General features: G+C 39.8%; 5 protein-coding genes, 1 long non-coding RNA gene and 1 other non-coding gene across 10 annotated transcripts; 3 read left to right on the top strand and 4 right to left on the bottom strand.

Annotated features, from left to right (window-relative positions):
- Window positions 1–2249: 2249 nt before the first annotated feature.
- TRNAR-ACG lies at window positions 2250–2322 on the bottom strand. The gene has a single exon. It is a non-coding gene; the product is annotated as a tRNA-Arg (tRNA).
- A 7963-nt stretch (window positions 2323–10285) lies between these two features.
- LOC109155082 (protein FAR1-RELATED SEQUENCE 5-like) lies at window positions 10286–11952 on the top strand. Its single transcript, XM_019302809.1, has 2 exons — window positions 10286–10785; window positions 11034–11952. The coding sequence occupies exons 1-2, from the start codon at window positions 10286–10288 to the stop codon at window positions 11950–11952; spliced, it is 1419 nt and encodes a 472-aa protein (XP_019158354.1).
- Window positions 11953–13255: 1303 nt separating this feature from the next.
- On the bottom strand, window positions 13256–16427 carry LOC109155029. Its single transcript, XR_002049842.1, has 5 exons — window positions 16361–16427; window positions 16022–16190; window positions 14113–14863; window positions 13830–14032; window positions 13256–13729 (listed from the first exon to the last, which is right to left on the bottom strand). It is a non-coding gene; the product is annotated as an uncharacterized LOC109155029 (long non-coding RNA).
- Window positions 16428–24324: 7897 nt separating this feature from the next.
- Window positions 24325–27135, top strand: LOC109155083 (protein FAR1-RELATED SEQUENCE 5-like). The gene is made up of 5 exons (XM_019302810.1): window positions 24325–24337; window positions 24672–24743; window positions 25162–25835; window positions 26769–26869; window positions 27021–27135. Exons 1-5 carry the CDS (start codon window positions 24325–24327, stop codon window positions 27133–27135), a joined length of 975 nt encoding a protein of 324 aa, XP_019158355.1.
- A 60-nt stretch (window positions 27136–27195) lies between these two features.
- LOC109155084 (protein FAR1-RELATED SEQUENCE 9-like) lies at window positions 27196–28415 on the top strand. Its single transcript, XM_019302811.1, has 2 exons — window positions 27196–27395; window positions 27512–28415. The coding sequence occupies exons 1-2, from the start codon at window positions 27196–27198 to the stop codon at window positions 28413–28415; spliced, it is 1104 nt and encodes a 367-aa protein (XP_019158356.1).
- Window positions 28416–40150: 11735 nt separating this feature from the next.
- LOC109155027 lies at window positions 40151–41688 on the bottom strand. The gene is made up of 5 exons (XM_019302759.1): window positions 41281–41688; window positions 40945–41192; window positions 40657–40856; window positions 40472–40513; window positions 40151–40290 (listed from the first exon to the last, which is right to left on the bottom strand). The coding sequence occupies exons 1-3, from the start codon at window positions 41545–41547 to the stop codon at window positions 40658–40660; spliced, it is 714 nt and encodes a 237-aa protein (XP_019158304.1). The 5' UTR covers window positions 41548–41688; the 3' UTR covers window positions 40151–40290; window positions 40472–40513; window position 40657.
- LOC109155026 lies at window positions 41281–46827 on the bottom strand. Of its 4 annotated transcripts, XM_019302757.1 has the most exons (9): window positions 46735–46827; window positions 46382–46564; window positions 45001–45191; window positions 44879–44922; window positions 42911–43289; window positions 42614–42823; window positions 41914–42006; window positions 41780–41825; window positions 41281–41694 (listed from the first exon to the last, which is right to left on the bottom strand). In XM_019302757.1, coding segments are annotated over exons 3-9 (921 nt in total). In that variant the 5' UTR covers window positions 45148–45191; window positions 46382–46564; window positions 46735–46827; the 3' UTR covers window positions 41281–41692. The 4 variants fall into 4 exon arrangements, with proteins under 4 accessions (XP_019158302.1, XP_019158299.1, XP_019158301.1 ...); XM_019302754.1 differs by having other exon boundaries at window positions 44879–45191; XM_019302756.1 differs by having other exon boundaries at window positions 44879–45191; window positions 46680–46739.
- Window positions 46828–72089: the final 25262 nt, after the last annotated feature.

Below are 72089 nucleotides of genomic sequence, written 5' to 3' on the forward strand. Positions count from 1 at the left end.
TTACACAACCAAAACCACACAAAGAAAACCACAGTTAGATAAAGACTAGGTAAAACTAACCAAAAACACTATCTATGCTAAGATCTTACCCTTCCTAGTGCTTTGATGGTGGAAAGGTGGAATCTTGGAGAGTTCTCTTGCAAGTATGAAGATGGATTTTACTTGGCTTGGAGAGTAAGCTAGGTTTTTTTTTTTAGAGAGAAGGTAGAATATCTAGTGTTTTCTTGCTAAGTGTAGGAAATGAAGCGTGGTCTTGTTAGGGTAAGGCTTGAATGCCAAGTAAGGGTGAAAAGTCTAGAATGCCCTCCCTTATTCTAAAAAGGTTAGGAAGACATGAGAGGGCTAGGTACAAGGTATAAAGCTCAAGGTACAACTCTTTGACTAGCTCAATTGATTATAGAATCTAGTCAATTTTGGTCCTCTGACTATTTATTAAGGAATTAGGAAAGGAATTTGCAAGGCAAGAAGGAATTAATTAAGAAATTAATTCGGGTTTAAGGAACGAATTTCCAGGGTGTCACAACCGCTGTCGGCAGCTCATTATTGTGGCGGTTATACTGATATTTGACCCAGTTATGCGAACCTTTGGTGGTTATATTGGCCAACACGTGTAGCAACACTCTACATGTAACCATTTACCTCGCTCAAAAGGATGTTGTGCATGAAACGCTTGTGTAGGTTCAATAATTGTACGGCATCCCCTCTTTGTAAACCACAATGCCAGTTGGTACAATTCAGCCCGGTGTAGGATTCTATGTGTCGTATCGCAAATACTCAGAAATCTAAGATTGAATTGGTGTTTCCCCACGCCGTTTGCATCCTTTCTGGTCGCATGTTCCTTAGGCGTAGTGCACGGAGTGTCTGGTGTTTGCTTTCCAGGTATGCGGCCAGCAGGTCAATCTGCATCAAACACAAATTTGTTAAAGAGGTGAGTAAAATAAATCGGTGACATGCAGTGTTCGGTGCGCGTGTGGTTGTGCATTAAGAGGTGTGCATTCCAATGCGTTGCACCTAGGGGATTAGTTTTTGCATTGCACCTAGGGGATTAGTTTTCTGGAACATAGTACATAGTGTGACTATTTTTTCCCACAACAATACAGTAAGACACTAGAAAAAGCCCGACCAAGTGTGTTTTGCCAAAGACACGTACCAACTCCTCTAGTGCTCCATACATTTGTGTATTCGTGTTCCTTGATGATGAGCTATCAATAATGTCAAACCTGTATTGCTTGAAACTAATGCTCGTCACGTAGTAGTGTCCCTTGTGCATTATTGGAAAGATATACTGCCCGAAAACAGGTTTCTGAGGTTAGTTTAGGGTGGTTATCTGGTCTAGCCCGTGAGAACATTTACTTTGGAGTTGAATAAAGTTACCATGTCTAATGTTGCCGACCCCACGTGTTTTGTGGTTTGCAAATCGGCATCAACTCTCCGTACAAACCACGCTAGCCTCTCGTCGCGGCTGGTGGAAATGCCCACAATGGTCCCAATCTGCGTAGACAAATGTTATATATTGCCAGCAAATGGTGGTTGTCGAGGAAAACAGGCGGGAAGGCACACCCCATCTCCTGAATTTTTCTCTAGCATTGAGCACACAACACCATGCATCCACTACATCTCCAGATACGCCAGTCATCTCCTTTAATGTTATAAAGTCTGACCATTTCACTTTTCGGTTGGCGTGGTGGAACAAGACCTCATTGCTAATAAAGTAAACCATAATGTTAGAAACTTGGAGATTGGTTTGTCTTGTAGTTAATTTTATGTAAGGTGTACCCCACTTACCGATCACCATGCGTTGGTTCTACATACTCCACCTCGTCAAGACCACATGGTAGGGTTTGGAAAACGTCATCCAAATCACTCCCCTCATCGCTTAAAACCACCGGTTGTTGTGCATCACGACTTGGGTCACACAAAGAGAACGCCCTTTTATAATAATGTCAACATAATTTACTGCACACTAACATATCGTCAGAAAAGTCGTGTTTTCCCTATGCCATGTTCTTTCATTCAATAGCCCTGTTGAGCCTCGCTCAAAACAATGATTGTCATTCATTGTATTTAAGGTTACCATATATAGAAATTAAGTTGTTAATCCCAAATGAGCCTATAATAATCAACCAAACCCCACCTCAATGTAAGAAGTGATTGTCGAGTCCCATGTTCTCTAGCGGCGTTGCATATCAGGTCGTATTTAGCACAGTAGATGTTGATGTAAGTGATAACTCTAGAGACTATAGTAAGGCTGACTTTGCTGGGGATCGAACCCAAAATCTCTAGTTCCGTAGACCAGCGCCTTATCCATTGGGCCACAAAGTCATTTACAAGATTATATTACATGTTTAAGCAGAGATGTCAATGGCTTTGATTTCAGGTTTCTTAAGTTCCAGTTTGGGAACAGTGATAGTGAGCACTCCATTCTCCATGGAAGCTTTCACCTCATCCATCGTCTTTGCATTCTCCGGCAGTCGGAACCTCCTTAGGAACTTACCGCTGCTCTGCTTCACACGGTGTCATTTCTCCTTCTTTTCCTCTTGTTCTCTACTCCTCTCTCCGCTGATCTGCAAAACTCTCCCTTCCTCCACTTCCGATGATGTGTCATTCTATGCTAAAAATATTCAAAGCAGTAATATCTTCAAATAAATTGGTTAACCAGTAGGTAATGTTTCAACTTTTCAACTAACTAGCGTTTATTACAACAATAATAAGGTCTCATGTAATACAAAAACATTTCAAATCCTTTGACTTATATGTGAACTAATTAATATATTTACATTCATGTGAATGGCTGTCTAACAACACATTCACGTTGAGCCACTCTCCTCTAAACTATAACTGCTTTACAATATGCATTAACATTAAATAATAATAATAATAATAATAATAATAATAATAATAATATAATAATAATAATAATAATAAAAATAATAAAGAAACGAAACTATAAAAAACGGTCAAACCGTAAACTAGGAACAGAATGTAATGCATTGGCCACAGATGTAAATAAAACAATTATGTCACCTGCTAGTAGGTCTTTTATTGAATAATTTAGGGCTTTTGTATCTTGTCCATCTGTTTATGAGTGCAACTTAGGGTGCGTTTGGAAACCCGGAAAATGACTTATGGAAAATGTTTTCCGGATTTCTAGTGTTTGGCAAGAGGGAGGAAAATGAGGTCAACGGAAAATGATGTTGTATTCAACGAAAAATAAGTATGTTTTGAGGGAAAATGACTTCACCTTTTTTTTTTGGAAAAGTCATTTTCCAATTCTCATCTTGGTATGTATAGTATATAGTTTGTGTGTGTGAGATATACATACACTATATATATATATATATATATATATATATATATATTCACCTGGAAAAAAAAAATCTCTTTGTTTGAAAGGTATTGCAACATTCCAAGTTTTTTTTTCATTTTATTAGTGGCATAAAACACAAGTTGATCTTGTTCAGCTAACACATATGACTCATCATCTATACTATCTCCTAGAGAAGTTAACTTCAGTGAAACCATAATGATTTCTTCTTAACCACAAATTTGATGTAGTAATTGCGTTCAATGATGTCCACCAATTTATCATAATAAGCAACATCTGAAAAAATCCCATACCTATCACAAGTACTTGCAACACTTGGAGTTACAGCAATCACAAATACTCCATTATTTTGTTACTTCAGTCCTTCTTCTAGATTCACTATTCAAAATCTTAAACCATTAATGTTATATGAAGAAATTCTTCTAGCATGAGTAAAGTGGACCTCTTGCTAAAATTATAATGTTATGTGGCACTTCCTCTGTATATAACAATGATATTGTATTAGTAAATTAATTTTTAAGTAAATATTGATTTGAGATGAAATTATTAATTATTCTCTTTGCAAACTATTTCACAAAATCTCTATTGTTTTTTGAATCTTAGTAGAACTTCTCATCCGCCTCCATAGTCGTCTCTTCCTCAAAATTTTAAATTCTCTGTATGTGATAATATCACTGTCAAAATAAGTAGTGTTTGTTATATAGACTTGTTGTTGTTAAAGGGGGTAGTATTGTCTTTTCACACCCTTTCCCTTTCTGTTAATTCCGGTTGTGCCAGAACATATAAGGAAGTCTTCTTCCTTCCTTCTTTGTATCTTCTTCATTCAATTGTTCCACAATCAATGAAACTGCTCAATTCTACTTTCCATCTCAGCTCAGGCTAGCTCATGCTAAACTTTCATCATGGTATCAGAGCGACGTCCTAGCTATGACGCGGTGGTTACAGAGAGTAACGTAGCCGGCGGAGAGAATCTGGCCGGACAATCTTCGAATCCAGCAAATCAAAGTCTGTTCGATCAAGCTCCAACTCAGCGGAATGATGAATTCGACGATCCGCTATATTTGCACATCACCGAGAATCCGAATTGGTTCTCGTATCTCCTCCGTTATCTGAACACAACTATGCTTCATGGAGTAGGTCGATGAAGATAGCCCTAGAGGTGAAGAACAAATTTGGCTTTGCTAATGGATCTATTCCAAATCCAGGGGAGAATGATCCAAGGTATGCAGTGTGGAGGAGATGTAACACGATAGTTTGCTCGTGGATTCTGAAATCTCTAAGTTCGAGCATTGCGGAGACTGTTCTATACTATGAAATTGCAGCGGATATCTGGAAAGCTCTCAAGAAGAGGTATACACAAGCAGATCCTCACAGAATTGCGGAGTTACAGAATCAAATCTACCGAAACATGCAAGGTAATTTGACTGTTAATGAGTATTTTACAAAGTGTACTGCCTTGTGGGAGAACTTGAATGCTATGAGGCCTATATTACTCTGTGAATGTCCTCCTAGATGTACTTGCAATCTCCTTACTAAAATGCAGAAAGAGAGAGCTGATGATAGAGTCATTAGGTTTCTAGATGGTCTCAATGATGACTTTGAAACCATAAAATCAGGGGTGCTTGTAATGAATCCTATCACAGACATGGAAAAAGTACTTAATATGGCTTTAAAACTAGAGAGGAAACTCAATGGTTCCATTGCTCAAAGGAGCAATGATTTGGTTCAGTCTAATGCTGTTCAAAATGGTCAGAATCTACTTTTGGGAGATCAAAGTCTTGTTGCTATTTCAGATTCAAATAATAGAAAGAGGTTTGGGAATGGTGTAGGTAAGAATGCACCTATTGTGGTATGAACGGGCACACAGTTGAAAAATGTTATAAAAAACATGAATTTCCACCTGGATGGATACCAGGCTAGAAATCCAAGAACAGGCAGAATCAAGAGGTTCAGCAATCTGCAAATTCCTCTACAAGCCAAATTGGGGATATAGGACTATCAGCTGATCAGTTTCAGAGGTTGCTGGCCTTTATGCAAAATCAAAATCAGAGTCAAGCTTCCACTAATCTAGTCTCAACCAATGTTGCTATGAAGATGGACAATTCAGGGATGAGGCCTACCTTCAAGTCCACTCCTGATGATCTCAATGAAGGTAGCCTTGTTTCTAATCTTTTTGCTAATACTGCTGTTAGGCCTAGCTTATGGATTATTGATTCAGGGGCAACTGATCATATCATCTGTTCCCTAGAATACTTTGAAAAGTGTGAGGCAGTACATGGGGTTCTTGTGAAATTACCTAATGGAGAAACAGTTAGTGTTAGTCATGTGGGAGAAATCAGAATGCATGAGAATATGTTGCTGAAAAATGTGTTATGCATTCCTTCATTCACTTTCAACATAATTTCTGCCAGTAAGTTGACTAAGCAGTTTTCATATAAACTTGTTTTGGATGCTAATTCTTGTCACATCCAGGGTCTTCATGGGAAGATGTGTGGTTTTGCTAGGGAAAAGGATGGATTATACCTGTTGATAGATCCGCCAACCAGAAGAAAGAAGCACTGTGTTGATGAGATTACTAGAGCTCAGTGTAATGGCTTATCTTTACAGTTGTGGCATAATAGATTAGGGCACTTCCCTATGAATAAGATGTCTTTTTTAGATGGAATAAAGCATGAGCAGTTTTCAAAATCATATAAATTTGCTTGTGATGCATGCCATTTTGCTAAGCATAAGAGATCAATGTTTCCTATAAGTAGCTCTAGAACTGATAATTGTTTTGATCTAATTCACATGGATGTTTGGGGTCCCTTTGCCATTGCCTCTCCAAAGGGGGAACACTATTTTCTAACTATTGTGGATGATCATAGCAGATTCACTTGGTTACATCTAATGAAAAATAAGTCAGAAGTTGCAGTGCTCTTTCAAAGATTCTATCACTATGTTCTTAATCAATTTTCTGTGAGCATTAAGGCAGTAAGAACAGACAATGGAAGGGAATTTTACATGGACTCTTTTTGCAGTGAGAAGGGAATTGTTCATCAAAAGTCATGTGCCTACACACCCCAACAAAATGGAGTTGTTGAGAGAAAACATCAACACATATTAAATGTAGCTAGAGCTATAAGGTTCCAATCTGGCCTTCCAATGAACTTTTGGGGACATTGTGTTCTCCATGCCTGCTACCTTATAAACAGACTGCCAACCCCAATAGCTGATGATAAGAGTCCCTTTGAGGTTCTTTTTGGAAAAATCCCAAGGTATGATCACCTGAAAATTTTTGGATGTTTATGTTATGCTGCTACAACTTCACAGGGAAGAAATAAAATGCAATCAAGGGCCAGAAAGTGCATTTTTTTGGGAGTTCATGCTAATATAAAGGGCTACCTATTGTATGACATTGTTAACCAAGATGTTTTTGTGTCTAGAGATGTTCAGTTTTATGAACACATGTATCCCTTCCAGGAAGAGAAGAAAAATTCTGGTACTAATGCCAATCAACCTGAGAATGAAGAGGTTAAAGAGGATGATTCTTTGCTGGTTTGCCCTTCAAATAATACAAGAAGCCCTGGTCTTTCACAGAGAACTAGTGATTCTGTTAACACTGAGAGAAATAATACCACTTTTAATGGTGATGATGTTACACCATACAGTCTTGACAGCTTAGAAGATGATTCTGCCTTACAGCCAGCCAATGAAGTTATCAATGAGAAAGGGGTTGAGGACACCATGGTCTTGCATGATGTGAGCAACAGTCAGCCACAACACAGGAGGTCTATGAGAGTAAAAAATGTTCCTGCTAAGCTTCTTGATTATTATTGTCAGACATTGGCCAAAGACACATCTAAAACTACCCCTCACCCTATTAGCAATTTCATCTCTTATGAGAATTTAACTCCTAGTCACAGATTTTGTACTTCCACCATTCTTTCTGTTGTTGAACCACATTCTTACAGTGAAGCTGTTAAACATGAAACATGGAGAGAAGCCATGCAATCTGAAATAAATGCCTTGGTTGAGAATAAAACTTGGATACTCACAGAATTGCCTCAAGGAAAGACTCCAATTGGCTGCAGGTGGGTATACAAGATAAAGCACAAAGCAGATGGATCCATAGAAAGGCATAAAGCTAGATTAGTTGCTAAGGGATACAATCAGCAATTGGGAGTTGATTATGTTGAGACATTCTCCCCTGTGGCTAGAATGACAACTATTAGGATCTTCTTGGCTGTGGCTGTTGCAATGAAGTGGGATATTCAGCAATTGGATATCAACAATGCATTCTTACATGGAGATTTGGAAGAAGAAGTATATATGACCTTACCTCCTGGCTTTCAAAATAGCAATCCAAAAGTGGTTTGCAGGTTAGTTAGATCACTGTATGGCTTGAAACAAGCTAGTAGACAGTGGAATGCAAAACTCACCAAAGCTTTGTTAGACAATGACTTTCAACAGTCCAAGGCAGATCCCTCACTGTTTACCAAGGGTATAGGGACATCATTCATTGCATTACTCATTTATGTGGATGATATCTTAATTGCAGGGGCAAATTCAAAGTTAATTGATGGTCTTAAACAGTTTCTGGATGCAGCTTTCAAAATCAAAGACCTTGGGCATCTCAATTATTTTTTGGGGATAGAGGCATTCAGGGATTCCAGTGGCCTGAATCTATGTCAAAGGAAATACACCCTTGAGATATTGAAGGAAAATGGTTTCCTAGATGCTAAGCCCACTTCAACACCCATCCTTCCACGTCAGAAACTAACTAGCATGGAGGGCAACCAACTTGAAAAACCAGAAGAGTACAGAAGGTTAATAGGGAAGCTTCTCTATTTGACAAGTACCAGGCCTGACATTACTTATGCTACACAGCAGCTAAGTCAGTTTGTTGACAAGCCTAGAGACACACATCTTATTGCAACCCATAGAGTATTGAGGTATCTCAAAGGTTCTCCTGGAAAAGGCTTGTTTTACCTTGTGAACTCTCAAGTAAAGATACAGGGATTCTCTGACTCAGATTGGGCAACATGTGCAGAGTCAAGAAAATCCATTACTGGATATTGTGTATACCTTGGAGAATCTTTAGTTTCTTGGAAAACAAAGAAGCAGGCAACAGTATCTAGATCTTCTTCTGAAGCAGAGTACAGGGCTTTAGCCTCTTGTGTTTGTGAATTGCAGTGGATATTATATCTGTTGGGTGATTTAAGAATTGATCATGGCAGTCCATGTGCATTGTTTTGTGATAATCAGTCTGCTATTGCTATTGGAGAAAACCATGTCTTTCATGAACGCACCAAACATATTGAGATTGATTGTCATGTGGTCAAGCAAAAGGTTAATGAAAGAGTGGTTAAACTGTTTCCTATTTCATCTCAAAGGCAGGTTGCAGATGGATTTACCAAAGCCTTACCAAAGCTGAATTTTGATGTTTTTCATGATAAGCTGGGCCTTCAAGACGTTCATGCTCCAGCTTACGGGGGGTGTCAAAATAAGTAGTGTTTGTTATATAGACTTGTTGTTGTTAAAGGGGGTAGTATTGTCTTTTCTCACCCTTTCCCTTTTTGTTAATTCCGGTTGTACCAGAACATATAAGGAAGTCTTCTTCCTTCCTTCTCTGTATCTTCTTCATTCAATTGTTCCACAATCAATGAAACTGCTCAGTTCTACTTTCCATCTCAGCTCAGGCTAGCTCATGCCAAACTTTCATCAATCACATTTGTAACAATTGAAATAATATGTTATTTCATTCCAAAATACATAATTTGGGTCATTGTTAATTTGTCAATATATTTGTCAACATGTTTGCAATTCATTAATTAGCACATATCGATGTGCAGTGCTTGCTGTTTCTCTATATTAGTTAGTCGAAAAGTTGAAACATTGCCTACTTGTTAACCAATTTATTTGAAGATAGTCGTGTTTTCTCTACGCCTTACGATAGTGTTCTACCATAGTCTCTACAATCATGATCCCCGAACCGAGCACCCACATGTGACCATGAACAACGATGCCACCGTCACAACCATCTAGCGATCATGATCACCGAACCGAGCCCCCATTAATTGGGGGGGGGGGGGGGCTGGTGTTTTTTGCGGCCACAACATTTTGGTTCAGGTTACACCATTGCCATAGGCAGTAGGCAGTAGGCAGTAGGGTTGGGCATTATTTGAGGTTAACACAGATATGCATACTGCCAAAAGTTGATTGCTACAAAGCAGATCATATTAACCCATTATATTGATTTCTGTTCATTGGTTGCATCTGACGGCTGATGAATCAATATATTATAAATAGATGTTAATTGAAACATACTGCCTAGAAGTTGATTAGTTGAACCTTAACTATGGTCCCTTTATGTGAGCCACACCATGTGACCATCTCTGCTGTATGTTGATTGGGTGATTATCATTAAAATCAACCCAAATAAGTAATACTAGCATGCTGAGGGATTTGGGTGATTATCATTACAATCATATAACCCCCAAAAAGAAAAATGTGGGTAGAGCACATAGGGACTCCATACGTTGATTATTTTTTGTTGGTTGTTTCCTGTTTGTTTTGTTTTTTTTTTTTTCTTTGCAACTCTCTACTATTGCTCGTTTTGATTTTGTCCATATTTCCTTGGGTTCCTCGTAGGGGCAACCGGGCCAAAGAGTGTTAGCGAAGGTGTGTATACCACCATATATACCAGTTAAGTATTGGTGGCCTACCGTGGATAGCACCGTGACCCCGTTCGTTGGGCACCGCTTCAAAACACTAGCGGAAGGTGTACACTACTATATGACCTATGCAAGAACATGCGGGTTTTCTGTGAGACATAGCTCCCTGAAGCGAGGTTGAGGCGGCCAAATTACCATGCGTTACTTAGTCTGTAGCCGGGAGGGAGTAAAGAGGGGCGGTTGGAGCAAGCCTGCCCCCGTGGATGGGGACGGTGGTGGTAAGAGCACTCAACGTAGGAGACGAATGTCGAACAGAGTTAAATGCAATGCTAGGATTTGCATCAAAAGGGACACTGGTGGGGATTTTGTGGTCTCAATCTTTGTTGAGGAATACACCCACAGCATGTGCTCCAGGCCTTCAAACATATTCATGCGGATCAACCGGAAGCTCGATGTGGCACAACAAGCATTCCTTGCAAATTGTATTAAAGCTAATGTCGGTGGTTCAGAAGGTTTCCGGCTATACAATGAGGCAGTGGGATCGTTTGCTAACGTTGGTGCAACAACTATGGAATTCCATAATTTTAAACGAGACCTCCAATCATATGTTGATGAGAAGGATGGAGAGATGATTATTGCAAAATTTAGACAGAAGCGCGATGTTTGCGGGGACTTTTTCTTCAACAACCATCTTATTGACGAAGGCCATCTTGACGTCTTTTTTTGGGCTGACCACGTCGGTCGTCAAAGTTTTATGAGCTTTGGTGATGTGATTACTTTCGATGCAACCTACGGTACGAACAGGTACGGTAACACGTTTTGGTTACACATCCTTATTTCATTCATCCATTACATTCACCCTAGTACCCCCCTAAAGAGTGTGAACTGTAATATCAATTAGATTCACCACACTAGTATGAAGTGCACGGCTATAATATTAATTAAATTCACCACACTAGTATGAAGTGCACGGCAATATTATTAATTAAATTTACTAGCGGTGCTTATTCCACAGGTTCACCGAGGTAATGTGTTGATGTGTACTTATGCAGGTACAGTTTGGTGTTTGTACCTTTCACTGGGGTAGACAACCACAAACGATGTATTACATTTATTGCAGGGATGGTAACTAGGGAGGACATTGTTTCATACGTGTGGGTTTTAGAGAGATTTAAAGTTGCAATGGGAAAGAGCCCCTTGTGCGTTGTTACTGATCAAGACCCAGCTATGAAGATCGCTATTGCTCGAGTACTGCCGGAGTCCCAGCACCACTATTGTATGTGGCACATCATGACCAAAGTTAGTGAGAAACTAGGCGGTGCATTAGCGCATGACGAGATATTCTGTAATAAACTTAACAATATTGTGTGGAATGAAACCATTGTCATTAGTGAGTTTGAGGCGCAATGGCAATCGTTAATGGAAAAGCACAACCTAACAGGGCACCGGTGGTTTACAAAATTATACGCGGAGCGGGAGTTTTGGATTCCTGTCTATTTCTTAGACTTGCCCATGAGTGGGTTGTTACGCACCACATCCCGGTCAGAAGCAGAGAATAGCGTGTATGGGAAGAGCACCCGCCCGCACTGTAGTCTGGTTGAGTTCTACATGCAATTTGAAAGCGTCCTTGAAACACAACGCCATACACAAGATAAACTGAATGCTGAGAGTGAGGGGTCCTTACCGGAACTCAAAACTCCTTCAGCAATAGAGCGACACACAGCGCAGGTATTCACCCTAACAATTTTTTATGAGCTCCAAAAAGCGATTGAATCTACATATTTTTACTGTGGGGTGGTAGGAATCCGTGAAGATAGGGGGGTGATTTATTACAACATTAGAGGGAGCCACAATGCTACCCATACTGCTGAATATAATCCGATGGGGGTTAGTGAGTTGTGCAACTGCAAGTTGTTTGAAAGATTAGGGTTGGTCTGTCAGCACATGTTTTCGGTGTTCAAGGCTGCATAGTTAGATAGCTTGCCACCTAATTGCATTGCTCCCCGTTGGTGCAAGCACATAGGGCTAGGTTGCTAATGTGCGAGACGCTCCGACTGCCCTTCCACAGAATCGGCCCCAAATAGATTGTGGACTGAGATACACGGTTGCCTTGCACTGGTAAGAAGTAATACAGCGCGCCAGTCACGAATGCTAAAGGATTTGAGGTACGAGTTCTTGGGTGATGGTATGACTGTTGACCTCACAAAGGGTAACGGTGTCTCCATTGCGGCTTTGTGCGGTGTGCAACCTCCGGCCTCAATAACTATCAAACCCCCCGCCCAGGCGAAAAACAAAGGGACTGCAAAGCGGATAAAAAGCCAACGCGAGTTAGCCATTGAGAGAAGTGTCAATGCGGGCCGAAAATGCGGAGTGTGCAGAGAGTACGCTCGTCATAATGCCCGCAGTTGTCCTCTGAAGTTAGTGGTGCCTTAATACCGCCCTCTGGTTGCCCCATTTCCCGTTTAGTAATTTAGTAATAATACCATAGTGACGTGTGCACTGTTATTGTGCCCTCTGGTCAGTCCTGTTTGTTTTCACATTGCATGCTTAGAATCTTAATAGTTTTCATTGCATTTTTTTACTTTACTTCCCATCTCTATATTCTATTTCTGTTGTTTTTTCCTCACTCGGATTCTTGAGAAAGCAGCCCCAATTAAACAAGGTCACAAGTTTTGTATTCTCCTTTAAGTTATTTAAATAATCATCTAATTTAACAAACAAATGGAAACAGTCAACATCCATAAGGTAATGAAAGTGATGATTATGTGGGTTTAAGTTAATTATGTAGGACCTTTTAAGTATTTAAATAATCATCTAATTTAATAAACAAATGGAAGCAGTCAGCATCCATAAGGTAATAGAAGTGATGATTATGGGGTTCAAGTTAATTAGAACCTAGGTAAAATAGTAAATTTTTCTATTTTTATCCTAGGTGAAATAGCAAATTTTTCTATTTTTATCTCCCATTCAATGGCCGAAGCTGAAAATATCAAGTGATTCTAAGCACAAAAATTAAAATTCTTTATGACAAGATAGTAGTAGTGGACTATTATACCTAAATACCACAATTACAACCAGTGCTCGACCGCCGAGACCTGGAAATACTAATGGCCGTGGGGGTTTAAGTTAATTACATTGGTAACAAATTAACAATTATTATAAGCACATCAGTCACATTATTAACCCAAAACAAAAATAATAATGTCCCTGGCACTGCACCCCTACAACCTTTATCCACAAAAACTAACACCCACCCCCCACACTACCACTAAGTTACCATGCTCCCTACATATTTCCGTTGTAGTCAGTGTTCAAATCACTGAGGTCGGTGTGGTGCACCTTTGCATATCCGTTCGGTCCTGTTGCGGTCATACTCCCCCGCTCGTGTGCGAATACTTTGCATGTTGTCATTCACTTGTGCATGGGAACATGAGGAGATGGCTCATGCACAACATCCTGCTTAGTACAGTGAATGACAACATACAAAGTATTCGCACACGAGTGGGGGAGTTAGACCGCAACAGAACCAAACGAATACCAAGTGATCTCCCGTCCGAAGCCCACACCCCCAACTAGTTGCCTCATTGCCAACAAATGTCTCCATGTGTCTCATTGCATACACTCCAGAGTCCCCGTTAGCAGCGGTGTCACTCCATGCCAGCCGCATCCTCTCTGGTTGCATGTCCCTCAATCGGAGCGCACGAACAGTGTGTTGTTTGCTATCCAAATACGCGGCTAGAAGGTCCCTCTGCAAGTTAGGATTACATAAATTAAATATGGACCGTACCACTAGTTGTCTATACAGCACAGTTTAGAACTTGTCAGTGTTGAGAGTGCATTTTGCTTACCAATTCCTCTGGTGCTCCCCCGTACCCTTCTGTGGTCATGTCTGCGGTGGATGAGCTGTCCATGATGACGAACTTGGAATGCTTAAAACTGATGCACATCACATAGAAGCGTGGCCTGCGCAACTTGGCGTCCACCCATGCAGCGCTGGCGTGGTTCTCGGTACATCCCTTGCCCCGACGACCACCCTATCAACATATAAAAGCTGCAAGAAAAAAAACCACATTACAAACAAGAAAACTGCAGGACATCCATACGCATGTACCAATACTACCCTACACTTACAATCAGGAACAACAACGGGCCTAGGAATTTCCCCGTAGAGCGCTGCATCCAGCTTGCGTGCGTACTGACCAGTGTTCGCAAGAGGTACCCACATCAATCCAACTCTCTAACCTTGGCAACGTCACGGAACATATGCACGGTTCTCTGGTTCGCATAGCCATTGAGGGTGCTAGCGATCAAGGTACTAACCACTACCACACAGAAATGCCTCTTAAACCACACACCGACATCTTTTAGCTCTAAGAGCTGCGTAGTAAGTGCCTTAACGGTGATATTGCCTTCCCGTTTTTTAACTTTAATCCTCCACGACTGCAAGTCAGGGTTTATAACTTGGCTATCACGCTCTGTGATCGGAATCACCCCATTCGAGAGCCCAAGCACCGCTGCCACGTCTTCCTTCGTGATGCTGATGGATCTCCCATGGCTTAAGTTTATCTTCATTTCCGAGGGGTCAAAATTGGTGAGCAACCAATGCCCAAGCCGCAGCAGTAGTACATGAACCCGCAATCCCAACAGCCCTCCCATGCCCATCGCACACACATCCTGCCTCTGGCGTGACGTGAGTAAAAGCGACAAGTCGTACAAGCTCCCTTGGGCTCCCCCGTGTCGAACGGGTGGCTTACAGGGGCCGGCACACCATGGAGTGGTTGCGCATCCTGAAGGTCGTCGAAATCCCCAAGCGGTGTGTGAAAATCTTCATTTGTATCACTGCCATCGTCGCTGCAAACCACTAGGTTCCGTTCATCGCGACCTGGAAGACCGCGACAACATACTACAGTAGATTAGTGCAAAAGAAACTATACACAAAGCATATAACTCCCATCCAGGGTTACTATATACAGAAGCCAACAAGATAATAGTGACACCGAAAACACCTCATTAAAAACTAGACTGTGATACCTAAGTTAATCAAGCAGACCTGAAATCAAGGAACATAAATGACTAATTGCTTAACATTGATCACCGAACTATGAACCTAACCTCCCTTAGGTATCTATCTTCAGTAGGCTACCCCGGAAATAATGCCCCTTTGCTTTTCTTTTTTTTTTTTTTTTTTTTTACTTAGTTCATTGCAACCAAGGAACAGAAATGACTGATTGCTTAACATTGATCACATTTAGACAACAAACTATGAACCTACCCTCCCTTAGGTATCTCATTGCATATAAAAACTAGTCTACCATAACTAAGACAATCAAGCAGACCTGAAATGCCCCAGATCACATTTAGACACCGAACTATGAACCTACCCTCCCTTAGGTATCTATCAGAAGCTACACAACGCATATAAACCCCATCCAGGCCCTTGAACACCCCGCTTATAGACTGATTTCAATAGGCTGCCCCAGAAATAATGCAAACATTGATTGCAATGCACCGAGTATTTAAAAAAAAAAAAGAAAAAAAAAATCAGAGTAGCATTAGAACTATAAATTTGACCTTTTCTGATCAATAGAACTATAAATGTAGTTTTTAAACATACATACATATACAAGGATGGAAGGAGTATTAGTTTTTAATTCCTTGAAACAAGATTATTCCTTTTCAAAGCCACCATATCTTTAAAATTCCAATCCACTTTGCAACTGTTTTGGAGTTTTTAGTTTGTCTCTGTGCAAAATCTGTTAGTTACATAACTTACATAGGCTCTTCTGTTAAGATACGTCTTTGAACCAGCATGCATGCATACCAGAAATATAAGTGCATGTATTCAAACTAACACTACACAAGAACTGCATGACAGATTAGAGTTTTAATTATTTTAATTGTATTTTCATTTTTAGTTTTAATTTCATTTTTTTGTGTAACTCAGAGTTTTCACTTCCGGTCATAGTGACTAATTTACTAGCTGGCTTTAAAAAAAATAGTGTCAAATAGTGCAATTAAATCCAATAATTAAAAAAAACACCTGTGGTATGCTTTTCCTAAGTCACATATCCCTATTGACAACATTACATTGACAAAGTCAAATTCTGAAGCAGCAGGCGAACTAATGGTCCTCCCATCCGAATCCTCAAAAAGAGAATAGAAATCCATTGAAAATGTGTGGCGTTGCGGTGTTAGATAAAGGAATACCTCTGCAAGCATCAAACGGAAATTTCATCACAACAGTAGAATTTGGGGGTGTTAATCAAGTCGAATTGGAAACTGGACACTTCTGACTCTTGGGGAATGATAACCAACTAAACATACTATTCGTATATCGGAGATCTATGGTGTTTATGCAACGATTACTGGAAGAAGTTACCTGAGCAGGAATGGCGAAGCGTCAAAGTAGAGCAAGCGGCGGTGGAGGGCTGAGGCAAACCCTAAAGTCTCTAAAATAATGGGCAAAGAGCATCCATAATAGAAGGGATATTTTGTGGTTTTTGATAAGTTTTCGTATGTGTGATTAGGAAAGAGAATATGCAAATTATATCGTGCACCGCGCATCAACGACGTCCTTTTATTTAATGAAAGGAAACGGAATCCATTCACAGTTCCGCAGTTTCAGTTCAACACAATTACAATTTCATCCAATATTTATACACTCAAAAAATATTTACCATATATAATATTGATTTTAGTTTTTTTTTTTAATGATTTTTCTTAATTACCATCTATTATATTATTTTCTTTACTTAAATATCTCTGCATTCCATTAGTATAAACTTTAGTAACGGAATATTCCGTTAACTATTTATTATTCTTAACTTATTAATTTATATAAGAAATGCCTTTAAGTTAGAACCACATCCCAATTAGAGTTGACATAATTGTTAAACATATACAACGAATATGTTAAAATTTATTAAAAATACAACATAAAATTAAACATGATCAAATAATTAGCCCGACTAAATACATTGAATTCAAAGTTAAACATCAAAAGTTATAAATTATAAACCTTGAAAATAATTAATCTAACTAATACATATACATTTAATTAATTTAGAATTAGATGTTTATAATGTCTTTATAGAAAATCAATCTTTTGGCCTCCACTTCCTAAGTCTAATCGACCTTGGATCCAAATCCCATTCCCCCGTCGACTTGTAAAGGTGGTTGATTGATACAACACTGAGGTTGTATGAGTTGCTCTTCTTCGAGTCATGAGCTAAACTCCAGAAAAGGGAGAGAAAGAGATATGGTTGTGCTTCGAGTGACAGTCTAACTCCAATTAACTATGCTTCGAGTGATAGCCTAACTCCAAAAAAAGGAGATACGAGAAGAGAAATTGTCATTATATTCTTCAGTGTTTTCTTTAAGTGCATAGGTGACTATATATATACAGGATCATAGAAACTATCCACTACCCATGTATCTCACTACTTGTATAATTACCCCTTATTCCAGTGTAAACTAAACCACTAATAATAATAATAATAATAATAATATAATAATAATAATAATAATAATAATAATAATAATAATAATAATAATAATAATAATCTACTATACTAATAAGAACCCAAGAGAGTTGGGCCTATAATGGGTAGAAAAAATGACGGTCAAATTTTTTAATCAAATGAATGGCTCAGATTGATCAGATTTTAATTTTTTCTTAAGATTTACTAATTTATCCTTAATGAATATGATTATCCGTTAACTTTTCCGTTAAATACTATCTTTTCCGTTACTTTTTGTTAGTTCACCGTTAACTTACTCATTGATTTCAATAAGAAAGGTCTTAGGTTCGAACCTCATCCTAATCAAAGTTGGCATAATTAGTACTCTATTTTAGTCTTATTAAATTAAATTATATTATATATAAATAATAATTTAGTTGCTACAACAAAAAATAATACATATGCATTTCTTTAATTTAGAATTATGTGTCTACAATGTCGTTATTCAAAAAAAAAATTATTCATTATCAATAAATTAAATAAGAGAAATAATTTCATTAGTTATATTGTCTTTATTTTTCTCCAATATAAAAATTCTTTACATTCAAATTCATCAATTGATTATATTCGCTACATTATCCCTAAAATGTCTTTACTATAAAAAAAAAATTATTCATTATCAATAAATTAATTAAGAGACATAATTTTTGTCTTTATATTTCTCCAAGTAAAAATTCTTTACATTTAAATTTCAAATTCATCAATTGATTATATTCACTACATTGTCTATTATTTTTTTTTGTGCACTATTTTTTAATTAAATATCAAAGTTATAATACAAAATAATGCTATATAGTTGTTTGCCAAGTATCTTATTAATACCATGAAAAATTTTAAAAAATATAATTAATAAAGCCAATCATATTAACTATCCAGGGGATTTGTTGACAAAGAGTCTACTATACTAATAAGAGCCCAAGAGAGTTGGGCCTATAATGGGTAGAAAAAATGGCGGTCAAATTTTTTAATCAAATGAATGGCTCAGATTGATCAGATTTTAATTTTTTCTTAAGATTTACTAATTTATCCTTAATGAATATGATTATCCGTTAACTTTTCCGTTAAATACTATCTTTTCCGTTACTTTTTGTTAGTTCACCGTTAACTTACTCATTGATTTCAATAAGAAAGGTCTTAGGTTCGAACCTCATCCTAATCAAAGTTGGCATAATTAGTACTCTATTTTAGTCTTATTAAATTAAATTATATTATATATAAATAATAATTTAGTTGCTACAACAAAAAATAATACATATGCATTTCTTTAATTTAGAATTATGTGTCTACAATGTCGTTATTCAAAAAAAAAATTATTCGTTATCAATAAATTAAATAAGAGAAATAATTTCATTAGTTATATTGTCTTTATTTTTCTCCAATATAAAAATTCTTTACATTCAAATTCATCAATTGATTATATTCGCTACATTATCCCTAAAATGTCTTTACTATAAAAAAAAAATAATTATTCATTATCAATAAATTAATTAAGAGACATAATTTTTGTCTTTATATTTCTCCAAGTAAAAATTCTTTACATTTAAATTTCAAATTCATCAATTGATTATATTCACTACATTGTCTATTATTTTTTTTTGTGCACTATTTTTTAATTAAATATCAAAGTTATAATACAAAATAATGCTATATAGTTGTTTGCCAAGTATCTTATTAATACCATGAAAAATTTTAAAAAATATAATTAATAAAGCCAATCATATTAACTATCCGGGGGATTTGTTGACAAAGAGATTATTCAAATCACACAACAAATTGAAGTAAGAATTACCCCGCAATGTCCTTGTTTGACAATCAGCAGTTAGCAGTTAGCGTTAGCGGATTATATTAGCGAATTTGATCAGCGAATTATATCAACGGTTGGTAAAAAGATATTTGAAAAAATTACTTGTTGTTTAGATTAACATGTAAAATAACCTAAGGGTATACATATTATAATAATAATAATAATAATAATAATAATAATAATAATAATAATAATAATAATAATAGTTTTATATATATATATATATATATATATATATATATATATATATATATATATATATATATAAGCCAATCATATTAACTACTTGATTATTGACAAAAAAAGTATTCAAATCACACAACAAATTGAAGTAGGAAACTACCTCGCAATGTCCGTGTTTGGCAATCAGCAGTTAACTTTTCAATATTAGTATATATTTAATATTTTATGCCCTAATTTTAATTTACTTTCCCTTATGTCCCGTATTTGGTTTCAACCATACCTATACAATTATTTTATTGACAATTATAATCAATCTTGACTATATTATCTTGCATTTGTAAACTTAAAATTACCTATTTAAATACGTAAATTTAACATTCAATTATCTATGCACGAACAATTCCAATATAATCTTGCCTTGATATACTTTAAAGTATTTATTTAAAAAAAATATTGGGCATTATCTCAATCGCGCAATGCGTGTAAAAAACTAGTAATAATAATAATAATAATAACAACCACAGCAACACCATGGGTGTATCATTGATGAACTTATAGTTGATGTAAATTTTTTTTAAAGTCTGTAATTAAGTTCCTATTACCAAATTCAAACAAAACGATTCTAAAAAAAAAAATCTCAAAACAAAGTACTCCTATAAATTGTAACTTCTAATCATCATCGCCTCATCCATCACTCACAAAATGGCAAAAAAACAAATGCAAAGGAAGGGGAGCTAGTACAAAGAGAAAAATATATTATCCAATCACTTGGAAAAAGTAACGTGGGAAGTAGAAACATAAGGGCGTGTTTGGTTTGCATATGCAAATTGGAATTGGAATGAAATATTTGATAATAATATGGATTTTTGTGAAAGTATTTTACTTGTTTGGTAATAAAGTGGAATTGGAATAATTACTAATATTGATGTTTGGTTATGTATGACCTTATAATGAGAATATAAATATTTAAAAATACAAAAACAAAATATCAAGACAATTGATCCTAATAGAATGATATCTAAATGAACAAAAAAAAAAATCAAAACAAAAATCTAAAAACACTAACCAAACTTAAAAATCATATTACCAATAAGATGGAATGATACCTTTTTAAATTAAGGAATGAGATTTTAATTGAAGGTGTAATCAAATCCCATAGTTGTGTTTTAAAAAGTTGTCAACCAACACTACAAGAAAAATGCACATAGACAACGGTTAATAACCGTTGTCATAGGGGTATAATTTCTGTTGTTGAAGCCGGTGTTGTTGTAAGTCCCGCGCATAGACAACGGTTTTTTAACCGTTGTCTTTTCCAGAAACAACAACGGGTTTTTAACAGTTGTCTATTAAGTGTTGTTGAAGTTGGTGTTGTTGTAAGTCACGCACATAGACAACGGTTAATAACCGCTGTCTTTTCTAGAAACGACAACGGTTTTTTAACTGTTGTCTATTAAGTGTTGTTGAAACCGGTATTGTTAAAAGTCACGCACATAGACAACAGTTAATAATCGTTGTCTTTTCTATAAATGATAACGGTTTTTTAACTGTTGTCTATTAAGTGTTGTTGAAACCGGTGTTGTTAAAAGTCACGCATATAGACAATGGTTTTTAACCGTTGTTTTTTCTATAAATGACAATGGTTTTTTAACCGTTGTCTATTAAGTGTTGTTGAAACCGGTGTTGTTAAAAGTCACAAACATAGACAATGGTTTTTAACCGTTGTCTTTTCTAGAAAAGACAACGGTTTAAGAACTGTTGTCTATTGAGTGTTGTTGAAACCGGTGTTGTTAAAAGTCACGTACATAGACAACGGTTTTAAACCGTTGTCGTTTCTTTCAAAGACAACAGTTTTTGACCCGTTTTCTATTCAATGTTGTTGAAACCGGTGTTGTTAAAAGTGATGCACATAGACAACGGTTTTTAACTGTTGTCTTTTCTTTAAAAGACAACCGTTATAAACTGTTGTCTATTGTGTATTGTTGAAATCGCTGTTGTTAAAAGTCACGCCCATAAACTGTTGTCTTTTGTATAAAAGACAACAGTTTCAAACTGTTGTCTATTGTAAAATAGACAACGGTTTTTAACCGTTGTCTCAATCCATTCTTAACCTGCTTAAATTTTAATCATATAAAAAACAATCAATTTATCCATTCACCATGGCCAAGTCTAGTTACATAATTTTGCAGAAACTAAGCAAGGTTCAAAATAACAAGTCAAAATACTTTTATTACCAATTCTAATCGAATCATCATCCAAGTCATAATACTACAAAAAACAATTCTACGAACCAAGTCTAAATGATTACAACGTCAAATCATACCTACTCTATATAACTTGATAGAATATCGGCCCATTCTGAACGCACCAGATCAATAACCGTTTTGTCATAATCAACTTGTTGGAACTACATGTAAAAAGTGAGTAAATAAATTAGTATAGATATAATAAATTTGCAATGAAATGCGAAATAAGTTAGGTGTAATTCGGAAAGCCAAAAAGTAGGGTTATAGCGCAGAAGAAAGTCAAATATTTGCTAATTTGCTGAAAAGAAATTCCCATATTAAAGAATTGAAGTTGAACTTCCATGAACAACAGAACAACAGCAAATTAACTGCTTTTTCAAACACATTATTATAAACATCACAGCTAAGAAAAATATAGCAGTTCTAAAGACAAGAAAGGATACTTGAACTTAGATTTACACTCCAATCAAAAAATCCCAAATGGTGTGTAGACTAAATGTTGCTCAATTTCACTTAACATATCAAAGCCCAAAAAAAGCATATTTTGCAAACAGAGGAGGTATCTATACACTACACAAGAATAAAAGTGAACCATTGATGCAGAATTGATACAAAGAAACAAAAAGTGGGAAAAGTATGCAACTAAGAATATCTTGCTCAAATATGTTATCACAACCACATCCAAAACCTATACAATCTAATATATAATCTCACAATTAATATAAATTAATAATCAGAAATTTCTATAGATATTAGCTCACTTTAGAATATCCTTCATTGTTCATATAGTAAAAATGATAACCCGCATTTAAGTAATTAAAAAGAAAAAGGGGAAAACATTCATATTTTTATTAACAATGAAGGAGTATAATATCAAAGATTAAATGCGAATGTTGATATACAGACCTAGTTTTACCGAGAAAAAAAAAAGATATTTATTAGCAATAAAATAACATGCAGTTTTATCATTTGTCCTAGTAATACCTGAAATACTGTGTAGGAAAACAAAAATGAACAAACAACACTAAATGTAAATCAGGAACAGTTTGGATATATCCTGTGAAAACAGTGAAATCCAACAGTTAAATGCAAATCTAAAGTTACCCTGACATGCATTTCTCAATGAGATGGATACAGGAAGTAGTAACTGTCCATGCAATTAAGAAAAACACACAAGTATCATGTAAAAATTCCTATACACATTCATTAAGCAGAAATTCCTATCAGAGCATTCACTTAGTAACCTATTATCACAATCAAAATTCTTTCACCTTCTACTTGTTTTTGATTTGGGGCATTGCAGCTTCTACATCTTGTTTCTTGTTTTCTTAATGTTGGTTTTTCTTTTTCGTCTCACTTTAGATTGCAGGTGGACTTACTAAAACATGGCATATCTGACCCATCATCTCTATTGCTCTCTTCAATTTTTTCAAGAGAAAGTGAAAGGGTGGTAGGGAACAAAGATTTACCAAATTTAAAAAAGAGACCATTGTCACATATTCAACAACTCCCTGTAAAAGTGTAAAGTCTCTTCCGAATTTAATTTTCAACTCCAGACAGGTACAACTGCCCTACATATCCTCCCTTTTTCCTCCACATCATTTAAGCCTTCCTCCTACGTATACATAAACTTGTTGCATGACTTGATATATGGCTTAATGGTTAACTTTAGAACTAAGGATGCTTCCAAGGAATTATATGGCTTAATGGTTCTTTAACTATAGTGTGCATATCCAACTTGGTGAGTACAAACAACTTAAAACACATAAATTTCTAGAATAGACTATTTGAATGCAATAAAATTATGTAAAAGTTAAGCATAAGCACATTTTTATCTCTCAACATTCATTTCATTTCAACACGAAATAGGTATGCATCATATTTCCAAGAAACTCAAATGCATCATATTTCCACTTTGAAACATCAAATAAGAATAATTTTAAACACGAAATAGAAATGGAATGTATTACTAGTGCTTGAACATAATTTTTATCATCAATGTCTGGCATGTTCTCAATTAACGAGGAGCCTACAAATGTTAAATAATATTTGCATTATTTATCTATATACAAACACTTATATCTAATTAGTTAGAAATATTAAATTACCTTGACAATTTCCCAAGCAGTTTTACTTCGTCCTTTCTTTCCATTCGCAGAGGACGCATGAACCATTTTAATAGCTATATATATATATATATATATATATATATATATATATAGAGAGAGAGAGAGAGAGAGAGAGGATCATATGAGGTCATGTTCCCACATGAGGTCTAAGGTCAAAATCTGGCATTTGATTGTGCGTTGATCTATGGTTGTTGTTTTTTTGGGTTTTTATTTTGTCTTTATTTTTCTTTTGTCGCGTGAGTGTGTAAGGTCCTTTTTGTCTTTGTGTTTTTCTTTCCTATTTATTGGGTGTCTTTGTCGGCTGAGTTGCTCATTTTTAGGAGTTTTATACATGGTAAATAAAGATTTTGAGCGTTTATATTCTGATGTAGCGATCCACTTTATACAGTTTCTAGTTTTTGTGATTTTTCCTTGCATCGTTTCATAGTTATTCAATTTTTTCATCTTTCTCTGCGTGAAGGCTTATGGATTCTCCAGGTTAGTTTTTTCGTTTGTTTCTTGTATATCTTTATTGAGCATCGGTTGGTGTTTGGTTTGTGTATAAGTATGTGTCTATTTGTATGGCATGCGTTTTAGGTGTTGTGGTTTGATGTTATTTATGGAGTTTTAATTTTTATATATAAGTCGTGGGTCTTGGATTAGTGATTGTTTATTTGGTTTGGTTTTATGTCGTAGTTGTATTTGTGTTTTTCATTTTTTAATAAGTGCAATTGGCATATGTTTTTCGTTATAAATTGTTTTGCTAATTTATGCATTTCGGTATTTGTTTGACATTATGGCTTATGTGTGCTGGTTTTGTGTTCGATGATAGGATATTGCCTTGGTAGTTTGTGCATTTCGGTGTACATGGTTTTTGCATTTTATATTGGTTTGAAGGTTTTTGGTATGTGGGTGGTGGGTGGTAACTTCGTAAAGTGCATGTTTTGGTATTTTATATGTGCGTGTTTTCGTTTTTTAATAAGTGTCATTGGCATATGTGTTTCGTTATAGATTGTTCTGCTAATTTATGGATTTCGGTGGTGGTCTGACAACATGGCTTGTGTGTGCTGGGATTTGGTTCGCTGTTAGGATATTATGTTGTTAGTTTTGTGCATTTCGGTGTACATGGCATTTGCATTTTATATTGGTTTTGAAGATTTTTGGTTTGTAGGGGGTAGGGGTTTTCTTCGTAAAGTGCATTTTTTGTTATTTCATATGTGCAAGCAGCTTGTTTTTTTTTTTTTTTTTGGAATGTTATGCATGTCGTTTTTATTTGACTGGTTTTGTGTTTGTGTGTATATTTCTGTTTGATGTTTGTGCAGCACGGTCGGAATCGCTGCAAGGGTGTGTTATGGACGTGTCCCCCGATGGGACTAAGTTTTGGACGCCTTCGTGTGATGAGGCGGTTAGGCCTTTTGAGGGGCATACTTTTCCTTCTCTCGCTCACGGTATTGATTTTTATCGTCAATATGCGTCTCTCGTTGGTTTTGATGTACGTTGTAGTTCGTTGCGTAGGAATAGGGAGGGTGTTGTTGTGAAAGACTTGTTGGTTTGTTCGCGTGAGGGGTTCAAGCAGGCGGTGCAGGGCTCTGTTGTTGTGGATGCTGCGTTGGATCAAGCACCTGTGGCTCCGAAGCGCCGGCGTGTTTCAAATTGGGTGGGTTGCAGAGCGAGATTGGTGTTGAAGATGGTTGATGATGGGGTTTTTGTGGTGCATTTCATTGAGCACCGGCATAATCATTGTTTGTGCTCGGATGTGGCTAAGCCTTTCTTGCGAGGCAATCGTTCCATGGATGTGCAACATCAGATTTTTGTGCTTAAGTGTGCTAGGGCCAACGTTGGGCCCAATAGGTCGTTTCGTTTGGCTAGGGAGTTTGCTGGGTCGTATTCAAATGTTGGTGCGACATGTGTCGATTTTAAAAATTTGAAGCGTGATTTAATGGCATTTATTGGAACTTCAGATGCTCATATTGTTGTGAAAAAATATGCTAAGAAGGTAGATGATTGCCCGGATTATGTCTTTAGATATGATGTTGATTCCAAACTTATGAAAAGCGAGCGCTAGCGACGCGAGCGATCCGAAATCGCTTCGCCTTGGTGAGGCGCAGCTTCGTGACTAAGCGTGCGCCTTTTGTGCTGTTCGGCGGAAGCGGTGAAGCGCACAAAGGTGTTGCTTTGTCACGAAAAGCGCAAGTCAACGGTCAGTTTTATAAAAACAATTAAAAAAAAAAACCTAAGCTAATATCGCGAGTCGCGAGTTGCGACTGGAGGAGAAGATTCGCAGAGAAAAAAAAAACCTTTGCCGCTTCTTTCCTCTACGGCTCTACCCCTCTCTAAGGCTCAAAGCTGCTCTCCACCTCTCCTTTCTCGCCGACCACCGCCCTCGCCGACCGCCACCTTCGCGAGTCCTCTGTCCACCTCGCCTGCTCGCCATTCACACTGCTGAGTGGTGACTGGTATCGCTGTTTAGTTTTTTTTTTTTCCTCTTCCGTAAAGATGGAAGATACATATGTTATATTATTTATATGTGAGTTGAAGCCTTAATTTATGTGAGTTAGGCAGTAGGCAGTAGCCTATTAGGACTTAGGAGTGTAGACAGTAGAGTGTTAGCTAGTGTCATAATTTATTTTTATTAAATGAATAAATGATAATATCTAATAAGATTAAGAGTTAATATAAGTTAATAAATTTTGAAAATTACAATTTACAGTTAATTAGTTGAGTATTTATCATTTTAGGAGTTATTTTGGATGTTATTTTGCACAATTATTTGAAGTTTTTGACTATATATATGCATAATTTATATATATTTAAAGCGTTGCTTTTTGTGAAAAAGCGACGCTTCGCTTTGCGCTTTCACTTTAAAGCAAAGCCCGGCCTTGTCGCTTTAGTGCGCTTTTCCGCTTTAAAAAGTTTGGTCGATTCTCAGGATCAGTTATGTAGGGCTTTTTGGGCTGAACCTATTGCGAAGGAAAATTTTTCAGCTTTTGGAGAGGTGGTGTCGTTTGATGCAACTTATGGGACTAATAGGTAAGCCACGTGTTCTTAAAAAAAACTTTCTTGTAGTTGGATTTTTTAAAAAAAATTACTGGTATGTGCAGTTTGTTCTTATGTATTTGTGTATGCAGTATGCTAAAAACCATGGGGTTTCTTTTCGTTGGTTTGGTGTTATGTCTTGCAGGTATGGTATGGTATTGGTTCCGTTTACTGGTGTTGATAATCACAAGAGAGGCGTCACATTTGCAATGGGGTTGATTTCTCGTGAAGATGTGGACTCTTACGTGTGGCTTCTCTAGCAATTTAAAAGTGCAATAGGTTGTGTGCCTAGTTGCACTATCACTGATCAAGATCCTTCGATGCGGGTTGCAGTCTCACAGGTGTTTGATACTACGCGGCACAGGTTTTGTATGTGGCATATAATGTCAAAGGTTGGCGAGAAGGTTGGTAATGTTCTATCTAAAGATGAGGAGTTTCGGCGTGCGTTGAATGATGTTGTTTGGTGTGAGACATTGTCCGCGGAGGAGTTTGAGCGGGGTTGGCAGGACGTTATCGAAAAGTATAGCCTTAGTGACCATCGATGGTTTTGTCTTATGTATGATCTGAGATCGTATTAGATCCCTGCGTATTTTAATGATATATTTTCATGGGTGGTTTGCTTCGCACGACATCTAGGTCCGAAGCTGCGAATAGTGTGTTTGGTAGTTGCACAAACCAGCATGCTAGTTTGTCTGAGTTGTTCAACAATTTTGAAGGGGCTATTGATGCTCAACATTTGGCGCAGGCCAAACTGAATGCCGAATGTGAGGGCCACTTTCCCTTGTACCAGACTCCGTTGTTGATTGAGAAGCATGCTGCTGCGGTGTATACTGTCAATGTTTTTTATGATGTGCAAGTCGAGGTTATTGCGGGATCTTTTTCGTGTCGCTCTGTGCGTTCAAATGTTGTAGGGATGGTAACCCGGTATGAGGTTCAAGATGGTGATGAACCGGTGCGCACCGTGACTTTTGATTCTGGTAATGTTGTTGTCGAGTGCACGTATAACATGTTTTCACGGGTTGGGTTACTTTGTCATCATATTTTCTGGGTTTTCAAGGATCGTAGGGTTGTTTCTATCCCATCTCGGTATTTGATCGCACGTTGGACAAGGGGGGCTTGTGTGCGGCAGGTGTTGGGTGTTCAACGTGGGGGCGCTTCGGAGGTAGATGTCGCAATTGGTGAAGCGTGGGCTGAATTTTTTTCGTGCGTGACCATGGCATCACGGAGTGTTGATCATGTTTCCAAGTTGAATGCAGCTTTGAAAGATTTCAATGCTTTTTTATTGGCTGAGAATGGTCCTAGCGTTCGCTCTTCTTCTTCTAAGAAGCAACTTTTTGAGTCGTTTTGCGGTGCTTCGCCCGATGGTCAAGTTGATGTTCGTCCTCCTCCAATCTATAATAACAAGGGTGGTGGCAAACGTTACAAAAGTACAAGGGAATTAGGTATTGAAAAGTCGGGTCGTCGCCAACGCCAATGCCAAACGTGTGAAAAGTATGGGCATGATAGTCGTACTTGCCCGATGCGCAACGTTGACGTATGACGAAAGGGGGTCGTACTGCTCTTTGGATTAAATTTAAATTTAAACACATTGCTATGTTTTTTACTTCACTACTGACTTGGTTTTATTCCGCATTTGGTGGTGGTTTTCAATAATGGATTTGGTGTGTTTTGTTAATTGGATTTTTGTGTTTCTATTCCGTGAAATAATTTTATATTATCCGTTTTTTATATAAGTTGGTCGTTGTATTATTTCATTCTTTTTTCTCTTATTCCGGAACCACCCCTAACTTGCGCAGTATAGGTTTCTGCCGTTGCACATGGTTGCTGGAATTTTGTGCTTATTTGCACGAATCCTTCCGTCGATGTTGCACAACAATTCATTTGTCTAGTAACCGACTATACGCCTTCGTTGTTTTTTTTATTTTGCTTCCTCTCTTGGTTAACACCTGCCTAATGAACAGTTTATGTTAGGTACTGTGATATTGTATTTGTTTTTGAGTGGTGTCTTGCACATTCGGTCTCTTTGATGTACCATATTATTTCGACTAAGGAGTGTCATGCAAACATGCCTGTTATTAAATCTTCAATGTTAAGTTTCTTTATTACCGGTGCACCGACGACTCACCTACCGTGTGTCATGCAGCACATCCCACTTGCACAGTACTGTTCGTTGTCGGTGCACAAGGTGACTGGATTTTTGCGCACGTATGCTTCCATCAATGTTGCACAACACTTCATATGTACTATGTATGACTATACGTGTTTGTCTGTTTTATTTTTGATTCCCCTTTTTGTTAACTTCCCCCCAACGCACAGTTTAGGTTTTTGTACTACCATACCACCACCGTGCTTCTACACAACCGATCAACTACACAGCCATGTTTTCCACTGATGGTAGTCGTAAAAAAAAATAAATAAATAAAATAAAATATATAAAAAAAAAACAGAACAACCATCGTCTATCACCGCATACGGAGGTTCTCACCGAAAACTTCACAGTACTATACCCCTATTCATGTTTATTTCTCCCCAACCCTGCCGGTATTTCAGATTCCGGCGATTCAGCCGACATCAACAACTACACGCACGGTTTTTTTTCCCCAAATCAAACCCACCATTCTCCGGTTCCCTAACACATAATCAACTAACACATACATGCAATTCCATTTTGCACTCAATCGCTCCTAAAAAATCAGACTGTTTATTTAAAAAATAAAAATAAAACCACTTACGCAGTCTGCTCGTTGCGTCGATCGACGCACGCCGGGTGCTCCGCCTTGGGGTTCCGTCAGCCATTGGGTCCGGTGTTGAAGTCACCGGTCGGAGTTCGTCGTTGGCGCTGTCGGTTCGTCTGCTCCAAGTCTCTCCAGTGTGCAAAACCGTCAGTCTCCTTAGTATTACCAACTTCGAACCCTACGCTGTCAAGAACCGTAAACAAAGGGATTTCCTTCATTGTCTTGCACAATTAAGAGTATAATTACTTGTTTACCCCCAACTTAATTACTAATGAAGTAACAACGCAGCGTTAGTGGCGTTTGAATTCCATCTAGGCATCATTTTTGGGCCGTTAGATCATCTCATCTAAGGGTGGGATTTTATCCTCAAACCTCACCTAACACATAAACCTCACTAGAACCTCAACAATATATATATATATATATATATATATATATATATATATATATATATATATATATATATATATATATATATATATGATATTGCTAATTCTACGCAAGCAATATAAAATAAACCCGAGACCAATTAAAGCAAGTAAAAGACTTTATTGATCGCGGTAAAGGCCCTAAGTACAATCTACTTGGTTGCTCTGAGTGCCGACTGACTACGGTCGGGATTCTCTAGTAACAACCTATCGATCGTCCAAAAGTCCTCTACACTGTAGCTACTGTGGGTATTTATAGCCGCTGTGCCGGGGACAAGATTCCAGCCGTTCGGCATGTTCTCCACGTAGCCACCACGTGTCATCCTCCCGGGTGCCCTGTCTGTCATCGTAAAGAGCCGCCACGTGTCCTTTGTCAGATCTCTCGCCAAAGGGCTACCGCTCGGTGGTCGACACTAACGCTCGGGCAATTCCCGGTCGCTTCCCGACCAGGTTCTTCATAAAAAGCCCGACCTGCTACCTGCAAAGACAAAAGACAAAGACAAAGGCAAGTCGGTCGTGGTGAAGCTTATGTCGGTCGGGATATTCCCTACCAAAAGCCCCCCAGCCCGGGCCTTTTTGATCATCCGGGAAAAAATGGGACGGGATGAAGAAGCCCAAACGTCGGCCGACTAACCGACCGACCAGCTGTCATTCCTTCCCTCGCCACGTGTCGGCCACTGCCGGCCTCGGAATCAGTGCGGGTCGTGTCACGCAAGTGGATTGGTTTCCCGCCTAAATGCTCTCCTATAAATAGGCCCTTGAGGCCTTCATTTGAACTTTCCTCAGTCCACTGAAGCAATCGGTACCCTCAGAGAGTCCCGAGCAGCAGTTCAGCGAACCAGTCGAGCAAAGCCAAGCTTCAAGTTTTCTTCAAAATATCACCAATCGGTAAGCTCTTGATCCCTTAGCTTTTACTTTGCTTTTAGCCTTGCGTAGGAGTAGGATAGGACTAACTTCGAACTAACCTCCCGACCCTGTACTAACCCCGACCGACCTTTAGGTAGAAAACATGTCGGATTCGGATAGCCAGAACGCCTCGATCGCAGACTACGACAACACGGTCGAGCACAGCAGCGAAGAGGTGGACATCATGTCCTATTCCCCAGAGGTCGAGCAACGACCACAGCCCACACATGACCGAGCCCCCGAGCCAGCAGGGTCATCAAGCTCTTCAGGGACCTCGGGGTCGAGCTCCAGCGAGTCGGGGAGCGAGGCAACGTCCACGAGCGGACGAAACTACCCGGACGAAGGCGTCAGGGAAACGCCTACGAGGGTAATTGGGGATTACCCTCAAACCGAGCCCGAGGAAGGAGACCGGGCCAACGAAGCCGAAGCGGATGAGGAAGACCCGGCCGGGCCGGCGCCGCCGAACGGGAACGGGTTTGAATTCCTCAACAGCGAGAGCGTCGAAGGCCAGAGGAGCTTGCTGACAAAAGGAGAGGCAAGCAGAATCGCGGCAACTCTCGCTGGTCGGGTCGAGTTCGACACCAGCAGGCAGCTCGGAAATATCATCGAACGACATCAGGGGAAATGGATCGGGATGCATTACGATTCGCTAATGGCCACGATCACATTCCCCTTTTCCAGCCTCCTCACCGCATTCCTGGGCTACTACCAGGTTATGCCCGGGCAGATTTGCCCGAACGCACATCGGATAATCGCGTGCTTTCCCCAGATTTGCAGTCGGCACAACGTAGCCTGCACGATGGAGCTCTTCAACTTCGTCTACCAAGTGAAGGTGCTGGCGGCTGCGTATGGGGGTGGATTTCTGATGACACAATCCGGAGCGGACAAATGCTCGATCGAAGGGCTGCCCGGGAACAACCGGGGATGGAAAAACCGGATCTTCTCAGTGAAGTACGATCCGTGGATCCTCCCGGTCGAGAGGGTCTAGAGTCAGCGTTTCCGAAGACAAGTCATCCCAACCGAGACTCAGGCCATTATAGACGCCGTCACCAAAATCTCGGGCGAAATCTACGAGTACCAAATCTTCAAGACGCCCGAGTCCCTCGAAGCGGCTAACTTGCCCGAGCCCGTATATAATATACCCGATAAGTACAAGCCCGAGCCCCGGGGCGTTACGATCGCAAGGATGCCCGCCCGGGGTAAACGAAAGGGCAAAGGTGCAACATTAGCCCTTTTCTCCGACCTCAATTGCCCGACTGGGCCTTTAGCTCGATCTAACCTCCTTTGTTTTGTTTGCAGAGATGGCCGGCTTCGGAGACGAGGACGCCCCGCTACGCCCGGTGGCCAAGATTTCCCTTGGCAAGAAGAAGGCCCAAGCCAAGCCGACCGGGGAAAAGGAGATCCTGGTAGCCCGACCCATAGGGGCGTCGACCGTCACCACGGCTGAAGGCTACGTGGTAGACACGTCGGAGGTCCTGGTCGCCCGAGTGGCGGTCGGAAAGGGCAAAGAAAAAGTGAAGGAGAAGACCGCCTCGGAGACCAGGGCCCTAAAGCGGCAGCGCGAGCAGCATAGCCCGACGCCCTCAGGCGGTGGCAGCAGAGGTGGTTCCTCGATCCTCGCCCGGATCGGGAATGCTGGGTCGGCTAAGGAGGATATCTCCAAGCTGACCCCGAGCCAGGTAGCCGAGATGATCGGCCACGACCTGGCTGAGGTAAACACTTTTCCATCTTTTAAATTTTCTTCTAAGTAACTCCACCCGGCTAACATTCGATCGTGTTGTGCCCTGCAGATCTCCCGAGCGGCCCAGTTCCTTCAACAGCGGGCCTTACAGGCCAATGAAGCCGAGGCCCTGAAGAAGGTCGCCAACCGGCGATTACAAGAGATCCGGGACCTTGAGGCCGAGCTCAAGAAGGTGAAAGCCGAGCGGGACCTCTCGGAGCAGGTCGCCCAGCAGGCGATCGGGGAAGCGGCCGAACTTAGGGCTCGCCAAAATGACCCGGACAAGCTCGCCCAACATCTCTTCCAAGATACCAAATCGGGCGCTCGCTTTCTCCAGTCCGTTCGGGGCACAGAGGTCGGGGAAAAGCTGGTGTGGACGTTTGGCCGGTGGGCGTACAAAGCCGGTCAGCGAAAAATGCGCGACCAAACCAAGAAGATCATGGAGCAAGCCCTTGAAGGGGATGATCTCCAGTTGGTCTTGACCACACTCCCCGACGACGTAGCCGACCCGGGGCCAGCACCTTTTTATCCGAAGGATCGGGCCACGGCGAGCGGAGCTGAGGCCGCCCCGAGCGGAGAGGGTGATGCCGAAGCGAAGAAGTAGAGTAGGTTTGAGCTTTACTTCTTTTTGTAAATGACGCTGGTCGGGAGCCCGGTCCCGAGTTGTACCGGGCGCCTTTTGGTTAATAATAAATTCCATTTCGATCCAAGTTGTGCCTTTCATTTTTTGCTTTACATTTTCGTTTCCAACGTGCACACTCCGATCGTAGACTCTCGACCTCATTGTAGACTCTCGACCTCGCGGCCCGCTGGCCTGGTCTCGCAATACTCGACCCGGTCGATGCCCACCCTTAAGGCCTTATGGCCTGGTCGTGCATCTGAGATTCCGTCGTAAAACTGGCCGACCCGATCGAGTTTACCCGATCTCCAGGCCTTGACGAAATTTTGAAAAACAGGTAAGCCTCCACGGTCGGGATATATCCGAGCGACGGGCCTATAGATACTTCCTATAGATACTTCATCCCAGCCCCCACACTATTGTGCGCTCGAGGCACGAGTGGGTGCGATAGTGGAAAGAAGTTGGACGGATCGGGGAATTGTGCTGAGAGCTCCTGGCTTCCCCGATCAGTGGCGCGACTCGAATGTCCGCCGATGTGGAGCGCGTTTGACCGGTCAATTGATTCGCCCGGTCGATGCAACTTGAGAGTGAACTGATTTACGTGCATTAGGGGTAATAAAAATAACCGACCGGGCCGCCGCATGCAAGCGGTCGAGCAATCACCGATCGTATATACATTAAACTGTCCCGCTCGCAGGCGGTTAAACAAATATTTACAATCATAACATTTAATTACAAATAACGACCGGGACTAACTCGCAGGTCGAGCCCCCACATCATCCAAGGATTACGAAAAATAGGCTAATGCCTAAACATAACGAGGTGCTCGGAATTCCAAGTCCCCTCGATTACCCGACCGGTTGTCGTCTCCAGTCGGTATGTACCCGGCCGTATGATAGCGCTGATAATGTACGGCCCTTCCCAATTCTGAGCTAGTTTTCCGCCTTCCAAAGGTTGACTGGCCTCCCTTCGTCGTAGAACATAATCTCCCACCTGGAAATAACGAGGGTTAACCTGAACGTCTTTTGAACTCTTGACTCGTTTCTGATACTCGGCCATACGCCAAGCGGCTAGCTCTCTTTTTTCCTCGACCCCGTCGAGATCCACGACCATCGCATGTTCGTTCTCTTCCGCATTGTAGGTTCTCTCTCGATCGGTCGGGATCCAAGCCTCGATAGGGAGTCGGGCCTCTGCTCCATAAACCAGGGCGAAAGGGGTCTCCAAAGTAGCTTCCCTCGGGGTCGTTCGATAAGTCCATAAGACATATGGCAACTCATCGGCCCAACTACGACCAGCCGAGTGTAACTTCTTTTTTAGACCTTCCAAAATCGTCCGGTTAGCGTTCTCCACTTGTCCGTTTCCCTGCGGGTAAGCCACCGACGACCGGACGTGAGTCGTCCCGATCGTGGCCAAGAAATTCTGGAAATATTGGCTTACGAATTGGCGGCCGTTGTCGCTGATGAGATGCACGGGCACACCAAAGCGGGAAATCACATTGCGCCAAAGGAACCGAGCACACTGCTGAGAGGTGATCGTGGCTAAGGGCTCGGCTTCTATCCATTTGGAGAAGTAATCGATGGCGACAATCACGAACTTTCTCCGACCGGAGAGCTGAGGGAAAGGGCCCAAGATGTCTACCCCCCACCTAGCAAAGAGAATTGCAGTCGTCACCGGCTGATAGAAAGTTGCCGGTCGTCCAGGCATCCGGGCAAACAGTTGGCACGTCTCACATTCCCGAGCTAACTTTTCACAGTCTAGCTGGAGGGACGGCCAATAGTACCCGATCAGCATGATACGACGGGCTAACGATCGGCCTCCTTGATGTGAAGAACAAATTCCCGAATGCAATTCCTTCATGACCAGATCAGCCTCAAATGCGGTCAAGCAACGCATAAGAGGTCCTCCGTACGATCGCCTGTAGAGGCGACCGTCCAAGACTTGGAAACTTGGGGCCCTAAGCTTGGCCTTTCGAGCACGCTGTGGGTCGTCTGGTAGTCGACCGTGCTCGAGGTACTCTTTTAGATCGGTGATCCAATTGTCTTCCACCGGTTGGATTGGATTGACCGGTAAACGATGGATGCTATGTCTTGGGATCACCAGAATTCGTGCTATCTTCGACATGTGTTCCAGGGCGTCTTGAGCCAATTTTGACAAGATGTCCGCGTCGGCATTATCCAATCGGGGGATGTGCCGGACGGTATACCCCCGGAACTGAGCAAGCTTCTCCATAGCTAGGTCTCGGTATAGTTGTAGACGCTCTCCATTGACTTCATAGTCTCCGAGAACCTGCCCGACCACGAGCGCGGAATCTGTTTGAGCTCGGACGTATTCAGCCCCCAAGTCCCGAGCGCACTGTAAGCCGTTAACAAAGGCTTCGTACTCGGCCTCATTATTGGTCGGATGGAACTGATACATGAGAGCAAAGTAAACTTTGAATCCCTCCGGGCTCGTAACCACCACTCCCCCTCCTGCGCCTTTCTTGCTACTCGACCCGTCAGTAGCCAACGACCACCACTCAGCCTCGGGATCCTCAACTTCGGGGGGTCGGGTATCCCGGGCGGTGCACTCGACCAAGAAATCAGCTAAAGCTTGACCCTTAATGGCTGGTCTTGGTCGGTATTCGATCGCGTACTGGGTCAACATCAACGCCCACTTGACTAGGCGACCGGATGAGGAAGCAGTTCGGAGGACTGGCCCAATCGGCTGATCGGTCAACACGCGAATTGCTCGACCCTGGAAGTAGGGAGCCAACTTCTTTGCGGCGATGTACAAGGCATAGACGACCTTCTCTAACCGGGAGTACCGGAGCTCAGGACCATGTAGCGCGTGGCTTACATAGTACACCGGTCGCTGGACCCCTTCCGGATCGGTTCGGCACAATACTGCGCTTACTGCACGATCGGAGACGGCGAGGTATACGTCTAGCTCTTCTCCGAGCTCGGGCTTTGAGAGCACGATTGGTGACATGAAATACTCCTTCAGCTCATCAAAAGCCGCTCGGCATTCTTCGTCCCAGACGAATCCATTAACCTTTCGCAATACCTTGAAGAAAGGTAAAGCGCGCTCGGCTAACTTGGAGAGGAATCGGCTGAGGGCTGCCAACCGACCGGTTAATTGCTGGACTTCCCGTACGGTAGAAGGTGGTTGCATGTCCAGAATCGCTTTTACTTTGGCCGGGTTGGGCTCGATTCCTCTCTTAGTCATCATATAGCCGAGGAACTTGCCGGTTTGAACCGCAAATGTACACTTGGTTGGGTTCAACCGCAACTGGTACTTCCTCATAATCTGGAAGCATTCCCGGAGGTCCCGAGTGTGGTCGGATCGGTCCCGACTCTTGACCAACATATCATCAATGTAAGCTTCCATCGTTCGGCCTAGCAAATCGGCAAAGAGCATATTGACCATTCTCTGATAGGTGGCTCCTGCGTTGCGGAGACCGAACGGCATCACTCGTTAACAATACAGCCCGTCCGGGGTTACGAAGGCTGTCTTGCTCTCATCTTCATGGTGCATCATGATTTGGTGATAACCCTTGAATGCATCCATAAAGCTCATCAATTCGGCCCCGACCGTCTCGTCGACCATCTGGTGGATACTCGGTAGAGGATACGGGTCGAGCGGACAGGCCTTGTTGAGGTCGGTAAAATCGATGCACATCCTCCACGCTGGGGGCTTCGGAACAAGAACTATATTAGCCACCCACTCGGGATAAATCACGGGTCGGATGTGCTCGATCGCCGCCATCTTCTTGACTTCCTCTCTAACAAACTTACGGCGATCGGAAGAAAGGTGCCTGGTTTTTTGCACCACCGGCTTTGCTGCGGGATCGACGGCCAGTTTGTGACAAATAACGGACCGGTCGATCCCGGGCATGTCCTCGGGCCCCCAAGCGAAGATATCGGCATACTCCCGAAGTATGGCCAAAATTTCTGCTCGGAGATCGGGGGTGAGGGCCCGACCAATCTTGATCTTCCTATCCGGTCGGTCCTCGGATAGGGGAACTTCTTCTATCTCCTCGGAAGGCTCCGGTTGTTCCTTCCGATCTTTAGCCTCTTCTTTGGCTATGGTGTTCACCCGGGAAGACGAACCAGAATCGCGTCTGTTAACCGCTCGGGTGTAACACTTCCTGGCGGATTGGACATCGCCACGGACTACACCTACCCCATTGGGGGTGGGGAATTTCATGCATAGGTGAGGCATTGAAATTATCCCACCGATCTTCATAATGGCAGGTCGGCCTAAGATAATGTTGTGGACGCAATGGAGGTTGACCACAACGAACTCTAACTCCGTCTTGATCGACTTCGGGGATGTGCCGATCTCGACCGGGAGCGTTATCTTTCCCTCGGGGTAAATAAGGGCCCCGGTAAAGCCAGACAGTGGTACACCGACCGGAGTCAGCTCCTTCCTGTCTAGTCCAAGCTTTTCGAACACGTCCAAATAAAGGACGTTCACACTGCTGCCAGTGTCGACCATAACCCTTTGGACATCCGTCCCTTTCACATCAATTGTGACCACGAGCGCCTCCATGCCGTGGTCACTGCTGCTGGGTTGATCTTCCAGGGTGAAGGTTATGGGCTCCATCTTTTGCCTCTTCCCGGTCTCCCGGGAGTCCACTATAGCGACCGGGCAATTACTTCTCGGTCGGGAAGCATCTTCCAATCCACCGAAAATAACGTGGATGGTCGGCTTTCCTGCTGGCCGGCTGCTAGACGGAGGGTCAGGGTCCCGTCGGTCATCACGACGATCATCTCTACGATCGTCTCTTCGGTCCTGACCTGACCGATCAGAACGGTGGTGAGAGCGCCGCTGTTCTCTCCGATCGGTATTCCTCTTGGGGTCCTCTCTCCTCCCCACACATTTGTCCAACTTCCCTAGATTGAGCAAATCTTCCAACAGTTGGAGCAAGTGGGTACACTCTTCAGTGTCATGCCCAGCACATCGATGGTAAGCGCAATGCTTACTCTTGTCAGGGCCATCTCGATCGGGATGGGGAAGCTTGATGAGGTTGCATGACTGAGCATACTGCATGGCCTCCGCTGCGGATCGGTTCAAGGCCGTAAACTCACCAATCCTGGTGCGGGATCGGGGATGGTCATCTCCCGATCGGTGTTCCGCCCGGCCGGCCGGTTTACGGGATGAAGACCCGACCTCCTGCGAGCGCTTTACGGCGTTCGCCTCGCCAGCATTGGCATAATCTATGACCCTTCGAAGGGCCTCCTCATACGTGGCCGGGGGTGTAAAATGAAGTCCTGATATAAATATCCCGCCCGGAGAGAGATGTGTAACATGTGGGTGGCGGTGGCATCGTCCATGGGCTCTACCTCCCCGACCGCCGCCTTCCATTTGGTGAGGAAGTCGGTCAAGCTCTCGCCTTCAAGTTGCTTGGCCTTTTCCAGATACATATAAGGCTTTCTCACCACTTTGGAAGTGATAAACTTCCTCACAAACTTGACCGCTAGGGTGTCAAACCTGTCGATCGAACCCGACTGCAAAGTTCGGAACCATTCCGCCGCTCGACCGGTAAGCGTGGAGTAGAAAGCCCTGCACATCACGGCGTCCGACACACCCTTCAGCGTCATATTGCTATAGAAATCGTTGACGTGAGCCTCAGGGTCTGTCCGACCATCGTAACTCTTCTCTCCAAAGACCTTTAAATCGAGCGGGTAAGGCTGAGCCATTACCGCCGCTATGAAAGGCGTCTGATGCAAGGTCGGTTGTCCAACCGGGGTTGCTGCAGGGTGCGCGTTTCTAAATTGCGCAAATTCCGCCTGGAGGTTATAGAGTAATCCTCAGGTCTCGTTGAGCTCGGCGGCTTGGGCTGTATCCCGAGCGCGTCGCCGTCGGTGAGATCTTGACCCGCTATACCCAGATGAGGCCTCCTGGCTAGCCTCCTGCATCTGCACGTCTTCTTGCCCGCGTTTCGGGTCTTGGGGTCCCAAACGCTGGCGCATCTCCGGTCGAAGACGACCAAAAGCTGCCGCTCGGGCAGTTTCTTCGGGGTCCTCCGCTTGGACGGGAACCTCGACCGCTTGCTGGGCCTGCCCTGGTGCCTCCATCGCATCAGCACCCCCCGACCCCAACCGCGAATGAGCCGAGCGTCGAGCCCGGGAAGCGGACTGACGCTGCGGCTCTACCTGTGCGGTCGGTTGTACTGGAGGGGCGGCGGCTGGAGCTGTGTAAGCAGGCGTATATGGTGGGTAACCAACCGGGGGAGTGTAATACATCGGTTGGCCAGGCCAATACCCGTACGGTAGAGGTGGGACTGGGTATGGATATTGGCCGGGATACATCATCGGCTGCTGCTGATATGGCTGACCGGGTGTTGTGTATCCCGGTTGTATGTAGTTCACCGGTTGTTGGGCGACCGGGTATGTGTTTGACGGATGCGGTGGTGAGAGATTGAGATTCAACTCTACCGTTTGACCTTGCTGTTGGGTGGCGTGGTGCCCAGATGAGCTAGCTGCGTCCGCCTGGTCGTCAGCGAAGTTATTTTGAGCCCACGGATACATGGTTGTAGAGGGAGCGGGTGCTCATCAAGACGTTGCTTTCTCGCACGGGTCCCCACGGACGGCGCCAAAATGATATTGCTAATTCTACACAAGCAATATAAAATAAACTCGAGACCAATTAAAGCAAGTAAAAGACTTTATTGATCGTGGTAAAGGCCCTAAGTACAATCTACTTGGTTGCTCTGAGTGCCGACTGACTACGGTCGGGATTCTCTAGTAACAACCTATCGATCGTCCAAAAATCCTCTACACTGTAGCTACTGTGGGTATTTATAGCCGATGTGCCGGGGACAAGATTCCAGCCGTTCGGCATGTTCTCCACGTAGCCACCACGTGTCATCCTCCCGGGTGCCCTGTCTGTCATCGTAAAGAGCCGCCACGTGTCCTTTGTCAGCTCTCTCGCCAAAGGGCTACCGCTCGGTGGTCGACACTAACGCTCGGGCAATTCCCGGTCACTTCCCGACCAGGTTCTTCATAAAAAGCCCGACCTGCTACCTGCAAAGACAAAAGACAAAGACAAAGGCAAGTCGGTCGTGGTGAAGCTTATGTCGGTCGGGATATTCCCTACCAATATATATATATATATATATATATATATATATTGTTGATTATTCAAATAATGTAATAATCATACTGATATAAATCGAAAGAATTTTTTTTTTAAAAAAAAACTTACATTTCTACAACATGCTTCCAATCATCATCGCGAATGCGATGACTAAGAGGGTCCCACAAATAAACAATATCCTTAGTGATGTTGATAACTGTCAGAATCAAATGGAAACTATGCACAAACACATAATTATATTACATCAACACAAAATAATATGCAATTGAAAGTATAATTGTAACCATTCTTACCCTATATTACATGGCACCAAAAGTGTTCATTACTTGGATTGTCCATCAGTCTGTTTGCTAAAGCTCGTGCCCTGGTTTCCAACTGTTTTTCTAGAAAATTTTTACCTGTTCTTTTCGTTGGCACATGCCCTACATGACGCGTCTGCATAAATCTGAATTTGTCAAGCTTGTTCTCTTCCATCATCTTTTTATACAAATACCTAGCATTGGAATGGAAACTGAATTAGAATAACAAAGCATAGAAGTGATAAGTTATCAAATTGACTCGAAATATATATTAAATCATACCATATGTACACTGCAATACACGTGTACGATATTGGCATCAATTGACAAAAAGGAATCACAACTTCATCGTGCACATAGAGAGTACATTCTTCCCCGAAGACATTATTATCTAGCAATATTTGTAAACTCTCTCCATTCCCAAGTGCACGCTTGTAATGGCAGTAAAGTAGCCATAATGACTTAGGCATACTTGAGGAGTTCAACTCAAGCTTTTTGACTTCCTTGCCCGCTTTCTTCTTAGATTGTTTCTAATTTGCAAAATATACCCATATTAGCTAGATAAATAAATATACTAAGAAAGGCATGTTTATTATATACATAATAAGTAAAATTTACCTCCAAGACATCTTCCTTGTCAATAAATTGCAGCTCATTATCATCCTCCTCAAAATTCAATTTTTGTTGAATATCACCAATTTCTTCTTCACTTTTCTTGGCACCCTTTGCATCCTTTGCATTACAACTGCGTTTTGCTTCAATCTGAATATTACAGCCAACATTTTGAAGTACCATATTTTCTAACTTTGCTACTCTGTCTTCAACTATGGCTTGTCGGCTTAGAAGAACATTTTTCTCATGAGCAGGCATCATCCATCTACCCATTCTGAAATATGTTGAGGGATTGACATGTCCCCCTATAGCCCTCACCCGACCTCCATGCTCCTTAGATTCAAGAGACTGTGTCAGAATGTCCTCATTTGGTCCTTGAAGTTGCAACAAACCATCTTGCTTTTGCTGAATATATTCATCCTGTAATGCATGACAAATGACCATGATATAACCACAATATTTAGAAATACATAAAGAGGATAATACCAGTAAAGGTTTTGCTTACAATCTTTGTAAATTTTGTCTTCAAAACATCTCCTCAATTCTGTTGACTACAGGCAAGAAGATTTATAAATGTCAAACTTAGGCTGAAAATGAGTTTGAGTTAATAATAGTGAAAGTGAAATAATAATTACTTACAATTTCACTAGCAAGACGCGCATATCCTTTACGAGCAAGCCTATGTGGATAAAGGTTTTTCTTTCTTCGTAACTTTTGTTGCTCGCTTAGTTTCTAAGACAAACATGATCAAATTAAAACTTCACATTATATTTCTGCCATAGCACCATACATTAAGATAAAAACTTCACATTATATTTCTAACCTAAAAATTATGCTTCATGCTTAAAAATAGAAAATAGAAATGAAAAATTATGGCATGAGGATGAATGACTGATGCAGCTTAGTTATGAAGCTACTTGAGAAAAAACAGAAATAGAAACAGAAGCTGAGTTCATAAATTGTGAGAAATTGGAGATCTGCTGTTCTAAACAATGTCTACAGAGTTCTGGTCTGGGATATAGTTGATTTTATAGGTTGAGAAACTGGAGATTAGCTAGTTTGAACTGCAACAGCAACATGAAGCTTCAGGAAGGAGTGTTGCTGTTGCAAAATTGATGAACAGATGATCTGCAGGGTGGACCTATGCTGCATTTTGATGCTTGATTTAATTTGAAACAGAAGGAGCTAAGGTGCAACACTTAACATAAGGAGCTAAGCTTTTTGGTTCTGAATGATATGCGGTCTTAATGAAGTTGGTAAAGTATTCAGGAAATACAAATTGGTAAAGTATTCAGGAAATATAAATTTAATACATAAACACTTCTAGTTTTGAGGTTACCTTAAAGTCTTCAGACATGCGGATAATCACAAATTGAGTCCATTCATCTCCCATAATATCATATCCTGCGGGTGGTTTATGCAAGTTTTCTTCATCATTCAGTCTCTTCCAAATAAAGTTATTTGTGAGTTGTGTTTTATATTGCTGCCATTTGTCATTTGCTGAGCTCAAGCAATTTTTCTTGAATTGTGCCGGAACAATGAAGCTCAACTACATAGAAAAATTTTTATTAGAATTAAAAGACTAATATGTTAAATATCACAATTAATACAAGTAAAAGAATGAGAATTTGCTTACATTAACAGCGTTCCATATCTTATCTTTAATATCTTGTGGCACATGTTTCCATGTCTTAAAATTCAACTTGACCTTTTCTCTTGCAAGGACATGAATGTAACTTTGCAGTTCTGTAGCACTTTTTCCAATCGGCTGTACCAAAGCATTGAATTGTACCTCTTTCTTCACTCCTTGTACCCTTTGCATATCAAGCTTATGCATTTGGGTACGACCTCGAGTGCTCCTCGTTGATGAAGTATCTAGAGAACCTGACATTTTTTGTTCCTCATCCACCTGAACCTCTTTTCCATTGTGTTCTTCATCACCATGTACTTCTTGTCCCTTTTGTTCCTGATGTTCAGTTTTTTTCTTTCTTCCAACAACCATAGAGCCCGCAAACCTAATAAGCACAAAAATATAAAAACAAAATTATTAGAAATGTTTGAATTCATTTACAGAAGTTGGGAGCCAAAAAAATTGAAGGCATTAAACCTAAGAAAGATTTAAGAATACATACATAGTCAAATTTAAAATATAAGGTTTGAAATGTTATACACTAACTAGATAGGAGTTCTTATTCTCAACCCAAGTCCCATCACAATCTTCTTGAATGCATGGCGGTTCACTCTCATCTTTATCATCAACATTCATAGATGGCATCCCATTCGTAAAGCATTGATGATGAATTATTGTTTCATCCATCTCAGTCTCATCTTCAAAGTAATCCCGATTAGGAGTTGCAAGCACGACAGACCATATAGGATCTTGAGGGTCTTGAATATAAAATACTTGCTTGGCTTGACTCCCCAAGATAAAAGAATCAGATTTGAATCCAATCTTATTGAGGTTTACTAATTTGAAACCACGATCATCTACTTTAATACCATTGTTATTCTCAACCCAATTGCATTTGAACACAGGAACTCGAAAGGTATGGTAATCAAGCTCCCATATTTCATCAATAACTCCATAAAATACCATATCTGACTCAACGGGGTTCTTATCCTTTGCACTAGAAACTTGCATTATATTTGCAACTAAGCTTACTCCTGAGTTTTGGACAGGTCGCAAATTATCATGATCTTTGGTATGAAAAGTAACTCATTCAATTAAATAACCAGAGTATTTTAACACTTGGTTCCGAGGACCATGTGCCAACCATTTTAGTCTTTCTGATATTTCATGGGTGGAATCATTTATTGCTCGTCCAACCTAAAAATGATAACACTTTAAAATTTGTATATGATAATAAAACCGGTGACTTTTATTTTGTTGTACTAATCATAGTTATACAACTTACACGATCACGTAACCAATTAATAAATGTGCGGTTATGCTCATCAAGTAGCCCCTTCTCTGTCCTAACCTTACCACCCAATGTAGCCTACAAATGTGCCTTGTGTTCCCTAAGAAACGGTATTTGACCAAAGTCAATTAACCACTACAATATATATAAACAATAAACAATATATTCGAAGTTTTATCAGAGTTGGAAAAATTACTTAGCGTATTGGTCTATTTCTACATCATTTGCCAAAATATAACGATGTGATTGCTCCCACTCTACTTGGCTAATGGATTGCACTTGAGCACCTGATAAAGGCCGAGTACGCACCACTTCATGAAATGTTGATGGGATCCCAATTGTTTGTACGTTAGACAAATACTATGAGCAAAATTCTATAGCTTCTTCAGAAATATAACACTCGGCTATACAACCTTCTGGTCGATTGCGATTTCGCACATAACCTTTCAAGATTTTCATATATCTTTCAAATGGGTACATCCATCTATACCACACCGGTCCACACAATTTGACCTCCCTCACAAGATGAACAGTTAAGTGAACCATTATATCAAAAAATGAAGGATGAAAGTACTTTTCCAGCAAACACAGCGTTGTCATCTTGTAGCGCATCTAACTTTGAGGCATTTATCACTTTGCTACATATGACATTAAAGAAGAAGCACAATCGAGTGATAGCATACCTTACATGTTTGGGCAACACACCTCGAATAGCAACTGGAAGCAACTGTTGCATGAAAGTGTAACAATCGTGAGATTTAAGACCAACAAGTTTCAACTCCTTCACATTGACAAGGTTTCTCACATTAGATGAATAGCCTGTTGGGACTTTCATATGTAACAAAGAGTTGCAAACTTTCTTTTTCTCCTCTTTGCTTAGTGTATAGTAAGCAGGTGGCAAAAACGTTCTCTTCTCCCCTTGTTTTGGTGTCAACTCCATTCTCACATTCATTTCCACAAGGACTAGTCGAGCAGCTATCACATCTTTGGTTTTTCCTGGGATGTCAAGTAATGTAGCAATAATACTTTCACTTACATTTTTCTTCTCAATGTGCATGACATCAAGAACATGCCGAACATGCAAATGCTTCCAATACTCAAGCTCAAAGAAAATTGATTTCTTTTTCCAACATGATTCCCCATCCAGGCCCATGAACACTCCACTTATAGACTGATTTCAGTACGCTGCCCCAGAAATAATGCCACTCATGACTTTTTTTTTTTAGCTCGGTGCATTGCAATCAATTTTGGGTTGTTTTTACTAACTCTGATTTTTGTTTCTTTTGCACTAATTCCCCTGCATTGTATATATTATAATCTGTATATATATATAGTAGGATATAAACTCCAAATTGCTTAACTTTGATCATCACATTTAAACACCGAACTATGAACCTACCCTCCCTTAGTTACCACATAGCATATAAACTATAGACTGTCATACCTACGTTGATCAAGCAGAACTTGAACACATTTAGACAACACCCTACCCTCCCTTAGTTAGAGTCCAGTGACTATAATTTGATTAGGGTACATTTTACTTTTAAAGTGTATAGTATAAGGCTCAATTCATAAGTTGACAAATTGAACATGTTTTTTTTTTTTTTTTTTAATTTAATTTACTTCCTCTATCCCACTTAATTTGTCCAATACTCCAATTTACTATTCATTGGCCAATTCATTTTTTTTTTCTTTAACAAGTTCTTATAGAACTATAAATGTAGTTTTTAAACATACATACATATACAAGGATGGAAGGAGTATTAGTGTATAAAAAAGTAAAAACAAAGTAATGGATATTTGCGTTTAATTCCTTGAAACAAGATTATTCCTTTTCAAAGCCACCATATCTTTAAAATTCCAATCCACTTTGCAACTGTTTTGGAGTTTTAAGTTTGTCTCTGTGCAAAATCTGTTAGTTACATAACTTACATAGGCTCTTCTCTTTGAACCAGCATGCATGCATACCAGAAATATAAGTGCATGTGTTCAAACTAACACTACACAAGATCTGCATGACAAATTAGAGTTTTAATTATTTTAATTGTATTTTCATTTTTAGTTTTAATTTCACTTTTTTGTGTAACTCAGAGTTTTCACTCCCGAACATAGTGACTAATTCACTAGCTGGATTAAAAAAAAAAGTGTCAAATAGTGCAATTAAATCCAATAATTAAAAAAAATACCTGTGGTATGCTTTTCTTAAGTCACATATCCCCATTGACAACATTAGAACCGACAATTACAGTCAAATTCTGAAGCAGCAGGCGAACTAATGGTCCTCCCATCCGAATCCTCAAAAAGTGAATAGAAATCAACACAATCCATGGAAAATGTGTGGCGTTGCGGTGTTAGATGAAGGAATACCTCTGCAAGTATCAAACGGAAATTTCATCACAACTATAGCATTTGGGGGTGTTAATTAAGTTGAATTGAAAACTGGACACTTCTGACTCTTAGGGAATGATAACCAACTAAACATACTATTCGTATATCGGAGATCTATGGTGTTTGTGCAACGATTACTGGAAGATGTTACCTGAGCAGGAATGGCGAAGCGTCAAAGTAGAGCAAGTGGAGGTGGAGGTGGAGGGCGGCAAACCCTAAAGTCTCTAAAATAATTGGGCTAAATGCGGTGTGACTTGTGGACAATGCGGAATATATATATATACATACGTCTGTATATATAATAAATAAATAAATAAATAAATAAATATATATATATATATATATATATATATATATATATATGTATGTATTATATATATGTATATATATAAATATATATATATATTTATTATATGTATGTATGTATTTATTTATTTATTATATATACAAACGTATAGTATGTATATTATATATATATATATATATATATATATATATACACGTCTGTATATATAATAAATAAATAAATACATAAATTTCGACCACCAGAAAGTGATCTTAAATTAAGTTGAATGCAAAAAGTGGTCGAAAATAGCAACAAGGGTTTTTCCGGATACCAAAAGTGGTCGAAACAAGACTTTCAACTTGATTTAAGATCACTTTCAGGTGGTCAGAAATTTCAGAATTTCCAGTAGTGTGTGTATATATATATATATATATATATATATATATATATATACCCATTATATGGCTAACTCTCTTTGGCTCTTATTTCGTTAATTATTTATTATTGCTCATTAATTTCTATAAGAAAGGTCTTAGGTTCTAACTTCATCCCAATTAGAGTTTGCATAATTGTTAAACATGTACTACGAATATGTTAAAATGTATTAAAAATATAATAATAAAATTTAACATAAACTTTACTCAAATAATTAACCCGACTAAATACATAGCATTCAATGATTATAAATCACGAACTTTGAAAATTATTTGATTTTATTTCATTTAAAAAAATAAGTCAAATAATTAACCCGACTAAATACAATGCATTCAAAGATTATAAATCATGAAATTTGAAAATTATTTGATTTTCTTTCATTTAAAAAAAAAAGTAAGTTAATTTTTTTTTGTTTAATTAATTTTCTTTTGATTATTGAGAACCAAATATATTGGAACTTTATATTTTGAATTATTTATTATCATCCTCTATTGACAGCAATTGTCATTGACAAACTCTCAAATGCAAAATAAATAAAAAATAAAAAAAAGTGTCTCAACAACGAATGGAAATAAAAAAAAAAAATCAATGATTTCATTATGTGGATGAAAAGTATGTACGCTATTTTATTGCTCTTATTAAATTAAAAAATAAATTAGTATCTAGGACAAAAAATAATACATATGCATTTAATTAATTTAGAATTAGATGTATATAATGACTCTATTTAAAAATGAATTATTCATTATAAGAATTTTAAAAAGAAATATAATTTCATTAGTTATATTATCTTTATTTTCTACAATTCAAAGATTCCTTACCTTCAGGCGATTCGGTGACGTTGTTAGAGTTTGAAGACTTCCTCGTCAATCAGGAGGTTATTTGTACGGAGGACGGTGCGCTAGCGATTCCTGCAGTGCTGGCTGTTCAGCGTGGTCGTGGGCAGTCGCAGGATCGTCTTGGTGGCGGTGGTGGTCGCCATGGCCAGTCTGGTGGCGTGCGGTGCCAAATTTGCAACAACCCGAGTCATTTGCCTGATCCCTCTATGGTGTCGTCAACTGCCAACTACAATGGCTCGGACATGTTGCGCTTCGGAGATGGTACAGGTTTTCCTATTATTAGCGTTGAAACTTAATGTGCGTGATTTTCTTTATCAATGTGTGTTGTTTTTCTTCTTAAGGTGTGTGATTTGTATGCTTAAGGTGCATCAGTTTTGTGAAACTTAAGGTGAGTCATTTTAAAACCTTAGGTGTGTGGTTTGTGTTTTTAAGGTGCTTGTTGTGTGCATAAGGTGCGTGGTTTGTGTACTTAAGGTGTGTGGTTTGTGTTTTTAAGGTGCTTCGTTTGTGTGGTTAAGGTGCGTCAACCGTACGAGAAGCCTATACCCGCACCTGAACCCTTCCCTATATATATGTGTGTGTGTAGGGAAGTGGGGGGGAGGGGGGGAGGGGGGGGGGGAGGGGGGATCCGGTTCAGGTGAAAACCTACCTTATCGTGTGAACTTGAAAACTTCTGCTGACCATTGATCAAGCATGATTAAATGGCCCACAATTTCTTAACATTTTTTTTTGAAAGTCCACAATTTCTTAACATATTTCCACTGTTCGTGTTTAAAAGAAACGTACAAGGTTAATATGATCAATGCAACGATCTGTTCCTTTAATTCCAAAATAATAACTATGGATGGCAACGGGCAGTATACTCTCCGTTTCTATTTTTGGCGGGAAATTAAAAATAATTCATATTGGCAGAAAATTTGACGGAGATAGGGATTGTCAACTCTTAGTCAAAATCTTAAATTAGTGTGATTTTTAATTTTAAAAACTAAAAACATAAGTTTTAATTTAAAAAATTAATATATATATATATATATATATATATATATATATATATATATACACTGAAAGGTTCCCGTGCGGATGTGCGGTGGATTAATGTGCGTGAGATTTGTACTCAATGTGCGTGAGTGTTGTGCTTAATGTGCTTGAGATTTGTACTTAATGTGCGTGAATGTGTAAAATACAGCAGAAAATATTGATGTCAGCTTCTTCCCCATTCCAAGTAGCCATTGCCCCCTCCCTGATGATGATGATGCGGAGGCGGGCTATGGTGGTTAAGAATTATGGGAATAATACAACAGAAATTCACACTTAGCTGCTGTGCAAATTTTACTGTGCGTGCGTCATCTATATAAACATTCAACTGCGCTGAAGATAGCTGATAATCCAGAATCCATGGCCAAATTGAAGGAAGAAATAAGAAGAAGCTTGGGCGTTAATGTGCGTGAGTTTCTGTTCTGCTTCCTTCTGAGCTCGTAATTATGAAATACTCACGCATATTAAGCACAAATCTCACGCACATTAAACACAATACTCAGGCACATTAAGTACAAAACTCACGCATATTAACATGACGCATATTAAGTACAAATCTCAGGCACATTGAGTACAAATCTCACGCACATTAAGTATAAACCTCACGCACATTAATCCACCGCACATCCGAACGGGAAGCCACAAATGCACATGATCCCTTCCATATATATATATATATATATATATATATATATATATATATATATACATCTATTTATTTATTTATTTTTAATTATAATAATTATTCGGGGACGGGATGGAGCGGGGAGGCGTATCCCCATCCCTGTTCTCGTCCCCGACAGGTTATTGCATACATTTCCCGTCGTGGACGGGGCAAAATTTTCTCAATCGTCGTGGACGGGGCAAATTGACATCCCTAATAATAATTGTTTCCTGCCATTATTGTACTATGTTATTTCTGGTTGTGAAATACATGTCACTACTACAGAACTCACATACAACGTCGAACATATAACGTCAATTTTCTACAAAACCAACGTTAAAACATAAAATAAATTTATAATTTAAAAAAATATTTTTAATGTCGGATTCTACAAAAAAAATCAACGACATAACCCATTTTAAATTAAAAAAATTAACAAACTATCCGACGTCGTTTGGTTGTATAACCGACATCGTATAATATATAATATATGTATATATATATATTTTTTTATTTTTTAATTTAAGTTACGACGTCTGTTCTTCAGAGAACTGACATCATAACCTTTTTCTTAAAAAAAAAAAAATTAATATTCTATACGACCTCAGTTTTTTATAAGCGACATCGTATAATATACGTATTTTTCTCATTTTTTAATTTAAGCTACGACGTCGGTTCTTCAAAGAATCGACGTTGTAACCTTTAAAAAAACAAATTAATACCCTATACGACGTCGGTTTTGGTATAACCGATGTCGTATAGGTATATATGCTTATTTTTTAAAAATATAAGATACGACGTCGATTGTTCGTAACAACCTATGTCATAAATCTATTATAAAAAAAAAAAATGACGGTTCTTTCAAACATAAGCCATCCCCCTCTTTCTTCAACAGCCAGTGCCGTCCTTCTTAAAAAAAAACTCCTCCTTCTTCAAACATAAGCCATTGGCGCCGCCGTCCTTTCTTTTTCTTCTTTGTTGCCGCCGCCGCAACAACCACCACCTAGTCCTCCATTCCTTCTTCCTCTTCTTCTTACTGCCTCCGCGCCACCGCTGACGCCGACCGCCATCACTCCTCCTCTCTTCGGTCTGTTTTGCACCCGCTGCGCTCCCTCTCAAGGCTTGCCGCGCTCCCACTCGCCTCCGCCGTGCCACCCGCCACCACGTCATTGTAAGATTTTATACATTTTTAAAATACTTTTAATTTTTGAATTTTTATAAGTTGAAAATAATTTTTTTAATATATTTAGAATTATTTGTTTATATATTTCGAATTTTAAGAACTATTGTGTATTTTAGGAGTTCTTATTATTATATTTCGAATTATTGTAAATATATATATATATATATATATATATATGTATATATATATATATCAAATTTAAGAAATTATTTTTAATATATTTAAAATTATTGTTAATATATATGAAATTTATAATCGACGTCGTATCATTTATTTATTACATCTGCCAGAATAACGTTTGAAAAAGTAAAACATACCGACGTCGTTTGACAGAAAAAACAGACGTTAAAAATGTTATTTGTAGTAGTGTGTACAAGAGGTGGCCACGGGCCGGTTCAAGGTCGAACCAACCCTGAATCGGCCCGGAAAAAAGTGGGCCTGGGCCTCACTGGGCTTGAGCCGGGCTTAGTTCGAACCGGAACCGGCTTATTAAGGGGCAGTTCAGGTCCTTTTTAAAAAAATTTGAGGCCCAGCACGGAACCGGCCCATGGCCCAGGCCCGAGCACGGCCCAGGCACGACCCAGGCACGGGCCCGGACCTAGGCCCGGGCAAACACAACTAATTTATCCCTATAAATGCCCTTACCCAATTTATTTGTATCACACAAAAATTCTTAATCCTACACTCTCTTACTTCTACTCACAACAATTCTCCATAGATTAAAAGCAAACCCAATTTAAAAGTCTTTTATAACAGGGCGTTTGGTTGGAGGGATTTTAAATTCCCTTCCCACTTAATTCCCACCTAATTCCAAATGCCATTAAATTCTGTAGTTTGGTTGGAGGGAATTGCAATTCCCCCATTTTCATGGAATTAAAATCCCATGTCCCCCCTGATATTTTAATTCCTGGGAAAAAAAGATAGTGATGAGTCAAAATTACCCCTTCCCTTTTTAACCTAAAATTAATGTCTAACAACAATAATGGACATTTTTGACTTTATACTACTTATTCCCTTTCAATTCCAATGTATACCAAACATTGGAATTGAAATTCTCAGTAATTCTATTTCTGTCAACCAAACACTGAAATTTAAATTCTCACTTTATTCCCAGTAATTCAACTCCCATGGAATTACAATTCTTTTCCCACATAATTCCCCCCCTCCAACCAAACGCCCTGTAAATTTTTAATTTGTCACTCTAACATAATTTAGTGAATAAAAATCAAATGAACTTTATAAACTATACTACATTTTATAATATTTATAAGTTATCAAATAATATTAAGTCTTATATAAAGTTTTAGTAGTACAAGACTACAAGTTTAAATGTATTTAACGTCATTTATAAATTTTAATTTAGCAGAAAATCATGTTAATTTTAGATTTTGAGATTAATAATTAAAATATTATTTTTAACAAAAATATTAATGTGTATGTGTATATTAACGTCATTTAAAAATATTAATGTATGTGTGTGTGTGTATATATATATATATATATATATATATATATATATATATATATATATATATATATATATTAATGTGTAATGTGCACACATTACACATTAATATATATATATATGTATATATATATGTATATATATATATATATATATATATATATATATATATTAGTATTAATATATCAAGAGGTTGTAGTAGCTTAATTGGAAAGGATTTAAATTCATTATTTTGAAGTTAAGGGTTCAAATCTTATTTTGAACAAAATATATCAATTTATATTATAAAAAAAAAATGTAACAAATTGTGGGCCTAGCCCGGGATCGGCCCACAAGAAGCCCGGGCCCGGCCCAGGCCCCTAGTTTGGCGTGCTCTAGTGTGTACTGTTTTGAGGCATCAAATTCTAATTGTGGGTGATTTCATATTAGCACTGTGGGGTGTGGTGCATTATTGTGGATATAGTAGTGTAACTCAGATTTGTAAGTGGTGCATTATGCGTCATGAAGTGGTGCATTTTAATCCAAATTTACCAGCATGCACTTATCTATCTGTTCTGCTTGATTATGCATCATAGTGCATGCAGCGATGTGTAGTCTCACACTCTCACTATGCCTCGTGCACTAGTACGTTTGCGTTATTCTGTTTGTGCATCATAATGCACGAGTCTCACTCTGGAATATATACACGAATGGAGAGCACACGAATTAAGGAAAAAGGGAATTATTACTTTTTTTAAATAATATTTATTACTTTTAAATCTCCAATTATTTTAATATTAATCATATATAAAGGTCATACACTACAAATCAACACAATATTATCAACAAACCACATCAATTAAATGACAACAATAGTACACACTAAATAAAATTAAAATTTAAAACCAAAAAAAAAAAAAAAAAAAAAAAAAAACCTATCCAAATATGGAATTGCACTTTGAACAATTGCAATTCCAAAATACAAAGTCAAAACAATGAAAGAAGATAAGGTTTTCAAAAAAAAGAAAGATAAAGAACAAATTGTTACGGCTTCGTGAACAGTCTTCTTCTTCTGCTTCGTCTCTTGCCGTCGTCGCCCAGCGTCCTTGCTTGCTTCACCATCTACAGCTTCGCGACAGCTTCTGTCATCACCGTCTACGGCTTCGCGACAGCTTCTGTCATCACCGTCTACGGCTTCGCGATGCGCAGAGGGCTTTGGCTCTTCGACTACCAAGCAGCGGTGGCCTCTGGGATCTCCAGATCTGAAGAAAAAAAGGGGTGATGGTGGCGGTTCCGGATGTTGGTGGTGGTGCCGGTGAGAAGAGAGAAGAGTCGACAGCTTTTTGAGAGCTTTATTACCAGATCTATGCCGGCGAAACCATTCCCTCACGATCTGAACGGCGAACGACAAAGGAGCCGTGCGACCAAGCTGATAAAGGACCCGTGCGTCACTGTCGCCAACAAGTCGCCGCCGTCGAAGCACTACCCGCCACCAACAAGCGTCGTCGTGAGGCCACCGTAGAAGCACTACCCGATGGTGTCTCGTTAGAAGTAGAAAGGAGAAGATTTAAAGGTTCGTCGATTGGTTGATATGATAGATCTGAAGAGAAGAGAAGAGAAGATTTGTATGTTTGGTGTATTTGGTTGAGATGAGAAGAGGAGATTTGATAGATTTGATGGGTTTGGGATTTGGATGACCTTAATTTGTAGATCTGAACACTGAACGCGTAAATAAAGCTGATCTGTGGCTTATATTTTTTTATTTTCTGCTCCTCTTTCTCATAGAAAGGGCAGCGAACAATTATATTAATTTAAAATTAATATAAATATCGCTACCCTTTCTCATAGAAAGGGTAGTGGAAAATTTTCCTTTTTTACCATGCGCTGCCTTTTTGTTTAAAAGGGTAGCGGTTTCTTGTTCATTTATTTACAATTATGCCACCGTCCTTTTATTTTTTAACAATACACTACCCTTGTTTGAAGAAAGGTAGCTTAAAGTCAAATTCTTTGCTCTTTTTTGTACTAGTGTTTGTCGCTAATAGAGGAGAATTAGGAGATTAAAATGCCCTTTCAATAATAAACTTAACAAATTAAGACAATTAAACAAAACAGATGGTAAGTAATAGATTATGAACTTAACTGATATTATTGATGTAAACAATCAACTTTAAATAGCATACAAGGGAGAGAAGATAGCAGGTAGTTAGCAGGTTGTTGTAACAACCAGTCTAACACTACTACATAACATGAATGCAACTAGAACTAATCATATACAAAAGATGTCAGCCACAGATATCCTTAACACGCCCCCGCAAGATGGAGGAGCCGTCGGAGACTCCAATCTTGGAATGGAACAGAAGAAACAGCGAACGGCCCAACGGCTTCGTAAGAAAATCAGCAAGCTGAGCCGACGAAGAAATATGCCGAACTACCAGTGAACCATTAGAAACCAAGTCACGAACAAAAAAATAGTCAAGCGTGAGGTGCTTCATACGCGAATGAAACACCGGATTCTTACACACATACGTAGCGCTGTGGTTGTCACATAGCAGAACCGGAGGCTCCAACAGCTGCAACCGAAGCTCATGCGAAGAAGATGCCGGTACTGAGTTACATCCACCGTAGCAGTACCGGATTGCGCAGGGAGCAACTTGTCTGTTGTTGCAAGTGGTGTTGAAACAACCTTTGCACCATCCATCTCAAAACGAACCAGTATGTCTATGATATATTGACTCTGAGACAGGAACATTCCAGTTGGTGTTGGAACGACCTCAACACCTAGAAAGTGATGCAAGGGACCAAGGTCCTTAAGGGCAAAGCGAGCTGACAGAGTTTCAACAAATTGATTAAGCCATGCAACATTGTTTCCTGTTAGTATAATATCATCATCATACATCAGGAAATAAACATAATACCATAATAGATTATGAACTTAACTGATATTATTGATGTAAACAATCAGCTTTAAATAGCATGCAATAGAGAGTAGATATCAGGTAGTTAGCAGGTTGTTGTAACAACCAGTCTAACACTGCTACATAATAGGAATACAACTTGAACTAATCATATACAAAAGATGTCAGCCACAGATATCCTTAACAGTAAGGGCAATAGACGATTAGAACCATGAATGGATCTAAATAAAGGGCTCAGATTGGTACACAAGTTCACATTTTAAAAGAGGTTCTCACATGAGCTTAAATATATATAGTCTTGCGTTCGAGTGAGGACTCCCATTCCCATGAGAACGTGAGAACACATCTGAACCATGCAATAAAGTGGTTTTAATGGATCAAATTGTGCATTATTTTAGGAGTCATTTTTTCCACAATTAATAAAAAGGGGTGAAATTATAATTGTGTAAGCATTTAAAATAGTAATAATTATTAATGCATATCTTTCCCATGATTTTATGAGATTTAATTATAGTAGAACTGTGATTTGTGTGGAAGGATTTTCGGCTTTATTATAAAATAGTATTTTACATGATTTTACGAATATGGTGGTTGTGTGCCAGTGTGCAACGCTGGGTACTAATATGTGCATGTATGCGAATTCTTGGTGTAGCGTTAGATAAAAGCTCAAAATCTCAAGTAACTGACGGAATGTGTCATGTAGAGTATTACTATATCAGTTTTGTAATAAAAATAGAGCGTGCATGTACGATTGTGTGTATGTATTGATTTATGCTAGTGTGCATTATATTGTTTGTTGGGGAACATTATACGACATGTGAGCATATGTATGGACTGATATGAGCACTTATGCCAATGGTTATGTACATTTCTATGCAAACCTGATTGGTTTTTAGGAGGATGAAATTGTATAGAACTATAGATAAATTTATTTAATACATATATAACAATGAAACAACCAATCCCAAATAGAGTAACATGACGAACACAATGTCTAGCACCAACTACACACACACGTGCATTCTACAATTGTATGAAGCTGCAAGCATGTTCACGTCATTAAAATATAGTTGTGTGCACAAGCGCATCATGATGTATGCACGTATAGGACCGACCAAACTCGATCAGATTACTGTCACTGCAAGAAATACATTGGAGATGTTTGGAAATCCTTGTTGCCATCATTAGTTTGGGACTACAACCTATTCCCATGGGAACCACGACGAGACTTCTTGCATGCAGAATGAAAAAAATGAATCTTAACTGCAGTGACCCCATGCCTATCATGAGTGCACACCACACACAAAAAGTGTACACACCACTATCCCCTCACATAAACTCTACTCACCCCCAATGCACAAAACTAAACAAAGACATGCCCCCAACCATTGAAACACACAATTGCCTCAATCCCCACCAACGAAACATTAGCAAAGAACAACACATCATGTGCTATGCAAAAATGAAAGAACAATATAAAAGTGCATAGACCACCAAACCATGATGCACACTACCCCGAATCATCCCCCATGTCCAATTGACAACAACTACCAGTGCACACACCCTTGATCCCGCTCCATTGCCCTTCACACCACACATAAAGAGTGCAGAAATGCCACCAAACACTACCAGTGCACACACCCTTGATCCCGCTCCATTGCCCTTCACACCACACATAAAGATGATCCCGCTCCATTGCCCTTCACACCACACACCAAACACCACACACCAAACACAGACTCTATTACAAGGTAGTATTTGTTCTATATGTTCTCTATCTACTGTAGCTCAAAGAGTTAATACCCCACCACCAGGGTTCGATCCTATGGCCTTCTCTCAAGAAGAGCCACAACGGTGCCATCTGAACAAAAGGTGCTTGGGTAATCAATGAAAATTTTTATTAAAAAAACGCGCGTCCTCAAATGCATCCATCTTCTTCATGTTTACTCCAAAAGATAACAACTCCATTATTTGTTATTATATTGCTGTCATATTTTTTTTCTTTTGAATTAGATAATTTTGAATTGGGAACCAAAACTGAAAAAATCCACTACTCTGTTGAATTATAAAAAAAAAAAACTGTAAAAATAGCACAACTTAAGAAGAAAAACAACGCACCTTAAGAAGGAAACCAATGCACCTTAAGAAGGAAAACAATGCACATTAAGAAGAAAAACCACGCACCTTAAGAAGCAAAATCACGCACCAAAAGCTTAGACCAACACACCTTAAGAAGGAAAACCACGCACCTAAATCTTTAGGTTGACGCACCTTAAGTTTCGACAACTGACGCACCTTAAGCACACAAACAACACACCTTAAGAAGGAAAATCATGCACCTTAAAAAGGAAAACCACGCACTTAAAGTTTTAGACCAACGCACTTAAGTTTTCAACAACTGACGCACCTCAAGCACACAGTACAAAACCACGCACCTTAAATTTGACCTAGATGCAAAAAGACCAAATTGCCACTATGTTTTTTTTAATCATTGTTAATCCTGGACGTTGATTTAGGCATGATCAATGACTCTCAAGTTATTGCACCTCTGCACCTGGGCGCACCATCCGCATTTGAACCTAATTATATATATATATATATATATATATATATATATATATATATATATATATATATATGTGTGTGTGTGTGTGTGTGTGTGTGTGTGTGTGTGTGTGTGTGTGTGTGTGTGTGTTGCACAGGATTAGAGTGTTCCATATATATAATATGTGTGTGTGTGTGTTGCACAGGATTAGAGTGTTCCTTCACTACTGTGCAATTAAACATAAACAACTGTGCATATATTATTTGGTGGGTAAATTTGGAACGAGAAAGAATACTTCTTATATCATGTGCAATGCAACGGAAAAATCTGTGCAACTGTTACTAGGAGGTTAAAATTCAGTGTGGTTTATAATTTCTTGTAATTTGTGCAATGTACCCTTAGCAACTTTGCATATACAAGGCACTAAGGACCACATGCTCACATTTAGAAGAATGAATAACCTAGAGGTTATAGGTTATTCGGACTCAAACTATGCCGGATGTTTGGATACCCGAAAATCCATATTCGAATATATTTTTTCATTTGCTCATCGAGCAATATCTTGGATAAGTGCGAAGGAGCCTATCATTGCTACTTCCACTATGGAGGTGGAATTTGTAGCATGCTTTAAGGCTACAATTCAATCATCATGGCTGCGTAATTTCATTTCTGGTTTAGGCATTTTCGACACTATAGCCAAACCATTGAGGATTCATTGTGATAATACGACAGTTATGTTCTTCTCAAAGAACGACAGATATACTAGAGGTGCCAATCACATGGATTTGAAATTTCTGTCTGTTAAGGATGAGGTACAAAATCAAAGAGTATCAATAGTGCATATTGGCACCTATCTTGTGATCGCAGATCCGTTGACTAAGGGATTGGTGCCCATGTCCTTCATTGGCCATGTTGGAAGGATGGGTATACTGGCAAAGTCCTTGTATAACGGTTAACTCTGCCATACATGTATGAATTTATGTTTGATTGGAACATCAGGTTGATGATACTCTTAGATATCTATTCAGGTTCTAATTTTGTTATGGTTGATGTTAATCACTTATTTATGCATAATTAAGAAGTGATAACATTGGTCTTGTTTAAGACATAAGGAATAAGGTACTTTCGGATTTTACCTTATTATCATGGTTCGAATTCTTATTAACTGTGATACATGGAAGGGAGCAGGGCGTTATGTCAAGCCCGTAACCGCCATGATTCAATTAATAAAGTTCGATAAGGTTGTGACTTTTACATTTTCATATTAAGTAAGCTCAAATGAAGGTTCAAAATTGTAAAGTCACGCTTATATGAATCAAGTGTGAGATTGTTAGAAATAATTTATTCCTAACGTTGATTCATATAATAAAGGTGTCACGCTTATATGAATCAAGTGGGAGACTGTTAGGAATAATTTACTCCTAACATTAATTCATATAATAAAGGTTGTAATTCCATAAGGTACTTACTGTGATGATTAGTGATGTGTAAAGGCGGAATTACTAGGTGAAATTTCCTCCATCTCATTTTGTTAAAATTTAAGTTTATAAGGGTTAAAGATGTATGTTGGAAAATGTTATGGGCTTTGTAACACCCCCCAAAAACAAGACCTAAAAACAAGTCTTAACACATGTAGATTAACAACAAAACACTAGCACAGCGGAAGATAGAAAGATAACTGGATAAAAGGAATCCAAAACGGGGTGTTATGCCACGTATACCACACTTGGCATACGCTACGGCGACAATCTGCAAGTGTATCACTATCCCAAAAACAACAAACTAGAACAATCTAAAGACATTGGCACACAGGCCTCAACAACACTGTCTAAAGATACAGGTGCTAAGCTACCGGCTCTAGACATCGTTCTCGACTACGCATCACCTGAAAGATACAAAGATAAACATCGGGGCGACGCCCGGTCAGCGAAAGATGCTGGTAACCCACCAATACCGTTAAGTATCATAAATAGATAGATATATAATATGAAAACCATTTTCGAAACGGAATACATATATATAAGTCAAAAGCCAAGATCAGAAGACAACACAAGACTCACCACTCACAAGGATAACACCGGGAACACGTTCCAACCACAAAGGTTAACCACACACAAGGATAAAGACCCACCCGATGGCAACACATGCCAAAACACCACAAGACTCCGTGACTACACACGTCACGAGAGAAGATCACACAACAACGGCTTCACAAGCCCTCGTGACATCACACATCACGAGTTGATATGCCTTACTTATGCCCTGTTCCAACCTTATGGCTACCCCCATCCTTGTACCTTCGAAGCCAACCATTACCTCCAGAAATCCCCTGTACAGCCAAGTCCAACCTTATTCCGCCGGGACCATCATCCCCCACCTATAACCACCAACGAAAACCCACCAATTCACGGCAACACATGCCCGGATAACACAATGTTATCCCCCAAATACGTGGACTCAGCCACAACTCCATAATCACGTCACGGCCACCACGAGGACCGCTGCAATACCTTGGTGACTAGCGTCCCATACCACTAATCGTGCAATCCAGGTAGAGCCACACACGCACCACCACTCACACGAAACAAGCAACGGATTGCAAAAGAAGTATGAAACATACTCAATCAAGAGACGGGTCACCACCCAACGACAACAACGACGCTAGCATTAAGATAATAACTAGCAAGCTCAACTATGGGGAAACTCAAGATAGTTCCGAGGAACACACAAGACACCACACGGTTCAACGAAACACAATGTTGAACACTTAACACGATACACAACACCAAAGATCCTACATGGATACCTACCATAAAGCTCTAGACCTACGAAACATCAAGAAGACGCTCAAATAGTTCCACAAAAGAACATCGGGAGGGCAAAAGATCAAAGACCGAGACAAACAAATCACGGGGAACAAATCCCATCTCAACACCATTGTGTTCCCCGCGGGTGGACCAACGGGCAGTGCCCCACCCGTGGTCCCGCCCGCGGGTACAACACCCACAAGGCAACACGTTCCCGCGGGTAGGTCGGCGGGTGGTGCCCCGCCCGCCGTTCCGCCCGCGGGTACGCCCCTGTACCACAACAAATCCCTTCGGGGATTTTCTCCTCCAAACACAAATTCAAGTCCAAAGCATGCCAAATCTCACCAAACACAACAAAATGACTTGAACCAAGGACAATGCCAAGCAATGGCACAAAGGAATCCTAAACACAAGCTCTAGATATGCAATATCACAAGATAGATGCATAAACTCTCACATTTCATAGCAAAACACAAATAGAAGCCAAGAAATCATATATAGGTGAGCAAAATAGGTTTTGTAGAGCATGGGTTACCTCTTGAAGACCAAAAGACTCTTCTTACACCACAACAAGCCCTCCACTAAGCTCACTAGCCAAACCCACTTCAAGATCAAACCAAAAGATCATAAAGATCCAACCTTTAAGAAAAAGACAACTAAGATGGAACCAAAAAGACTAGACAAGCTTAGATCTTACCCTTCTAGATGCCAAAATAGAGGAAAGATTGAATCTTGGAAGCAAAACTTGGAATCTTGACAAAGGCTTCTTTTGGCTTGAAGAACAAGCTACTCTTCTATTCTAGGGAGAAGGTAGAGATATTTTCTAGGAAATGTAAGGGAATGAAATGAATAAGTCTTCTAGGTTTAAGTTACAAAACTAGCTCTTGGTGAAAAGACAAGGATACCCTTACTAACTCTTAAAAAGTGTAAGGAACAAGGGAACTCCTCTCAAAGCACAAGGTACAACACCACTTAAAGATTGACTAGTCAAATACTAGTCCTTGAGTATCAAAAATCAGGATTTTAGGAATCAATTCATCAAAAGAAATAGAATTAATTAATCAATTAATTCATGGTTTGGAGTGTGGATTTTTGGGGTGTCACATCCTCTCCCCCTTCAAAGAAGTTTCGTCCCCGAAACTTGGGTACAACGAATTAAGAACGAAAGGTAACAAGGAAACAAAATTGTGACAAGATGTCCAAGAATATCCCTTTTGGTAAAAAACTCCAAAAGTTCTCACAAGGTTCCAAGGCAAAGAGAAAGACATTACGAATTCAAGGATAGGCAAGAGGTCAACAAACGGATAGATTGGGCATCAAGAACTCTAACCTCAACACAACAGCCAACTTCTAGACAACAACTAAGAACTAAACAATTAACCCAAAAATCAACTAACACACTAGCTGAACAACAAGGCAACAAACAAAACAAGCAAGCACACAAAGCACACAACAACCAAACACCAAGCTACAATGGCTAAGAAACAACAAAGAAGAAGCGAACGGGGTTACCTCAACACCACTAGAACTCTTCACTCTCCGACTCTTCGGCCTCTTCAGACTCTTCTTCTTCGGCTTCATCTCTGTGAATAGAACTAGCTTCAAACCGATCCAGCCTCTGACGCACTGCGGCAAACTGCGACCTCACAAACGCAAAACCTTCGGCGATCAAACTGTTCTGCTGATGAAGCAAAGAGGCGACATCCTGCCCTCTCTTGGTGCGAACTTCTTCCCTTCTACGGCGTTCCTCACCGTCTGATTCACTTACTTCAGCTTCAGCGGTCTCCGGTGCTCCTTCTTCTTCTTCCTGATCTGCTTCCTCCTCAACTTCTTCATCACCACCCAAACTCTGGACTGCAAGGCTCAACTTCCTGGCATGAATCCCAAGCCCAGCAGCTAACTCTGCTCTCTCAACAGGTGCTTTCCTAGCAACCTCTTCAAGCGTGATGTACTCACCACTATCCAACTGAAAAAGATTACAACTCTGGAGATTGGCGGTACCCAACACCATCTTTTCCACAGCCTTCGAGGGACAACCATCCACACTAACACCTTTCTTAACCAAGATCCAACTTAACACCATGCCATACGGCAAACTCTTCCGGTTGTGATCCCGGCAGAACACCATGTGTTGCATCATCAAAGCAGGCAGATTGAACTTAACCATATTCTTCAAACAGAAAGCAAAGGTACATTCCAACTTACCAAACAAACTGCTCTTGTTGTTGTTAGGCAACAAACAATCTGACACCAACATCACCAAGATCCTTTGTTCCGCAGACAACCACTTCCTTTCCGGCCTCGAAGCTTGAGTGAAACCACTCGTACGACCAAACAGATAACTCAAATAGTCACGGTACCCCATGGTATCCGTACTAATCCAAGAATGACCACTGTACTGAGCCACTCCAGAAGCAGACAAACTCAACAACTGAGCTAACCTCTTCTCAGACAACACAACCTTCACACCTCTCACCTTAGAGGTGATCTCAAGCCTTTCACCTTCCTTCGTCACCACCATGTGACGGTAAAACTCTTTCACCAAACTCGGGTAAGTCTCGGCCCTTATGGCGAGAAAACCATCTAGCAAACCTTGAAACTTAAGCAAATCCAACAAGGAACTTGAAAAAGATTCCGGGTCAAAAGCTTTACCTTCAAGCACAAGGTAGTGGGCATCCACCCATTCCGCTTTTCTTGCCAAACTTGACCTTCTAGGCATGGTGAAAGATGATCCAAAGCTCAACAAACAAAGCTCACAACTTCTTCTTCTACCACACTCTCGCGGCTCTCTCTCTCTCGCTGCTCTCTCTCTCTCTCTCGGCTGCTCCTGGCGACGCGGCACACAGCAGGTCGGCGGTGCGGCGGCGGTGCGGCGAACTCCGGTGGTGGCGAGGCGGTGGTGCGAAGGGCAGGTGGTGCTGGGCGACGGGGTGGGATGGCTTCGGGTAGCTCACGGGTAGGGAGAAAGAAAAAGATGAAGAATTTTGGGGAAAGAAATTAGGGATTTGGGTGAGATTGGGGAAAAAGATGATTAAATTTGGGGATTTTGAACAAAGTGGAATTTAAGGTTTAAAAAGGAATTAAAATGGGTTAGGTTTCAAGAAAGATAATTGGCTTAAGTGGTTTAGAGGTTGGGTAGAAAAGAAATTAGCTAGGGTTCGAAACTCAAAGGTTACAAAGAAACATTAGGCTCAACTTTTAGGCTACACAAGGAAAGATTTTGGTAGGGATTTGCTATTTTCCAAATCAAAGAATACTTCGAAAATTTAGGGAAAAGCACAAGGAATTGTTATAAAAACAACCAAGTCCAAAGGTGAAAGAATTGGGCTAAGCACAAGATAACTCAAGGATAGATGGCTACCACAAACAAGATGCCAACTAAAGAAAACAACTACGAAACACAAGATAGCACCCAAGGCAACAAAGAACACAAAGACAACTACGAAACACAAGATAGCACCCAAGGCAACAAAGAACACAAACCTCTCGGGGACACAAGGATAAACACAAGATAACACCCAAGGCAACAAAGAACACAAAGCTCTCGGGGACACAAGGATAGGCTCAAAACAAAGGTTACCTGCTAACTCCTCCTCCACCAGACCCTCCGACTCCGCCTGCGAACGCGCCATCACGAAAACTCTCCCCGGCAGCCTAGCTCCAACAGCTCCACGACTCGAACTCCCTCCTGGTGCTCCTCCGACTCCCGGGGGTGGCGGCAACGCTCTCTGACCGACAAGCTGAGGACACTCCGCAACTCTATGACCAACAACCCCACAGCGAAAACACTTAAACGCCTGGCCATAGCAAACTTGACCCGGATGCACCTTCCCACACTTGCGACAACCAACCGACTTAGCTTGAACCGGAAGCTCCATCCTAACTGGTCCTTGAGGGAAGAAGATGACACAACTCTAGCCGGAAAACTCGGTCGGGGCTTCTTGAAAGAAAAAGAACCACCACTCTCAACTCTCTTCCTAGACAACTCAAGCGAACTCTTCTGAAGCTGCTGAACACGAAACAGATCCACGGCACACAGATACGCATCCTTGAGGGAACTGGGTCTACTCACCGTCAACGCTTTTCGTGGCTCATAATTCAGACCGGCAACGAAACGCTCAACCTTGGCAAGCTCTGTAGGCACCAACACCCTCGCGAAGCGCGCCAGCTCTAGGAACTTCTTGTGGTACTCCACCACAGATAGAGGTCCTTGTTGCAGATGAAGGAACTCATCAAACATGGCGGCTCGCACATGCGCTGGGTAGAACCTTTCGCGCATCCTGTCCTTGAGCGCGGTCCAATCAAACCCAGGCTCTTCAAGAAAGGCCGGACTCTCGTGAACCCACCACAGATCAGCTTCTTGGCAGAAGTAGAACGTTGCCAGTTCTACTCTCCTCTCTTCGGGACAACCCACCACGGTAAAAATCTTATCAAACACCCGTAGCCACTCTTCAAGGACTACAGGGTCTTCTTCACCAGCAAAGGAAGGCGGCCGATGCCCAGACACTAAATGACCCACATCGCGGTTCCCAACCGGAGGCGGAGGCGGTGCAGCTTGATTGTTGTTCAACAGAGCTTCACTGAGAGACTGCATCTTCTGCGTCAGCTGATGGAGATTCTGGGCGAGCTGCTCGTTGGTCGGGGTCTCTGGGGAGCGGGCGCGAGGACGAGGAGGCATCGCACTTCTGCTACAACAACAAGGTTACCACAAAAAGCAAGCAAGCAAGGCAGAAAACAACACACATCTCACCGCGCAACCTAGAGTCCTAAGCTTAACACTTAGCTTCTTAAGGTCGCTTAGAGGTCTCAAAACACACTTAAACACTTAGAAAGTCTAGACTTAACTCTTCCTAGGCTCTAAACCAAGGTTCAAACCTAGGCTCTGATACCAACTGTAACACCCCCCAAAAACAAGACCTAAAAACAAGTCTTAACACATGCAGATTAACAACAAAACACTAGCACAGCAGAAGATGGAAAGATAACTGGATAAAAGGAATCCAAAACGGGGTGTTATGCCACGTATACCACACTTGGCATACGCTACGGCGACAATCTGCAAGTGTATCACTATCCCAAAAACAACAAACTAGAACAATCTAAATACATTGACACACAGGCCTGAACAACACTGTCTAAAGATACAGGTGCTAAGCTACCGGCTCTAGACATCGCGCTCGACTACGCATCACCTGAAAGATACAAAGATAAACATCGGGGCGACGCCCGGTCAGGGAAAGATGCTGGTAACCCACCAATACCGTTAAGTATCATAAATAGGTAGATATATAATATGAAAACCATTTTCGAAACGGAATACATATATATAAGTCAAAAGCCAAGATCAAAAGACAACACAAGACGCACCACTCACAAGGATAACACCGGGAACACGTCCCAACCACAAAGGTTAACCACACACAAGGATAAAAACTCACCCGACGACAACACATGCCAAAACACCACAAGACTCCGTGACTACACACGTCACGAGAGAAGATCACACAACAACGGCTTCACAAGCCCTCGTGACATCACACATCACGAGTTGATATGCCTTCCTTATGCCATGTTCCAACCTTATGGCTACCCCCATCCTTGTACCTTCGAAGCCAACCATTACATCCAGAAATCCCCTGTACAGCCAAGTCCAACCTAATTCCGCCGGGACCGTCGTCCCCCACCTATAACCACCAACTAAAACCCACCAATTCACGGCAACACATGCCCGGATAACACAATATTATCCCCCAAACACGTGGACTCAGCCACAACTCCATAATCACGTCACGGCCACCACGAGGACCGCTGCAATACCTTGGTGACTAGCGTCCCATACCACTAATCGTGCAATCCAGGTAGAGCCACACACGCACCACCACTCACACGAAACAAGCAACGGATTGCAAAAGAAGTATGAAACATACTCAATCAAGAGACGGGTCACCACCCAACGACAACAACGACGCTAGCATTAAGATAATAACTAGCAAGCTCAACAACGGGGAAACTCAAGATAGTTCCGAGGAACACACAAGACACCACACGGTTCAACGAAACACAATGTTGAACACTTAACACGATACACAACACCAAATATCCTACATGGATACCTACCATAAAGCTCTAGACCTACGGAACATCAAGAAGACGCTCAAATAGTTCCACAAAAGAACATCGGGAGGGCAAAAGATCAAAGACCAAGACAAACAAATCACGGGGAACAAATCCCATCTCAACACCATTGTGTTCCCCGCGGGTGGACCAACGGGTAGTGCCCCACCCGTGGTCCCGCCCGCGGGTACAACACCCACAACGCAACACGTTCCCGCGGGTAGGCCGGCGGGTGGTGCCCCGCCCGCCGTTCCGCCCACGGGTACGCCCCTGTACCACAACAAATCCCTTCGGGGATTTTCTCCTCCAAACACAAATTCAAGTCCAAAACATGCCAAATCTCACCAAACACAACAAAATGACTTGAACCAAGGAAAATTCCTAGCAATGGCACAAAGAAATCCTAAACACAAGCTCTAGATATGCAATATCACAAGATAAATGCATAAACTCTCACATTTCATAGCAAAACACAAATAGAAGCCAAGAAATCATATATAGGTAAGCAAAATAGGTTTTGTAGAGCATGGGTTACCTCTTGAAGACCAAAAGACTCTTCTTACACCACAACAAGCCCTCCACTAAGCTCACTAGCCAAACCCACTTCAAGATCAAACCAAAAGATCATAAAGATCCAACCTTTAAGAAAAAGACAACTAAGATGGAACCAAAAAGACTAGACAAGCTTAGATCTTAACCTTCTAGATGCCAAAATAGAGGAAAGATTGAATCTTGGAAGCAAAACTTGGAATCTTGACAAAGGCTTCTTTTGGCTTGAAGAACAAGCTACTCTTCTATTCTAGAGAGAAGGTAGAGATATTTTCTAGGAAATGTAAGGGAATGAAATGAAGAAGTCTTCTAGGTTTAGGTTACAAAACTAGCTCTTGGTGAAAAGACAAGGATACCCTTACTAACTCTTAAAAAGTGTAAGGAACAAGGGAACTCCTCTCAAAGCACAAGGTACAACACCACTTAAAGATTAACTAGTCAAATACTAGTCCTTGAGTATCAAAAATCAGGATTTTAGGAATCAATTCCTCAAAAGAAATAGAATTAATTACTCAATTAATTCATGGTTTGGAGTGTGGATTTTTGGGGTGTCACAGGTTTCCTAAAAAGAGGTTTCACATTCCTAAAGGGATTGCTATTCCTAGAAAGAAGTTACGTTACTCATTCCTCTTGAAAGAGGGTGTCTCATTACATCTATAAATACTCAGGAAAATTCTAGAGATCATTAAGGTCCGTTTACTAAAAGAAAACTGTTCTTTGTTTTCTAATTTTCTAGTTTTCATTCTCTGTTTTTCATTCTCTGTTTTCTGTTTAGAAAACTTGTTTACTAACACTTATTTTTTTAAATTTATTTTTTTAGATTAACGTTATAAAATTAACACAAGTTTAATTTCGAGTGATTTTTAGATCTTATATTTAAAATATTTTTACATATGTTTGGTTTAAATGGAATAATTTTTATTTTTTTTACTTTTAAGTCTAATGTATATAAGTGATGCGAATTATACCCTGTGCGTACGAGCGACCTACGATCAGGCAGCACCGTGTTGACTAGGCCCGTTCAGCCCGGTCAGAGTTATCTTCACCTCCTGCCCGATCACCTGGTCAACCAGTTTGCACCTGTGTGGTTCAGTAGTCGGTCAGCCCGGGCCGGCGACCAGGAGGAATGACCGGCGGTGTAGACAGCTTGCCTCAACATACGACTGTGGGCCCAGCCACCGTCAGAAGCCTTGGACCACGTGTTCAGCTGCATGCTTGCCTCCGCGGGGCCCTATGCATGGACGCCACGTGCCCGTCTTGCCGGAAGACTGGGCACTGCTCCCTAGGCGCCCTATAAATACCTTATTTATTACCTTAGGGAGGAACTTTTCACCTACTAAAGACTCTATGTAATTAAAAGGCTACCAATTGATGATAAATAGGTAGACATTAACCATTTAACCGCATCCCTCCATGGTAAGCCAAACAAAACGTCTCAAATCGAGCATGGACTAAACACGGCCAACCCGCCTGACACCCAACAAAAAAAAAAAGTTTCCTAATGTCATTGGAAGTTGGTATGGCCGTATGTGGCATTGTTCATGCCTACCAAATTTGTCACAATCGAAGAGACGATGAATACTAAAGACACAAGGAATGAAATGGAAAAGTAGTCACCATCTCAACAAAAATGAAAAATAAGATAACATTGGTCCTAATTTAATTTTTCAAATTTCGTATTTTAACCCTTTCAAAAAAAATTAAAATTGAAAAGTGTTTCTAAAATTTTAATTAATTAATTAAAAAATGACATAAAAACATTTTCAAACGAGTTTTAGTGATGAGAAGTGTTCAAAATAATGAAACACTATTCTCTCAAAGTTTTAGTGTATCATAGGTTTTGATAAGATATTATCAATAATATTTAACACAATTAGATATATGATTGTATTCAATATTATCAGTAACAATGTTAATTTTGAATTAAAAATCCTAAATAGTCAATCTATAAAATGTTTATATTAAGTCAAACAAATATATCATATATTACTAATATTTCGTTGTTTGTTCTTCTAGATAGAGACAAAGAGGAAAACGTTTGGGGGGGGGGGGGGGAGGGGGGAGGGTGTAACACCCCAATTTTCATATCCAAAATTTCCTTAAATTTTTTTTCCTTAATTTACATTTTACTAAAATCATAGCGGAAGCATTAACTAATCAAAAGAAAATGGGTGTTACCGCCACACTTAGGCAACCAACAACCTAAGTGCTAAGGCTAAATATTACCAAACAATCTAAACAATAATCCAAAAACTAAATATTACAAACTTGATCTTTCTCCTTGAAAATAATCTATCACTTTGATCAAACTTATAACCAAGCTCTCTTTCTTCATCATCCAAAATCATTTACCTGTATACATATAATTTTCAAGACATACAAAAATTACAAACAAAGTTAGCAACACTTTGCTAAGTAAAGTTTACTCCACCCTGTAAAATAGTTTTTTTTTTAATAAACATTTTCAAAATATACATTGGAGATATATTTTTCAAAAATCAATTTCTGTACATACACATGGAAGATTAATATTTATATATGGAGAAATAACCATCTCTTCAAAATCCATTTGGAATATGAACCAAAACCTATGTGCACACCCCCAGCAGATTCCAAGCCACTGAGTAGTATATGATCCAAGTAGTCAGACTTCTCTTGCTGACTACCCCGCAACCAATGTTGGAAACTGGACCATAACCTATGTGATACACCCTCATGGGATTCCAAGCCCGATGAGTAGTAATTGGTCCAAGTGAACAGTATCTCATTTACTGAAACACCACACAATATTCTGGTTTCTCTAAAATACACCATTTCTCCATATAAAAATACATTTCTCCAAAAATAACATTTTCTCCAAAATAATTTCCTCCAAAATATTTTTCAAATCATATTCAATAGATTTATAATATCCCACAATTGTACCACTTAACATACTATATACGCATTCACCTTCAAATTACGACATGTACCAATAATATGTACACACACCCAAATTTGCCACACATATCAACCAAATAATTTCTCGTTTCAAGTATCACAAATTTCACAAAGAACAAGACCACATAGCAAACAATATATGCATGCACAATTTTAATATTTTTGTTTTACCTCTTGAAAATACGAACATTCATGTATATATATTCACATATACTTACATACCATGCAATTATGAAAATAGAATAAATTATTATTATTGTTTTTAATATACATACGAATAGCAGAAATTTATATGTATATACTTTACTTGAAAAAAAAAGTACATATAAATTTATATAGAAATGCGTACATGTGTACTGCATAAAAATGAAACTATTTTTTTCCTTGAACAAAAATTATATATATTCATATGTACACTTTACCAAACAATCTCACATATTCAACAATCAAATTTGCTCATATGCCATAAAACTTATATTTCTCAGTACATCAGAAAAATATACATATTTACAGAGTAGAATAAGGAAGTGGACATAAACAGTTACCTGATAATCAATTCCTCAAAACAATACTTCAAATCCTACTCTTGATCTCCTAGTAATTCTCCTTTTGGAACGAACTAACGATTAAAGCCTCAACAACCCTTGATTCTAATTGAAGAAAATATATATTTTTTCATATGTGATGAAGTTTTCGGCCAAATGGAGAAACAATTCAACAGATTAATTTCGGCCAACAAGAGATGAAGGAAGAAGATTTATCCAAACTTTGGTCAACCCTTAGAAAAATAAACGTAAGGAATGAAAGAATAAAAAAATATGGAAGAGCTTGATTTGTGGAAAATTAATAGATGATAAGAAGATTAGGTTGATCATAGTTATCCACATGTGAATTAATGTAGACACTATTTAGTCCACATTCATAATCTTATTTTATTCAATATATATCATATACATATACACATCACGTACCATTTTGTACATATATATACATACACTATAGATTTATTTAATTATTATGAATAATTAATATATATATATATATACTACCTTACGTCTATACATATATATAAAGAAAGTACACATAACCATATTATAGTTTTACTATATAATAAAAATAATTCAAAGCAGAAATATTTATATTATCAAATAGTTTGAATATTATACTAATATAATATCAAATGAGGACAAAGAGATGAAAGTTATGATGGTTTGATGGTAAGAATCTTATTATTGCAATGATAGGGTTTAGAGTTCAAAACTCGTTATAACCAATTTCATTTTTCATAAACATAAAGATTAAACCTTTTTCCTACTTAGATAAATTTAAAATTTTCGGGGTATTACAGGGGGTAATTAATCTATAAAAATATTTATTTCCTTATAGGGAGAGATAGGGAGTGGAAGGTGGGGAAGGGGGGATAATTAATCTATAAAAATATTTATTTCCTTATAGGGAGAGATTAGGGGTGGGGTGGGATGGGGGTTGGGTGGGGGATTAATCTATAAAAATATTTATTTCCTTATAGGGAGAGATAGGGAGTGGAAGGTGGGGAAGGGGGGATAATTAATCTATAAAAATATTTATTTCCTTATAGGGAGAGATTGGGGGGTGGGGTGGGATGGGGGTTGGGTGGGGGATAATTAATCTATAAATATGTTTATATTAAACCAAACAATCATAACCTTTAAATCTTTCATTGTTTGTCCATCTAGAGAGGGAGAGAGAGGAAGAGAGAGGGGTAGGTGGG

The sequence above is a fragment of the Ipomoea nil genome, unplaced genomic scaffold, assembly GCF_001879475.1.
Source record: "Ipomoea nil cultivar Tokyo-kokei standard unplaced genomic scaffold, Asagao_1.1 scaffold2690, whole genome shotgun sequence".
NCBI classification, from domain to species: Eukaryota; Viridiplantae; Streptophyta; class Magnoliopsida; order Solanales; family Convolvulaceae; genus Ipomoea; species Ipomoea nil.

What these genes read in the sequence shown, in the direction of transcription:
- LOC109155027 (XM_019302759.1), bottom strand. Translation starts at nt 41,547, where the DNA reads ATGGGTAGATGGATGATGCCTGCTCATGAGAAAAATGTTCTTCTAAGC. An exon ending in ACAAGGAAGATGTCTTGGAG is followed by an intron (nt 41,193 to 41,280) that starts GTAAATTTTACT and finishes TTTGCAAATTAG; the next exon opens with AAACAATCTAAGAAGAAAGC. An exon ending in TGTATTGCAGTGTACATATG is followed by an intron (nt 40,857 to 40,944) that starts GTATGATTTAAT and finishes TTCCAATGCTAG; the next exon opens with GTATTTGTATAAAAAGATGA.
- LOC109155083 (XM_019302810.1), top strand. An exon ending in TATTGGTTTGAAGGTTTTTG is followed by an intron (nt 24,744 to 25,161) that starts GTATGTGGGTGG and finishes ATGTTTGTGCAG; the next exon opens with CACGGTCGGAATCGCTGCAA. An exon ending in TGAAAAAATATGCTAAGAAG is followed by an intron (nt 25,836 to 26,768) that starts GTAGATGATTGC and finishes GTCGATTCTCAG; the next exon opens with GATCAGTTATGTAGGGCTTT.
- LOC109155026 (XM_019302754.1), bottom strand. Translation starts at nt 45,147, where the DNA reads ATGAATGTGAGAATGGAGTTGACACCAAAACAAGGGGAGAAGAGAACG. An exon ending in GTGTTGCCCAAACATGTAAG is followed by an intron (nt 43,290 to 44,878) that starts GTATGCTATCAC and finishes TGTGCTTATTAG; the next exon opens with GTTTGCGGGCTCTATGGTTG. An exon ending in AGATATGGAACGCTGTTAAT is followed by an intron (nt 42,824 to 42,910) that starts GTAAGCAAATTC and finishes TTTTCTATGTAG; the next exon opens with TTGAGCTTCATTGTTCCGGC.
- LOC109155084 (XM_019302811.1), top strand. Translation starts at nt 27,196, where the DNA reads ATGCGGGTTGCAGTCTCACAGGTGTTTGATACTACGCGGCACAGGTTT. An exon ending in TGGCAGGACGTTATCGAAAA is followed by an intron (nt 27,396 to 27,511) that starts GTATAGCCTTAG and finishes CACGACATCTAG; the next exon opens with GTCCGAAGCTGCGAATAGTG.
- LOC109155082 (XM_019302809.1), top strand. Translation starts at nt 10,286, where the DNA reads ATGTCGAACAGAGTTAAATGCAATGCTAGGATTTGCATCAAAAGGGAC. An exon ending in GCAACCTACGGTACGAACAG is followed by an intron (nt 10,786 to 11,033) that starts GTACGGTAACAC and finishes GTACTTATGCAG; the next exon opens with GTACAGTTTGGTGTTTGTAC.